Source organism: Leptodactylus fuscus, chromosome 4 (assembly GCF_031893055.1).
Source record: "Leptodactylus fuscus isolate aLepFus1 chromosome 4, aLepFus1.hap2, whole genome shotgun sequence".
Classification (NCBI taxonomy): Eukaryota; Metazoa; Chordata; class Amphibia; order Anura; family Leptodactylidae; genus Leptodactylus; species Leptodactylus fuscus.
Window position 1 is genome coordinate 162,734,280 of NC_134268.1, and position 72,089 is coordinate 162,806,368.

A 72,089-nucleotide genomic window follows, 5' to 3' on the forward strand; every position below is an offset into this window, starting at 1 on the left:
TTCCCTGTTCTATCCTTACAAATCAATGTATCAAGGAAACTGATGGTTTCATTGCTATGAGTTAAAGTGAATTGAAGCTCAGGGTATATATTGTTAATATAATCCCTGAAAGTCAGCAATGAGTCTACACTGCCCGTCCACAGACAAAAGATGTCATCTATAAAACGCCGCCATAATAGGCAGTGTGTCTGAAACTGGGGGGATGGGTATACACATTCTCCCTAAGGTAAGGGGGATTTTACAACCTGGACAACGCCCACAGGCCACAGGGGGCTTACACCATAACTATGACTGACACACTTTTCATCCGTAGGAGACACTGCATATCATTACCTTCACAGCCATTGCCAGGAGGAGATAAAGGTAATTACCATATGATTTGTCAGGTGTTTGGAGCCATATGTGCAACAGAGTCAGACATTGACCACTGTTTATGCGTTTTACAGTCTTTTGCCAACAACAAGAGCATTTATACTTGATTCAGCCACACAGCCCCTACTATAGGGTAAGCCACTTTAATTTGTTCCCTTTGTCTTCAAACCACTCATATACAAATATGCTCATTATTGTATATATTCATTATGCAGTATCCACAGGACGTCTTTCCACCAAGCTGAATATAACACCCCTTATCCCAACCCACTGAGGGTAAGGCAATACCCTAACTTGACATATGTATCACTCTCACCCCTACATAATACAACCAATCTTGACAAACATATATTCTTCTACAGGTTTTCTGAAACACCTTTTGGTGTCTACTTATCCTCAATCTTCCTCATAAGCTTGAGTTGGTACGTACCCACAGTGATTTTACTTTCCATTCATTTCTTTATCTCCATAGGGGTATATAGACAATCGGTAGATTGTTATATTCTTTCTTGGTAGAGTTGGGACATTTTCTATATGTATCCTACTATATATCCTATACTTTATGTGACCAAGGACCTACGGCTGGAAGGCGATTTATTATTTCATCTATGTTCCACAATAGGCTTGAATATGAATCCCTGTACCATCGAGCCTGGTCTTTTTCCTCTATACAATGTCTTGCGAATGTGATGCTTTTGTATATTTTGTAAATTTTGCTATAATAGTTTGTTCCATGTTAGATGTCACTGTATGAAATGTAATGCAATGGTGTATTATTCACTTTGATTGATTGTTTAATTTTATTTTATTGTTTATTTGACCTTTGTAGAGTCTGATGAAGGCCGAATAAGGCCGAAAACGTTTTCCACAGGACGTCTTTCCACCAAGCTGAATATAACACCCCTTATCCCAACCCACTGAGGGTTTTCTGAAACACCTTTTGGTGTCTACTTATCCTCAATCTTCCTCATAAGCTTGAGTTGAGTCTGATGAAGGCCGAATAAGGCCGAAAACGTTTATTTCACCAAGCATTATTGAATCTTTTGAAAAATAAATAAGCATTCTAAACAAAGTATATTCTTCTCGTGGTGAGATCTTCTTCGTTATATGATAAGGATTGGGACCCTATCTCACCATCCTCCCAGCCAAATCCGTTGCACTCCTGCACATATACTCTTCCCTTTGCAATGGAAGGCGGAAGTTCATCACATGTTACATTATCGTACAATCCAGAGGAAACGGCCAACATCCTGGCCCAGGTGACGATTTCCAGGGATTTCCTGGCATCCGCCCCTGCAGAACTCCGACAACGAGACCTGGAGAAGGACTCCAAGAAACTTATCAATCTGGAATTACATAGCGCAACCTTGGCGGAATATGTTAAAGTCCAAAGAATACCGCGTGGATTACGAATGTCCATCTTCCCTACAATTTTTAGGGATGACAGCACTTATACCCAACACTTCGAGATGATACTGAACAAATGTTCGTTTGATCTGATGCTTCTAACAATATCCTTCCTTCAGAAAGCGATTACTTCCCTTAGGGCACAAATTGAGGCGACAGAGCAACAACTAAGGAGCACCTGTTCTTCTACAGAGTTTGAATCCACGAAGGAAACACTTCGTACTACCTTATCTGAACACCGTAAGGACATAGAGGCCCAAAAGAGGAAGAAGTTCCAGCGTGACCTGGACGACTATAACAATAACAGAGTGTATAAATGGCAGGATGGGTTCCGCCGGGAAGGCCCTCCGAATTACCCTAGGTCCACATCCCCAGTGACTTCTGATTCGGACTCGACTAGATCCTTTTCCCGAGATCGGGCCCCGGTACCTACTAATACAACAAGGAGGGGCAACTCGAGACAACGTGGCATCAACAGAGGTAGAGCCTCCATCGCAACCCGCTCACAGGTAGGTCAAGAGTCATTGGTCATCAACATCAGTTCAAAAACCCTTGACCCAGGGCTGATCGACTTATTACAGAAAGGCCTTTCGTTTTGCCCCTCATATAAATTTAATTTGTTTCAGACTGATCTAGACCTTCATAGGTTTTTTAGATCTTTGCGTCTGAAGGCCTATTTTTCGACCCAACCTACCAATGCTGCAACACAGGTCATTGACAATTCAGGACTTATTTCCTCTAGGTCACTGGGACTTAGGAACAGAAGTACGTTCCAACCACCTAAGAATATCCCAGCAGTTGAGGCCACGATCTCTCTGATCCAGAGGGACGTTTACAAATTGCGTAGAGAAATAGAGGGCAATAGGCTCTCATGTGTCTCGAATTTAACTTCAGTCCAGAGACAAACTCTACGGTCCATCATTGAGGATAAAACCCTCATTATTAAACCAGCTGACAAGGGGGGCGCCACGGTCATTATGGATAGGACAGATTATGTAGAAGAAATCCGGAGTCAATTAGACAACAGGGATGTTTATGAGCCACTAAGGCAGAACCCTTTGAACATAATCAGGGAAAGAATAGAGAATACATTACGATTACACCAACAACTAGGCACAATTGATGAGGACACAATACAATTCCTAGTCAACTCATCCCCAGTTACACCGGTCTTTTACATTCTTCCAAAAATCCATAAAAGACTACAGAAACCCCCGGGTAGGCCCATAGTTGCTTCCACCGACTCAATACTGTCACCCTTGGCCATTTTTTTAGAAAAAATACTAACTCCACTCACAAAAGGCACAGCATCATTTCTACTTGATACCTCCGATTTCCTCAACCACATACGCACACGCAGCCCAGTACCTTCGAATACCATTTTGGTCACATTTGATGTGGTTAGCCTCTACACCTCAATCACGCACAACAAAGGCATTCAGGCTACTAGGAGGTTATTGGAGAGATCAACACTACACCAACGAGTAATATCATTATCAGTAGACCTTCTGAGGATCGTACTGGAGGAGAATTATTTTCTCTTCCAGGATACTTATTATAAACAAAGACAGGGCACAGCCATGGGGTCCAATGTGGCCCCCCCTTATGCTAATGCTTACATGGCAGATTTTGAAGAAACCTGGGTATACCCATCCCCCCAGTTTCAGACACACTGCCTATTATGGCGGCGTTTTATAGATGACATCTTTTGTCTGTGGACGGGCAGTGTAGACTCATTGCTGACTTTCAGGGATTATATTAACAATATATACCCTGAGCTTCAATTCACTTTAACTCATAGCAATGAAACCATCAGTTTCCTTGATACATTGATTTGTAAGGATAGAACAGGGAACCTGTCCACCGACCTGTATGTGAAGGAAACAGACAGGAACAGTCTGCTTCATTATTCTAGTTTCCATCCTGAAGCAACCAAAAAGTCCTTGCCCAAATCACAGTTTACTAGAGTAAAACGCATAGTGGACGATCCACAGAAACGCGCTTCCAGACTGGAAGAGATGCGCCTGAAATTTGGTGAGCGGGGTTATCCTCCTTCAACCCTGGAGGATCCTCCTACTCCTAACATACGGTCGGCCAACAGGGTGAAACCAAAAAGGATCCCTTTTATTCATACGTACCATCCCTTTAACTATAAAATTCACCGGATAATTCGCAAACACTGGGGCACTTTGAAAAGGTCATTTCCAGATGTAGAGGAATTCCAAAATGGTTTCATGCCATGCTACAAACGCCCCAAGAATATTCGCGACACCGTGGTGAAGGCAGACCTGGGGTCTGACCAGCGAGTATCTAGGCAAACCTTCCTGGATACACCAAGGAAGGGCACTTTCCCTTGTTTAGGTTGCTTACAGTGCTCCAATATACTTAGGGGCGATAAAATTTACCACCCCCTATCAGGACGCACTTTTTCGGCGTCAGGATATTATACATGCGAGTCCACGTATGTGGTTTATCTGATTAAGTGCCCATGCGGTCTCGCATACGTGGGGGAAACTACCCAGCGTGTGCGGGACCGCATACGCCAACATAAATCGAACATCCGTTGCCAGTTACTACATCTCCCTATACCAGCTCACTTTATTGGACAGAACCACAATATTGCCCAATTACGCTTCCAGGTATTGGAACAGATGGAGGCACCAAGGAGGGGAGGGGACAGAATACGCCTACTAAAACGCAGAGAAGCGTTTTGGATCTACACACTTCAGACAATGGAACCCCAGGGTCTAAATAGGGAGTACGACATTTCTGCTTTTTTTTAAGGTTGGACTCTTGACATTAACATGTGTTTTATATGATTTTTCAGAATCGCCGATAGACGAGTCTTTGTGACGCCACAGAGTAAGGTATCCTTGGTCCTACCATATATTTTCTTGATTCTAACTATCTCTAATTCTAATTTATTATTTTTTTCTCAATTCTCTTATTTATCTCTACATTCTTACTTTTCTTACTTTTCATTCTTACTTTCCATACACATACATGTCCATGTGTAGATACATTGTTGCATCCATTCACTCATCCTTTAGAATTAACCACTTTGTGTTACATCTCCTCTACGTTTCAATCATATACATTCCCTCCAGTCTCCCCATGGCTCCTCCCCCCTCGGCCATACACATTCACACTAATATGTGATGGATTGAGGGGCCCCCTTAGCTACCGGTCACGCTCGGACAGTCTAGAGCGTGGCCACGGCTTCCTGCGGTAGCTTGGTGTGCCGACGTCTCCATGACGACGGGTCACGTGTGCACGATCCGGCACGTGACCGCGGGACACCACGTTCGGCTGCACTGTCATTCAATTGAATGATATGCATGCCGAACGGACGTCGCGACGCACGAACGTCGTGACGTCACGGTGGGCGGGTCCAGCGCGGGTTATAGCGCTGGCCGCCGACAGAAGCTGCCACACCACCAATGCATGAGGACGGACCTCACATTCTCCCTAAGGTAAGGGGGATTTTACAACCTGGACAACGCCCACAGGCCACAGGGGGCTTACACCATAACTATGACTGACACACTTTTCATCCGTAGGAGACACTGCATATCATTACCTTCACAGCCATTGCCAGGAGGAGATAAAGGTAATTACCATATGATTTGTCAGGTGTTTGGAGCCATATGTGCAACAGAGTCAGACATTGACCACTGTTTATGCGTTTTACAGTCTTTTGCCAACAACAAGAGCATTTATACTTGATTCAGCCACACAGCCCCTACTATAGGGTAAGCCACTTTAATTTGTTCCCTTTGTCTTCAAACCACTCATATACAAATATGCTCATTATTGTATATATTCATTATGCAGTATCCACAGGACGTCTTTCCACCAAGCTGAATATAACACCCCTTATCCCAACCCACTGAGGGTAAGGCAATACCCTAACTTGACATATGTATCACTCTCACCCCTACATAATACAACCAATCTTGACAAACATATATTCTTCTACAGGTTTTCTGAAACACCTTTTGGTGTCTACTTATCCTCAATCTTCCTCATAAGCTTGAGTTGGTACGTACCCACAGTGATTTTACTTTCCATTCATTTCTTTATCTCCATAGGGGTATATAGACAATCGGTAGATTGTTATATTCTTTCTTGGTAGAGTTGGGACATTTTCTATATGTATCCTACTATATATCCTATACTTTATGTGACCAAGGACCTACGGCTGGAAGGCGATTTATTATTTCATCTATGTTCCACAATAGGCTTGAATATGAATCCCTGTACCATCGAGCCTGGTCTTTTTCCTCTATACAATGTCTTGCGAATGTGATGCTTTTGTATATTTTGTAAATTTTGCTATAATAGTTTGTTCCATGTTAGATGTCACTGTATGAAATATAATGCAATGGTGTATTATTCACTTTGATTGATTGTTTAATTTTATTTTATTGTTTATTTGACCTTTGTAGAGTCTGATGAAGGCCGAATAAGGCCGAAAACGTTTTCCACAGGACGTCTTTCCACCAAGCTGAATATAACACCCCTTATCCCAACCCACTGAGGGTTTTCTGAAACACCTTTTGGTGTCTACTTATCCTCAATCTTCCTCATAAGCTTGAGTTGAGTCTGATGAAGGCCGAATAAGGCCGAAAACGTTTATTTCACCAAGCATTATTGAATCTTTTGAAAAATAAATAAGCATTCTAAACAAAGTATATTCTTCTCGTGGTGAGATCTTCTTCGTTATATGATAAGGATTGGGACCCTATCTCACCATCCTCCCAGCCAAATCCGTTGCACTCCTGCACACTGTATAAGCAATGTCATCACCTCTTGTGTCACCCCCTCTACCTCATAGATTGTAAGCTCTTGCGAGCAGGGCCCTCAGTCCCATTGTGTGAAATGACTTTCTTTGTAATGTATCTTTCTGTCTGTATTTGAACCCTACAAATTGTACAGCGCTGAGGAATATGTTGGCGCTATATAAATAAAATTTATCATTATTATTATTATTACAGCCTCAGAGTCTATTCCATCTTGGACCGCCAGATGTTGAAGAAGATGAGGAGTAACCCCCTCTCTCCTTCTTCACTCTTACATGCATACATTCAAGCACTGGTTGCAATCAGGATTATTATTAGAAGATTTTCAGCAATACTAATCCCCATCTACAAAGAACTTTCATTTACAATACACTGCTTTTGTAAATTCAGTCGTCTACAATACTTGAAGGTATCTCACAGCAGATTTTCACATTTTGTCAAACAATGGGTTTGCCTGCTTGTGGGGCGGGCATTAACTAGAATACAAATAGGGTTTAAAAAGAATTGTCTCCAGTATGAGATGGCTAAATAGGAAACAATACCACTTATATTCACAAGTTGGTATAGGGGTCAAATTTATTAGCGGTAGTTCGTTTAAAGGGAACCTGTCAGGTCTATTTGGAAGACACAAGTAGTCTACTCTTAAAGGTCCATTCACACAGTTTTTTGGCCAGGATTTTGGCGCTGAATCCGTGTCAGAATCCACATGGAAAAAACGCCTCCCCATAGGGTTCTAAAGGCTTGTTCACACGAGGCAAGAGGGGGTGGATTTTGACGCGGAATCCGCCTCAAAATGCGCCCCCTCACAATAGAGGTCTATGTAGACCACTAGTGTTTTTTTGCATTGGTTTTTGAAGGCGGAATCCGCCTGAAGGAAGCGTTTTTTTCCACTAGCGGAAAAAAAACACTAGAAGAAAGAAGTGACATGACCTTTCTTCAGGCAGATTCCGCCTCAGGAAATCAATACAAGTCAATGGGAGGTGGAAAAACGCTAGTGGTTTTTACCAAAAAAGTCAGGATTGGGATATTTACATGCAGCTGCAAACTGCATGGAACTACAACTACAACCCTCTTTCATATGGCACCAGAAACATTTTTCAACATTTTATAAAGCCTGAGATATAACTGTTTGCAGTACCTCCCCCTTATTTTTCCTGCCAAAATGTCTTAATATAAGTAAATTACAAAAATGTGTTAATAACATACATGCTACCAGAAACTCGAAAGTTGTTTGAAAGTTTAAAATATGTTTAAATGGATTCTCCAGGAATGTAATATTTATGAACTATGCTTAGGATAGGTCATCAATTTTGGGATGGTGGGGCTCCAATTCAAGACATCCTCACCGAGCAGCTGTTTGAAGAGGTCATGGAGTCTGAACAATTGCCAATTCCTCTTCTCAGGTCAGTGACCTCATATCTTTGGGTCAAAGGGCCATGCTGCAGCTCATTCCCATTCAAATATATGGGATAATGCTGCAATATCAAGCACATCCGCTATACAATGTCCAGTGCTTTTCTTAGTAAGCAGTGATAATGGTGCAGCACTTGTCCACATGCTAATCTATGGGGGTGCTTATTGTCATGCCCCAATCAATCTGATACTGGTGACCTATGTTAAGGGTAACTCATCAATATCATAGTTGATAAACTCATTTAACATAAAAACTTGATTTTAAAAAGCGTCCATTTTCTGAAGCTACCTGATACCCTTTGTCTTCACATTTTGTATACTGTATATAAGAATACACCAGCTGTTTTAGCTTTAAACTGTACAATACCCTGCTAGTGTTTGTAAAGTATTTAGAAAGCTTCCTTCCTTCCCGATTCATCAGCCACTAATCAGAATGGAACATTTTTTTTCTTACACAAAGTGTGACGAACATCTCTAGTTTACATACCATCCTCACTATTGTGCTGCCAGTGGAACAAACCCCAGTGGTGCTCCTAGAGAAATAGTTCCCAAGGTTTATTTCTAGAATTCTCTGACTTACTTTACATTCCTTTCCATAACTTAACAGCAGCTCGTAGTGTGATACAGTCAAGACAAAAGAGATCTGTTTCTGAGCTGGAGAAGTGTCCTGATTGGCTGCAGTCTCACACAGATAAATTATTCAAAAATAAGTCTCTATTGACATAATTATGGAAGACGTAGGGCTGGCGTATAGTGATCTTGATTACATTGTATATTGTAGAGGCCAAAAAGACCAAATGCACATACGGATGAAAACTGTCAGTGTAGGCCACGGAATTGTGTCTTACACTGGCTGCAGAGTGTGACCTCTGCCCCGACGCAGGCGCAATGCGTAAGTCATCAATGCATGCAGTCATAAGAAGGAGGACGCTACTTTCCTGCTCTTCGTGGGACTACAGGCATGCAGCATATAATACTGTGTGAGGGGCCACTGTGGAGCGTATAATAATGTGTGGGGGCCCGCTGTTGAGCATATAACTGTCTAGAGGCCACTGTGGAGCACATTCTACTGTCCAGGGGTCACTGTGGAGTGCTTTGTACTGTCTGAAGGCTATTGTGGAGCGCATTGTACTGTGTGGGGGCCACTGTGGAACATATAATATTGTGTGTGGGCAACTTTGGAGCATATAATACTGTGTGGGAGCCACTCTGTATCATATAATGCTGCATGGGGGCCACTGTGAAGAATATAATACCATGTGGGGACACTTTGGAGCACATTGTACAGCGTGGGGACCATTGTGGGACAGATTGTACTGCATGGTGCAGATTGTACTGTGTGGGGGTCCCTTCACTAATTATATCACACATTATCTGTTTTGTAGCAGATGTGATATTAGTACAGGCTGTAATAACATTGCACAGTCACTTTAAAACAGATCCTGTGTGATGTAAATAGTGAACATTAATTTTTCAAAAGTACCAAATTCAAACCTTTACCTTCCAGTACAAAGTTGTTTGTATTTTTGAAAGCTCTGTAAAGCCATATTTACATGACTGTATTTTGCGGGTACATAACTGTCCATAATTGTGGATCCACACAGTATTAAGGTTAAATTGCTGTGTTGGCACTTTGCACTAATTTAGTGGGTTTTGGGTTGCAGTTTGTGCATCATTCTGGAATGAGCTGCTATTTTTTGTGTTTGTCTTTTGTACAGGCAGCTTGTCTTGGTTTATCCTGTCCTATGTGTTTTATGTTAAATGTAATCTGTATATTGATTTTCTGGTATTTTTTTTACCCCTCTGCAGTTCAAATTTGTACCTTGTTCAGCCCTGGCCAATCACAGGCCACTGGGCGGAGTAGTAAAGGGACTAGTCTCCTGGTGTCAGTTACAAAGCTCAGTCTAGTGTCTGCAGCCTAGGTGAGAAGCCTTCCTGCACAAGACATGCTGTTCTGTGCAGAGGATTTCATTGGTCACCAGTTCAGCCCCTAGAAGGATTTCTACTTGTCCTAGGTACTGTGTGCAGGGGCAACTATGGGGGATAATACTGTTTGCAGGGGCCACTAAGGGACATAATACTGTGTGCAGGGGCCACTATGGGGGATAATATTGTGTGCAGGGGCCACTATGGGGGATAATACTGTGTTAAGGGGCCACTATGGGGCATAATAGAACGCGCAGAAATGCGTGGGAGGGGGTCGGTCGAGGTCTTCGGTGTCAGTCGGGGGGGGCCATGTCAAAGGTTCGCCACGGGGCCACGCCATTCCTAGTTACGCCACGGGAGAGGTCCTCTCCCAACTAGAAGTGCCCTGGGGGAAATAATACCAATACCATTTCCACCAGGTAGTGCTGCAAAACCCCCCTTGGCTGTGCTCAGCCCTGGAGTGGGATTGGAGTATGTGTGGAGTGTCCCCAGCTTAGCAGGTGGCACAGCCCTGGATTGGGGGGGGGGGGGGAGAGTACTGGTGATGTTCCATTTTGGTAACAGTGAAACAGAATGTCACCAGTTTATCAGAAAGTGTCACTGGGGTAGGGTTACATGACCGCCTCAGGGATATGAGTAATTATACATTTTTTTATTTAATGCAAGAAAGGATTAGAAATTAGGCAGGGATGGGGGTTTAGTTTAGGGGTCAATTTGTATTTTATCCTGGACAACCCCTTTACTACTCAGTCCATAAGTGTGGGAGCCATTATTTTATATGTAGCCGCACTGTGGTGGCCGTTATACTTAATGTGGGGGTCATTTTATATGTGGGGGATATTATATGTGGAGGCAATGTGAAGGCCATTATATCATATGTTGTAGCACTGTGAGGCCATTACATGAGGCATTGTGGGGAAAATATATTACATGTGGGGCACTTTGAGGGCCATTACACAACTGTTGATGGGAGATTCAAATAAAGCCTCATTTTGTTAACATTTATACTTGATATTTTGGGGATGTGCTACTTTGGGGATGAAACCTAAAACTTGCACCATTCAGCTGTTTGGGCTGTCTCTAGCACCTGAATCCATACAAGGGACAGAGCTGGAAACACTAGGCTCTATTCTCTGTATAGCAGCCATGCTGGAGTATTGCAGCTCAGCTCCTATGGCAAGGTCATTATACAGGGAATGGAGGCTTTTGCTGTACAGGGGTTGAGGGCATCCCCAAACAGCTGATGGGTTTGGGTGTCCGACTACTACTCACTTGATTCTTATGAGCTAGGTCAAAGGTATTGAAACTGTCCGGGAGACCAAAAGACCCACTTAATGTAAGAACCCTTTTTATAAACCCCCCCCCCCCCCAAAAAAAAAAAAAAAAAAAAAAAACAAGCCCTGCAATGCCAAAAAAAACCAAAACAATAAAATCACGCAAAAAAGCAAGCATCATTCAAACATAAGAACACTATGCAAAGTTGTAAATGTGAAGACAGAATCATTCAGTTGAAAATGCAGTTTTAATGGATGCAAATTATATCTACCAAATTCATTATTGCTTGCTTGTATTTCAGTCTCTTGTCTTACCATAACTCCTAGGCAGTATGCCCAGAGCTTTCTTTTACCTCCTCATATCCAATCACTTGCATGATTAAGTCATATGCACCCCAAAAATATGGTTATGTCATCTCCATATCAAAAATAACTTCAGAATCCGTCCTTTCCTTAATACAAAAACAGAGACCATTATTGTCACCTGATTCACTCTTAGCTTGACTACTGTAACTCCTTACTAATCGGTCTTCCCCTCACTAAACTCTCCCCTCTACAATCTATTCTGAATTCAGTAGCCAGGCTCATCTATCAGTCTAGACGCTACAGCAATGCCTCTGGTCTATGTCAGTCTCTACATTGGCTGCCTATTCATTACAGAATACAATATAAACTTATCACCCTCATTCATAAGGCTCTCCATAATATTGCACCTCCCTACATTTCCTCCCTCATCTCTGTCTACCGCCCAACCCATGCTCTACGCTCACTTAATGACCTAACACTTACATCCTCTATTAGCAGAACCTCCCACGCTCGTATACAAGACTTCTCCCGAGTTGCACCACTTCTCTGGAATGCTATACCCAGGACAATCAGATCAATTCCCAATTTCTACAGCTTCAGACGAATCCTAGAGACACATCTTTTCAGACAGACCTATAATGATTACTAATCTAAAACCTTCCACAGTTAGAATCCCTAAACCTAACCCTCCTCTGTTCAAGCTCCCACATTATCCTACAGGATATGATGCTGTATTGGGCTGTAACTTTATATGTCCAGGCACCATCTCCACATTAAAGGACACGACTGGTGATGGCTCATACGTAATCACATAAATGGCTGGGCCACTGTATAAGCAATGCTATCTCCTATGTTGTCCCTTCTACCCCCTCTACCCTATAGATTGCAAGCGCTTTCGAGCAGGGCCCTCAGTCCCATTGTGTGCATTGACTTGACTGCTCTGTAATGCCTCATTTTGCCTGCACTTGAAACCTACAAATTGTAAAGTGCTGCAGCATATATTGGCGCTATATAAATAAATGTATTATTATTAATAATGTATCGACTCAATAACATGTATTCTATCACAAAAGCTACTTACAAATTTGAATATCTAAAACATTTTGGCTACGTCCCAGCAATGATATTTTCTCACCCATGGATACTGAAAGTGACAGAACGAGCTGCAGAGGAATGTATACATGAGCCAGGCTTGCTCTGCCTACCTGCTATGGAATTAATCCCCCCCTCCGTTGCCTCTTTGTTAATGCCTTGGATACTCCTCTGCTGGGGGTGTGGTTAGCATAGCTGTCCTATCTCCTCAGCACAATGCTACATCTGCACCCATTCATTTCCATGCTGCTCACTAAATCCTTGCTGCCTTACTTCTTGCTTCTTGAGACCACACTGCCTTTTCTTTCTGCATCTGACTGAGCTGCAGTTCTCTGTGACTGTCAGGTCCAGGCAGATCACTGAGCTGGAAAGAACGGTAAGAATCATTTATTATATTACTTCTGTACTGTATGTATAAGGCACATAAATGGTTTCTCATAGCTTGTTAGTGTGTCACTCTTTGCCTTATATATAATGATTTTCCATGCCATACGACCAATAATGATCTACCTAATGATAATCACTGTGCTTACGGTACCAATACAACCAGATCTACTAAATTGCTCTGAATTATGGCAGAATGTATCAGACATGTACGGAACTATGTATCGGTGTTATCAGGACATATCTTTGGCTATCCCAACCTGGCCCAATGCAAGTGGTTTTGGTCATTTGCAGTTATCAGTCATAGGGAAGTGATGGTAAAAACTCAACTGCTCAAGTGTAATTGTAATATATGAGAAATCTGCCAATATGTATGTGACACTATTATTGACAACTCATTATAGTCACAGACCTATGAAGAGATACATCAATAGTTGTTATTTTATTAAAAGGCACCATCGTGTCAAAGTACAATATTAACATAATAATAATAATTATCATTATCATTATAGCCTACAAATGTCAATTTGTTCATCGTTCATCTATCCAAACTACGGTAATAATATTTGACCAGTATCACACTGTACTCCATAGGACTTGGGACATTGTTATATTAACTGTTTCATTGCATTCAGCTTACTATGAATTATAATTTACTGATAAAAAATTAGAGAAGGATTGTCTGTGCAGATATGAAAAGCTGAAAATACTTGGATACTTCCCATTGATCCTTTACATGTATAGTGGTCCAGTAAGGTCTATGTGTACTTCTAAAGTATTCTTTAGGCTTCCTGCACACAACCAAAAGCTTTGTCAGTGATCTAGACCATGTTTTCCATGTCTAGCATATTGACCCATTGTATTCTAATGGCCCATACATTGTATTTTAATGGAGTGTGTAATTTTATGGGTCTGTGCATGGGACTTTGAGCCTGGGGCAACACTCAGGATCAGTCCTATACCTGTCTGCTTTGCAGCCTGGGCTCACTGTAGGAAATTAATGGGGCCGTGGAGGCAAGGGGCGGCACACAGATATCATCCATGTGCCGTCAGTGCTGTTTTACCATAGACCTGGCACATCCACATGCACATGTTTATGTTCATATCTCCTTAAATGTATGTAGACATAGAATTATACCAGTAGGCAGTGGTGTAACTAGGAATGGCGGGGCCCCATGGCGAACTTTTGACATGCCCCCCCCCCAACTGACACCGACGTCGAAGACCTCAACCAACTCCTCCTCCGCACTCTATGTCCCTTAGTAAGCCCTGCACACAGTATTATGTCCCATAGTGGCCCCTGCACACAGTATTATGTCCCTTACTGGCCCCTGCACACAGTATTATCCCCATAGTGTCCCCTGCACACAGTATTATCCCCCATAGTGGCCCCTGCACACAGTATTATGTCCCTTACTGGCCCCTGCACACAGTATTATGTCCCTTACTGGCCCCTGCACACAGTATTATCCCCCATAGTGGCCACCCATAAACAATTATTATACTCTGGGGTCTTTTCAGACCCCAGAGTATAATAATCGGAGACCCGGGGGAATAAAAACATAAAAAATTACTGTTTCTTACCTGTCTCCAGCTCCTACGCGGTCTTCTCCGCTGGCGTCCTTATGAAATGACGTCAGACGTCACATGACCCGGGACGCAGGCCGGGTTCATGTGATGTCAGAGACGTCAGAAAGGAGGCCTGGCAGGATCGCGGAGAGGTAAGTAACATTGTTTGTTATGTTTCTTACCTCTCCCGGTCCGCCGATCATTATACTTGGGGGTCTGCAAAGACCCCCGAGTATAATGATAGCATTTGTGGGGCCCGCCAGGATCGGCAAGTGAATAGGGGCCGTAACGGCCTATTAAAAAAAAAAAAAAAAAAAAAAACGCAGCGGTAGCGGCTGTCACCGAGCCCCCTAATGGCCCGGGCCCTGTGGCGGCCGCCTCCGCTGCCTCTACAGTATTTACGCCCCTGGCTCGGGGGGTCTAAAAAGACCCCCGAGTATAATGATAGTGTTTGTGGGGCCCGCGGTGTCACTTACCGATCCCGGCCCTGCTAGGATCGGTAAATAAATAGGGCCTGTTACCAGCTGGAGTAACTCCAGCCGGTAGCAGCCTATTAAGAAAAAAAAAAACGCAGCGGTAGCGGCTGTCGCCGGGCCCCTAATGTCCCGGGCCCCGTGGCAGCTGCCTCTGCTGCTACGGCGGTAGTTACACCACTGCCAGTAGGGATAGTACAACATGTTTTTATAAAGCTACCTTAGGACGCTTTGATCCCTGGTCGGGGAAATGGGAGTTTTTCTTACATTTGATGTACACGGATTCTCATTAACTATTCCTCTTTGCTGATGGGAAATGTGTTATCTATAACAATAATTGTTACAGTTGCCTAAAATGGCTGTGACAGGGATTTGAAATCTAGAGTTCAGCAGAATTCAATTTAAGTCTTATTAGATAATCGTACACTGGCCTAACAGGATATTAAATGCTGTTCACACAAAGCAGTTGCCAGTAAGTAGCTGCCAGTTAGCATTATCCTTCCATTCACTGCAACCAATGTGAGTAAACCGTTCAGGAACATTTCAGCAGCAAATAATTTTTGCAAAATGTTTGGTACATTATTAACCTGAGGCATAAATTCTACCTTGTGACATTTATAATACTACAGTAGTAGATGGACCATTGGGCTCACTTAAGTCCTGAGTCCAACGGCTACCAGTGTAATGTGGGCTGGAGTGACTATAGATGTTGTAAGACATGTTATAGACACCAGACTTGAAAAAAAATTATACTTTACATAAAATTATCAGATCAGTGGGGATTTGACACCTAAAACCCATCAATTCGCTGATACACAGAGAATAAGCAGGAAGCAGATAGCGCCATTCTCGGTTTAGTGGCCACACCAGGTTACTGCAGATCAGTTCCTATTCACTTAAATGAGAGCTAAGCTGCAGTGACTCGGTTCAGCCTCTATATACTAAGAAGAGGTTGTCAATATTTTTAGTTTGAGAAAACCTTTAATCGTCAGGGCATGAAAAAAAAATCTGTAACCCATTAAGTGAGAGTGGACAGAGATTTCACTCTTTATTTTCCCACAAAACTATATTTATCAATCTGCTCAGTAATTCCTGCTCTATAACATACACCTATAGATCGCACTGAGTTCATGTGACAAGTTCCATTTTGTACAAATGAAATGTGTAGTAGTAAAACTATAGCCCTATAGATTGTACAAATATAATGGGGGGTTATTAAATCTCCCTATATTATAAAAATGAATTTCTGTCTGTCTGTCTGTCTGTGCTCTAATGCGAACCAAACGACTGGACCGATCTTCACCAAATTTGGTACAGAGATACTTCAGGTATCCGGGAAGGTTTAAGACGAGACTCGAACTCGCTCGGACGTACCGTTGCTGAGATACAGCATTCCAAACACAATGCCCCCCCCCTTAGCCAATACAAACCTGCAAGTCTTTCACTCATATTCCAACTGCAATACACACGGTCACTCCACATACACAACCCAACACTGATATCCAAACTGAGATACACGCATCAGAGGATTAGATACACAGATCAACACACAGTATCACACGCCAGAGGATTATATACACGCGTCTGCACACAGTCCCACAAACCAGAGGATTAAATATGCGCTTCTGCACACAGTTCCACATGCCGAAGGATTAGATACACGCGTCTGCACAAAGTACCACACGCCGGGGGATTGGATACATGCGTCTGCACACAGTACCATATGCCAAACGATTGGATACATGCATCTGCACACAGTTCCACACACCAGAGCATAAGATATGCACATCTGCATATAGTACCACATGCCGTAGGATTAGATACGTGCATCTACACACAGTACCACACTTTGGAGGATTAGATACATGCCTCTGCACACAGTACCACAAGCCAGAGAATTACATACACGTCCCAGCACACAGTACCACACAGGGAGGATTAGATACACGCATCTGCACACAGTACCACATGCCGTAGGATTAGATACGCGCGTCTACACACAGTTCCACATGCCGTAGGATTAGATACGCACCTCTTCACACAATACCACACAGGGGAGGATTAGATACGTGTGTCTGCAAACAGTACCACACTTTGGAGGATTAGATACATGCCTCTGCACACAGTACCACAAGCCAGAGAATTACATACACGTCTCAGCACACAGTACCACACGGGGGAGGATTAAATACGCGCATCTGCACACAGTACCACACGCCAAAGGATTAGATACGCACGTCTACACACAGTTCCACACGCCGTAGGATTAGATATGCGACTCTTCACACAATACCACACAGGGAAGGATTAGATACGTGTGTCTGCATACAGTACCACACTTTGGAGGTTTAGATACAAGCCTCTGCACACAGTACCACAAGCCAGAGAATTAGATACGCGTCTCAATGCACAGTACCACATGCCGTAGGATTAGATACGTGCGTCTACACACAGTTCCACTCGCCGTAGGATTAGATACACGCCTCCTCACACAATACCAAACGGGAGGATTAGATACGCGCATCTGCACACAGTTCCACACACCAGAGGATTAGATAAGCACGTCTGCACACAGTACCACATGCCGTAGGATTAGATACGCGCGTCTGCTTACAGTTCCACATGTCAGACGATTAGATACGCACATCTTCACACAGTTGTACACGCCATAGGATTAGATACACACGTCTGCATACAGTACCACATGCTGTAGGATTAGATACGTGCGTCTACACACAGTTCCACATGCCGTAGGATTAGATACACGCCTCTTCACACAATACCACACAGGGGAGGATTAGATACGTGCGTCTGAACACAGTACCACACTTTGGAGGATTAGATACATGCCTCTGCACACAGTACCACATGCCAGATAATTAGATACGCGTCTCAGCACACAGTACCACACGGGGGAAGAATTAGATACGTGCATCTGCACACAGTACCTCACGCCAGAGGATTAGATACACCTGTCTGCACACAGTACCACACGCCAGAGGATTAGATACGCGCGTCTGCACATAGTACCACATGCCGTAAGATTAGATATGCACGTCTGCACACAGTTTCATTTACCAGAGGATTAGATACGTGCCTCTTCACACAATGCCACACGGGGGAGGATTAGATACACACATCTGCACACAGTAACACACGCCGGAGGATTAGATATGTGCATCTGCACACAGTACCACACCAACAAGGATTAGATACTTGCGTCTAAACACAGTACTACACGGGGGAAGAATTAGATACAGCTTTACTCCAGGTATCCATAACAAATGATCACAGGTTTTTCACTGATATCCAAAATGAGATACACATAATCACATAACGCTTATGGACATACACACAAACCACATACAAAATACACCAGTGCAAAACTGGACATTTCTTATGGGGCCACTACACAAACATAAAATGTAATATACCCGTGTGAAGCCGGGTCCTCCCTCTAGTGTAAAATAAAAAAGAATGTAATGATTTGCAAATCACATATAACTAGGCTCAGACTGGCCCACAGGGAAGCAAATGAATCCCCCACTGGGCCCCTGACCTCTCAACCCTGCAAGAGTGGCACATGGCACAGTATACACTGCATTGCATACAAATAGGCAGCATACACTATCTCACATAGCCTATATGCCCATATAATAAATGGAGTAGAATATTTAACAAAATGTTTATTGTATATACTAGTAGATGTATTGGGTAGCAGAGATGACATCTAGGCATAGGGGTAGGTTGAACACTATCCTTCCTTTTGGGCCCTGTATCTCTACTGTCAATGTGAGGCTTTCATCACCAGTCATCTTCCTCACAGATATATGGGGTCCTAGTCAAGGCAAGAATGAGTCACCAAGCTACTGAGAGGGCCACAGGACAGAAATGGCACAAGGTAAGGCCTAGGTAGCAGGCTAATAATGAAAAAGAATATTGTGTTTTAGTGCAGTTTTAGGAATTTGCCAATGGTAGGCAGGCAATACTTGCATTTAGCTGTGTAGCAGGCCCCCGGAATGAATTCTACTGGTGGACACAAGGCACCCCAGTCCATCACTGCATATAACCATATTGTATTCACAGTAGAACATATAACACATATCAAAAGTTAAAACGTACACATTTTTCAATTGCATCGGACTATAAACGTCTGGGATATGAGGCGACCCATTGCTGGGGTTTTAGCAGAGGAATGTTGTCCCATTCGTATCTGATGTAGCATTCTCCCTGCTCAACAGTCCTGGATCTTCTTTGCTGTATTTTTTGTTTCATAATACACCAAATGTTTTCTGTTGCTGAAAGATCTGGACTGCGGCCGGCCACTTCAGCTCCAAGACTCTTCTTCTGTGAAGGCATGCTATCGTGATGACTGCAGTATGGCTTAGCATTGTCTTGCTGAAAAATTCAAGGCCTTCCCTGAACGTGACATCTGGATGGGAATACACGATGAACTAAAAACTCTATATACGCTCAGCATTTGTAATGCCATTCAACATGTGAAAACTACTCATGCCATAAGTACTAATGCAATCCTGTACCGTCAGATAAACAGGCCTTTGAATTACGCACTGATAACAAGCTGGATGACCCCTCTCCTCTTTAGTCCACAGGACACGGCATCCTTGTTTACTATAAAGAATTTTCATTCCTATGATTACAGAACCATCTGCCTCATTTTTAAATGAGCTTTGGGCCACAGACAACAGTGAATTTTTCTAGCTTATGTTGATATATGCCTTCTTCTTCTTTTTTGCATGATACTACTTTAACTTGCATATGTGGATTTCACGTTGAACTATGTTCACAGGCAGCCATTATTGGGTTATTTCACTGGAATCCTGTCTTAAGACAGGCTTGCACATTCCAGTGAGCGCCCTCTATTGGTTTGCAACAATGAGGCAGCAACTGTCTTCCTAATTACATCATGGAAGGCGGATTTGCATATTCTTCCCATAGTTCCTTGCAAAGTGGAGTACTAAAGGCTTAACAAGTCTCCACACACCTATATGGTGGTCTCTCCCTAAGGAGTGACAATATCCCCCGAACCCTGTCTAAGCCTCTCACCTCTACCAGGTTATAGTCCTCTCTACATCGGGCTGATGAGATCCAACCAGATCGAAACAGCTGTCCTCGATTGAGAGACTATAACCTGGTAATAATCCCAGCGTCATTGCTAAACAAAGGCCTCTTGGAAGGTCGGGCATGAGGCTAAAGGGAGCAGCCATTATTGGGTTATTTCACTGGAATCCTGTCTTAAGACAGGCTTGCACATTCCAGTGAGCGCCCTCTATTGGTTTGCAACAATGAGGCAGCAACTGTCTTCCTAATTACATCATGGAAGGCGGATTTGCATATTCTTCCCATAGTTCCTTGCAAAGTGGAGTACTAAAGGCTTAACAAGTCTCCACACACCTATATGGTGGTCTCTCCCTAAGGAGTGACAATATCCCCCGAACCCTGTCTAAGCCTCTCACCTCTACCAGGTTATAGTCCTCTCTACATCGGGCTGATGAGATCCAACCAGATCGAAACAGCTGTCCTCGATTGAGAGACTATAACCTGGTAATAATCCCAGCGTCATTGCTAAACAAAGGCCTCTTGGAAGGTCGGGCATGAGGCTAAAGGGAGCAGCCATTATTGGGTTATTTCACTGGAATCCTGTCTTAAGACAGGCTTGCACATTCCAGTGAGCGCCCTCTATTGGTTTGCAACAATGAGGCAGCAACTGTCTTCCTAATTACATCATGGAAGGCGGATTTGCATATTCTTCCCATAGACAATTATTTCTGTAAGTATTCTTGGTCCCAAGCTGACGGTCATTACTGGGTGCTTGTGATATATAGGCCCTCAAGCAGCGCTGTATTATAGTGATTTTTTTCAAATGGAAAAGTATCTAACTTTCACCTACTGATATGTTCTCCCCGTGTTTGCGTGGGTGTTCTCCGGGTACTCCGGTTTCCTCCCACAAACCAAAGACATACTGATAGGGAATGTAGATTGTGAGCCCTATACGGGACAGTGACTAACAATATCTGTAAAGCGCTGCAGAATATGATGGCGCTATATAAGTAAGTATAATAAATAAATAATAAATAAGTGTACTAAGTTTTATTGAACATAAAATATGATTATATAACATTTTATAATCATTCTTGTGTTGCTTCAGTAGTTAATAAGTTCTTTGTCTGTGGGATTCAAGTTATGGTTAATAAATTTCTCTCCCTCTGACCTAAGGAGAGTCACTGGCCGCCCAGAGAGAAAGCAAAACACTGACACACAGGTCAATGGAGATGCAGTCTAAGGGTCCATTCACACAGAGTAAACGCAAGCTCATTTTGGTAAAATACACGTGTAAAGAATACACGTGTAAAAATAAGACTCCATTGACTTCAATTACATTTTTACACGTGTAAAAAACGCGCCAAAAAACACTCCCATTGACTTCAATGACATTTTTTACACGTGTATTTTGCCAAAATGAGCGCACGTTTACTCTGTGTGAATGGACCCTCAGAGTTAAATTCCTTGACAACTAGTCATTTATTGTAGTCTTGAGGCCTCACCTCACACGGGCACAGAGGGGGCGGATTATGGTGCGGAATCCACATCATAATCCGCCCCCTCACAACGGTGGTCTATGGAGACCGCTACCGTTCTTTTTTCTGCTAGCGGAAACAAAATAAGCGAGTTGCCCTTTCTTCAGGCGGATTCCGCAGCTTGTTGAGCCGTGGTGTCCGCCTCACAGCAGCAACCTCCGGAGTTGGCCCATTCATTTGTGCCTACTCCAGAGGGAGAAGCCACGACTGTCGGAAGCTGCAACAGTTGTGGCAGGCGGATTTTGGCCCGCGTCACTCTTGGTGCCAAAATCCGCCCTTCCGCCCCCTGTGTGAACAGGGCCTTACTGCCATAGCATTTACTTTAACCAGTCACATTTTATGTTTAAATGATATGCAGATATATAATCCATTGGACATTGGTAACCAGTAGGATGAGTTAGTATGTAGATATATCTAGGAGTCAGAGCAGCATCATGTAAAAATTCAGCAAGGGTGCAAATCCATAGGGAACATCAAATGATCCCTCCAGTAATAGACAAAAAGAGACAGCACTCAAAAATAGTGAAAAAAAATTTCTGATGTGAGTTTGATGTGAGTATATTCCAAGAATAAACTTAAATCAGAAATTTTCTTCAATATTTTGGAGTGCTGACTCTTTCTCTCTCTCTCTCTCTCTCTCTCTCTCTCTAAATATATATTATATCTATTATTTTGATGTATTATTTTCAATGTATTCACAAATGCTTGTATTTCAGATCACAAGTTCAGATTTGCAGAACTGGATTCGCTTAATCATAGTCTAGACAGTGTGTCTTATTTTAAATTAAATTTTAAAAGTGGAAATATCACAGAATATCATAAAATAAATATCAGAAGACAGAAAGGCAGAAGAAAATCATGTCACTGTTCTAATTCAGAAATATAAATCCAATTCAATTTAGAAAATAAAGTCAAATATTGATTTCTATAACACTTGTTTTCTTTTCATTTTTACAAATTGGACCATCTTTTTTGGAATTAGGGTCAGGGCCGCTTTAACCATAGGGTCAACGGTGCACTATGGTAGCAGGGGCCCCCTTTTGGACAGCTGGACAGTCCTATATTGCTATCCTGTTGTCCAGGGCAGTGGGTCCTTGCGGCACCAACTCACAGGCGTTCAGAGGACACTGAGGAGTTGAAGCCAGTGATGAAGTAGGGAGCCATTCACTCCATTCTTCAACACCCGGTCGCTGTCCTTGCTCCAGGTGTCCTGGGAGCAGGAGACGCGATGTTGTGAAGTCACTTACATAGCACCTGTTACTCCTTAAAGACTCTGGGACCAGAGAGGAGTGAATGGGGGAATGGGGAAAGGTGAATATTAAGATTTGTATTTCTCTTTGATATATACAGTTGGGGACATGAAACTGTGGGGGCAACCTGAGGGTTAGGGGACATGATACTATGGGGTCACCTGGGGAATGGGGGACATGATACTGTGGTGGCAACTTGGGGGAAATAAAACTGTGGGGGCAAACAGGGGTGTTGGGGGACATGTATCTGGGGGATAACCTGGAGGGGGACATTAAAATGTTGGGGAAACCTGTGTGTGTGTGGGGGGGGGACATGACACTGAGGGAGCAACTGGATAGGGACATGAAACTGTGGGGAGAAACCTGAGGGGGACTTGGCACTGTGTGGGTAACCTGGGGGACATGACAATATGGGAGAAACATGGGGGGTGGGGAGACATGATACTGTAGGAGCAACCTGGGGGGACATTACACTGTGGGGGCAAAATCAGGGGGGGCATGAAACTGTGGCGGCAACCTGAGGGGACATGTCAAAGTGATGGGACATGATACTGTGGGGGCAACCTGGGGGTTGGAGAGATATGATACTGTGGGGGCAACCTGAGGGGGACATGACAGTGTGGGGGAAACTTGGGAAGGGGCTATGACACTGTGAGGGCATACGGGGGGAGGACATGACACTAGAAAGGAAATGGGGGTGGGGGGACATGATACTATGGGAGCAAACAGGGGGGGGGCATGACACTGTGAAGGCAGCCTCAGGTGGACATGAAACTGTGGGGGCAATCTAAGGGGACATTAGAATGTGGGGGGACATGATACTGTGGGGGCAACGTTGGAGTTGGGGGGGACATGACATTGTGGGGGCAACTTGGAGGGAACCTATGACTCTGTAGTGGCAACCAGGGGTGGGGATATGAATCTGTGGGGGTAACCTGGAAGGGGACATGGGGGGACATTATACTATGTGGGGGCCATTGAGGGGGCATTATATTTCGTGCAGGTCGAGTAATTTGTAAGTGGTGGTGAAGGCCCACCAATGTGTTAAAATGCCCTGATTAGGTTTGTAGTAAAACAAAGGATCACAAGACTTCCCTCATCTATTTGCTTTCTCAAGGCATATGTACATCCTAGAGCAGGATGTCCCAATTAAGATCCACCTCTATAAGATCATCTCTTCTTTCAGAAGAACACATCTATCCATTATTTGCACGGATAGCCACTGGCTGGCAAGTACCATTACATTTTTCCAGCAATGGTTACTACAGGGAAAATATCTTAGTGAGAAGGTACCTATGTAAAATTTTTAGTGGGTTAGTAGGTCTGAAAATGGGTTGTCTTGGATAAGACAATCCTCCTAATATCTTTAAAGTGTTATATTTTATCATTAAAACTTGCTGAAAAATGCACTATGGCTGGGTCCGCAATTTCGCGCATGCGCAGTACGTTCGGCAATCTTCGCCGAACAGAGCGTACTGCGCAGGCCTCCGACAGGACGCTGAAGAAGCAAGGGGAGGATACGCAAGACCATAGAGGCGGCGCTGCGGTCAGTTTTCGAGTTGCAATGGGGACGCCCCCATCGCTGCTCCTGCGATGGGGACGCCCCCATCGCTGCGAGAGAACTCATTAGCATACCGGTACAAACCGGTATTTTGAACGAACGGCGCGGCGGAGAGCACTTCTACAGGTAGGAGACAAATAGCCTTTCTAAAGGCTATTCCGACGTGTTAACTAGAAAAAAATGTGTTTTAGTGGTAGAATCCCTTTAAGTATCTGTAGGCATTAATTATATTTATATAAAATATATGTGCAAAAAATCTATACACAGTATGTATTATGTTATATAGTATAATATTATGTTATTTTCCTACCCATTTTGAGAAAGATCTCATAGTACAAGAGAATAAAAATTCTTGCCCTTTGGCATATCAGAGTGTTACTTGAATAACTATTGGAAATGACTGTGTGAAGTCATGAAGTGTTGGATAGGTTATGCATGGTTCGCTGATTCAGAAAGCACAGCTTGTTATCTCACATAAAGTCTGATATCAGGGCAGAAATTCATGTTACAAAAGCGAGACAGATGACAAGATGGTGGAGTTCATGCTGTATGAGCCATGCTTGTGTGGGTGCTCTCAGGAAGCCTGATGTTCCTCAGTTATCTTGTGATCATTGTGTAATGATTAACCCTGTATGTTTCAAGATGAATTGAAAAAGCACATAAAGGATCACATTCACTGATAGCAGAAGCATTGTTAATTAATTCTGTAATAAAATAAGTCACAGTGAAGTAGAGAAGGATTAGCTATTTGGGCTTTTTTGAATTTTACAATTTATTTTTAGTTATTTGGATTTTTGGGGTTATTTTTTGCGCATTAATAGACAAACACAGTAACCAATATTTATTAATAGATAGACAATGTAAATGTAGGGAGGCAGTTTGAAATCACACCAGTTTTATCACAGTGGCTTATTCTGGATGATAAATTAGGTGCATGTTTAGTCTTGTTTACATTTATACCACCTTTTAGTTGGCTTACCTCGAGCCCGAAATTTTTGACACTGTTTTGGTGCATCATGGCACATATAAGCTGCACACTGTTTCTATAACACTGGCTCAGGTCAGGTCACAACTGTCTAAAACAGGGATACTCAATGAGGGAGACGCTGCGGGAAAAATTGCGGCATTGTACAGTGCAGGCAAAGTGGATGGGATTCATGCAAATTGCATCCCCACTTTGTGTAAAAGATCGCAGCACGGACACGCTGCAATTTGCAAAGCCGTTGCGGCTTTGCAAATCGCAGCATGTCAATTATATCTACGGAAACACTGGCGGCTTTCATGTAGATATAATGGGAATAGAAAGTCCTTAGAGGAAAACTCTGTGAACTTTCTCTTAAAAGCGCTGCGGAGAGAACCACAATACATTCATGCAGCGGTTCTTCCGCACGCGGCCGCTTCCATTCATTTCTGTGGGAGCGTGCTATTCGAAACGGCTGTTTCGAATAGTGTTAGCTCATCTCTAATTATTAACATATATTATATATTCCTATCTAAATTAACATATGTCAGGGTCTGGAGTTGCTAGGTGGGGTGGCATAGACACACAAGTCTAGTTTCTTTTAGTCCAAAACAAAGGTAGAGTTTTATTTATTTACTCAAAAAGCTAGTGCAGCAACAAAAGGAAACAATACAAAAATAAATAACTGCCCGGCTAGGCTCTAACTAAACATAGAATAGGTTACCTCACTTAGAATAACAGAAATCCAAAAAGCCAGTAGAATCATTCAGAACACAGCTCCAAAAATATGACCTCTCTGTCAGCTCTCCAGCCAAGCTCTGCCAAAGTATTGCTGCTGGAGCTGGCATCTTAAGCTCCCTTGATGATCAGATTCTCTGCAGCTGAGTCGCTGCCAGATCATCCCCAAAGTGTGGACTGGAGGGGGGTGGAATGACAGGTCCCACTACCAACCTACCTGTCATTCCTAAAAATCCAGCCAAGTACTGAGCATTTACCAAAATGCTCAGCAGACAAAAGTTGTCTGCTGAGAAGAAACATTCCTGGAGTTTTCTCATCTCACCCACCTGAGTAGTCTGGGTGACATGTACACCCCCTCCATTACCTGACCAGCCATCGGCTTACACATATTATAATATTCCTCCATCCTATTAATAATGCCTGGGCCAGTCACATGTTTTCTTTTCTTCCTCCTCCAGTAAATCCCCACAGCTCATTATTAAAAACTAAAAGAAGACAAACAAAAAACAGCTGTTAAAAATAATTACCAAACAATGACTGCAACACAAAAAGGCTTTAAAGGGTACCTAAATTTTCATGAACAGTGAGAAATATGTGCAGGGTCTAGCTGGGCAGTCTGCTCTATGACTTCATATATATTGTTCTATCAGTTTTTCTGCTAATGATAATATTCAAACATGGCAGAAACACACATCTGCCTCCCTCCCCCATCTATGAGCACAGTCAGTAAAGCTGCTGTTATGTGTGAATAATATCCCATTTATAACCACACAAGCAGCCAGAAGTAGATACAAATAAATATAAGACTTTTCTTACATTGTAAAGCCCAGTTCACATCTGCAATTGGTATTCCATTTGGGAAGTCCGCGTGGGGACCCCTGAACAGAATACTGAACGCTTTAAAAAGCAGTGAGCAATGAAAACACCCGGACCCCATAGACTATAATGAGGTCCGTGTGTTTTCCACAGTGGTGTCTGCACGAGTCATGTGGAGAGAAGAGTAGTTCATGAAGTACTTTTCTCTCTGCATGACTCATGCGAACATTGCATGGAAAACACACGGACCCCATTGTAATCTATGAGGTCCACGTGCTTTCATTGCTCACCGCATTTTAATGCATTTGGTATTCCATTCGGGGAATCCCGAAGAAGAATCTCCAAACGCAATACCGAATACAGATGTGAACCAGGCCTGATCTGTGAGATTTGCAAGATCTTCAGTTTTTTGTCTACAGCAACAGTTTCCAGACATGTCTGTACAGTCTTCATACATGGTGTTCTATCAGTTTTTCTGCTGCTATCACTCACAGTATAGTTGTAGCACTAAAGCACTTATCACATTTTTCTCTCAGGCAGAAATGAGGTACAATAAAGAGCAGTCTGCCCCCTCCCCTATTTTACTATCAATACTGGTTTAATTACATAACATTTTGCAAAGAGTAATAGTACTCCTAAGTGAGGAAATTCAGCGGCCTAAGTAAAGGAACCAGGACATCACTCACATACGTCGCCTGTAACATCCCATGTCTTTTCCTAAGGCTGCTGAGGACTTCTGCAAAAAAACTACTGGGAACAGGTGAGTATGGGTTGTTGGTTTTTTTTTTCACCTTCCCTGGCCTCCTTGCCAATACAGTTATCCTGTACAACCCCTTTAACTTTATTTTCATAATATGGTAAATGGGTTAGGATAGTGGAAGCCACTACCTTCCATAACATTTCCTTAGGTTGATACCCTTTTAGGTCTTTACCCAAGATCGACCTGTATAACTACTTTGCATGTTTTCTTGTGCTTTCCACACCTTATTGTATATTTTATGGTGTATATTGCACGGAATATGCCAATAACTTATTGCACTGTATGATGTAACACTGTTACTGTAATTGCGTTTTGCAGCCAAATCATTGTGTCTACCTTGGTCTAGTGCTTTCTAGAAAGATTTTGGTGTTCGAATCCTGCCAAGGACAAGATCTGCAAGGAGTTTGTATGTTCTCCCCGTGTTTGCGTGGATTTCCTCCCATACTCCAAAGACATACTGATAGGAAAAAAAAGTACATTATGAGCGCTATATGGGGCTCACAATCTATATAAAATAAAATAAAAATTTTAAAAAAGAAAAATTTGGTGCCGCTCAACATACAGTCTATGCGCACTATGACTGCTGTTATGTCAGACTAAAAAGCACTTATACAAGGGAAGTTTTCTCTTGCTTTTGGGGTCTGTCATTCAGACCTCAGTTGCTACCGATTTGGCATTTTCTCCATGTGGTTGCAGAGCTGAGACTGTGGGGCAGATAAACTAATACATATTCACCAGATAAATCAATATGCATCATGATGAAAAGGTGTCTGGCTATGCTAAACTGTGAGCCAGAAATTGCACCAACACTTCTGGAGTTGTGACCACTGAGACTCCCACTGATTCTGAGAATGGTGGTTGTTTTACTTCCATTGTAAATACAGTCTTTTGCAGGTAGTCAACCCCTGATAGACGCAGACGTGCCTCATTCCCATTCACTTAACTGAATTCAGTCTACAAAAAAAAACAAATCCTTATATGTTTATGTTGATGGGAAAAAATAAAATTATTTGGTTCTTGGAAAGGTAAATAGAGGCGAGGATGATCAAAATGAAAAAATGGGTATTCTAGGTACTGAACTAATACTCACCTCTCTCCATACCTCCGTTTGCACCGCCAGCAGCTCTGTTCATTTGTATACAGGTCCAGTGCTGTTTGCTGCAGCCAATCGCAGCAGTCATAAAAATTGGAACTGGACAACTAGGCCAGGTAACTAAGGGGTTAATCTACAGTCTGTATTATAGATATATTAACTAGTGTTTCTATGACATGTCTCTTCAATTCTCATTGTCATGTCGTAATGTTGCGAGTGAAATTTCCTCTAGCTATAAATACAGACAGACACTGACAATTGCTTTTCAGTATGAACTGTGTAGGTGGAAAAGTCTAAAAACATATCAAGTAAGATGTATTAATCACTCTAGGTAAGGATTTACGGTATTATACAGCTTGTAGCAACTCGTCTAGGTTTGAGGGAATTAGAGCAAATACAGTGTGCAAATACAGTAAAATAGCTATTTGCGGATTACATTTTTCTCTGTATTAGTCATTACATCTTCACATGGAAACTGTGATTTACTCTTCTCATCATTGTAACACTACTAATATATCTACTACTACCTTATGACATAGTATTACTCCTATTGTAGCCTAGCCAATCCCTATTATGTAAGTCACACTCCCATTCTTGCCATGTCCGTTGTGCAGGTATAAACTTCTACAAGTGTGGCGGCATAGAGAGGTGGCTACCTGTCCTGAGAATTTGCTGCATCCATAAAGCCTTAGAAGCATAAAAAGAGGAGGGTCCAACACAATCCTAAGAATATACACTATGAGTGGTATACAGGAGAGCTAAAATTTAGTACAGAAAAGTTATATACACCATGAGGGTAAACAAAAGCACTGAGATAATAGTACAGGTGGATATACAATATGAGGAGAATATCTATCTATCTCTCTATCAGGGGCATAACTTTAAGGCCCTTGGCCCCAATTAAATTTGTTGGGGCCCCTACCAACCTTGTGCCATTTGGAATACTGTTATATTTTAAGTGGCAGAGACACCTTTGGAGCCCCCACACTTAGTCCATTGCCCGGTAGTAACTGCTACCGTTACACCCCAGCTATCTATCTAGTATGCGAGTTTAAAGGATATTTCTGTACAGCACGTTGTTGGTGTCGATGATCCACCTGCTCTGGCGTTTCAGCAGCTGTCAAACTGGCCTGCTGCTGAACTCGTTCCTTGCGCCGTGCCCATGATTGTTCCGGCATCTCAGCAGCTCGCTGGCACTCCATATATTCACTGTGTTGTTGGCGTTGATAAGCTGCCTGCTCCGGGGTTTGCTCCGGAGCCGCTTGTCATCTAGATTGCTCAATCCTCCTGACCTCCACTTGAGGAGAAGTCTGTGACTTCTAACTATCTTCATAGTGGTCTTTGTTTTAGAATTTTGCCACAAATTAGGGTTTTTTTCCCCAGCATGTTTAAAATTGGCAGTCAGTGTCTCATCACTGGAGCAGGTCAGATAATATGCAGATGTTTGTACACAATGGACTCAGTGTTATGTGTGTGTTTTCATAGAGAGATAGCAGACCAGACTTTATCAGCAAAGTGCAATTAACTTATAGTCCTGGCAGCAAGAGCTGTTTAATATAGTATATGAACATAAATTCATAACAGGTGTGAAGTCATGTCATTTACCAGGATAAAAAGTAGCCTATGTGTTAATCAAGGTTACAAACTATCTATGTGCCAAATTTCATCCAAATCCATTCAGCCATTTTTGCGTGATTAACAAACATCCAAACATACAAACTTTCACATTTATAATATTAGTAGGATTAGTAGGATAAACCATGTTTCAGCAACCAGTGTACTGAAATTGAAATACTATCACAAGATCTGCTGCTCTATTACAAACTATACTACTTTTTCCTAAACTTTTTCTACATTATTAAAGGGGTGTTCCAATTAGCAATGCCACCACAGTTCTCATATACCTAGCCACTGAGTGCCATTAAAACTACTACTGCTATATCCACATTAACCATCTCACCTTAGTGTCTCCACCAGCCTTCATTTACATTGCAATCTCAGTGCCTTTATTAATAATGCCACTAAAGGGCCCCAATTAAGGGTGTGTTCAGACTATTGTTATTCAATGTCCATTACTCTCATCTGTCTCATAGAGACAGCTTCTTGTTGCTCTGTCTGACCCCTGGTTCACATTAGCATTTGGATTCCCAATACGTGTCCAGCTGTCACCAACTAAGAGGAAGATGAGACTCCACGGACTGTTAGACCCCAAACCACCCCCCCCCCACACCCCCCATATAGCGGTCACCAACGAAGAGGAAGATGAGACTCCATGGACTGTTGTACCCCAAACCACCCCCCATACCCACCACTCACCCACCCGAGTCCAACTCCCCCCCCCACACACACTTTACTAGCTTTGGCAATGCGAAATATCTATTCGGACGTGACAATAAAGCTTATTTGATTTGATTCCGGCTGGGGGAATCCGCATAAGGACCCACCCAAACAGAATACCAATACAACTGCAAGCACTGTGCAGTTAAAGGACACGGACCCCATAGACTATGATGGGGTCCATGTGCTTGCCGTACACTGCCCACGTGAATGATTCGTGAGGGCAGTGTGCGGTAAGCACACAGACCCCATTATAGTCTATGGGGTCCGTGTGCTTTTACAGCACAGCGCACCCGGATGGAATAAATACGCAGATGTCAACCGACCCTGACACTGCTCTATTCTGTCATCTCTGTAACTGGTTTTCCACCACAACCATCTCCTTTTCCTTGGTTTCCCTCTGCTTCAGTAGCATAACTACTGGGGTAGCAGGGGTATCAGCTGCCACAGGGCCGGGGACATTAGGGGCACGGCAACAGCTGCTACCGCTGCGTTTTTTTTTTGGTTTTTTTTTTTTAATAGGCCGTTACCGGCTGGAGTAACTCCAGCCGTTAACGGGCCCTACTTACTTACCGATCCTGGCAGGGTCCGGGATCAGTAAGTAACGCCACGGGCCCCACAAGCACTATTATACTCGGGGTGGTTTTCGGACCCCCGAGTATAATGATTGGAGGCCCAGGAGAGGTAACATAAAAACTTAAAAAGCATAAAAAGCTGTGTTACTTACCTCTTCGCGCTCCGGGCATGCTTTGGGCCTACTTGCGTGATGTCACATGACCCCTGCGTCCTTATGCGTCGCGACGCAGGCCCCCCAGTCACATGACGTTCCAGCTGTCACTGAAGATGGTTGAAAGTGCCAGAGAATGTAGCGGAGCTGGGAGATAGGTAAGTAACAGTGTTTTTTTTATTTTTTATCCCCCCTAGGTCTCCGTTTATTACACTCTGGGGTCTTTTCAGACCCCAGAGTATAATAATTGTTTATGGGTGTCCACAATGGAGCATAATACTGTGTGTAAGGGCCACTATGGGGCATAATACTGTGTGCAGGGGCCGCTATGGGGCATAATACTGTGTGCAGGGGCCACTATGGGGCTTAATACTGTGTGTGCAGGGGCCACTATGGGACATTATACTGTGTGCAGGGGCCGCCATGGGGCATTATAGTGTGTGCAGAAATGGGAGGGGGCTATAGTGGTCAGTTGGTCGAGATCTTCGGCGAAGGTCAGTGGGGGGGGGGGGGCATGTTAAAAGTTTGCCTTGGGGCCCCGCCATTCCTAGTTACGCCACTGCTCTGCTTCTTTAATAGTTAATCTTGGCCTCACCTGTGTGATTGACAGCCTATCCACCAATCAAGCCTGCGGCAGGTTCTGAACTTCCTATAAACAGGTGATCAGCCCACACATGTTTGCTGGATATTGTGACTTTGTCCTTGTGAAGCTGTTCTCTTGCTTTTGTATTGTATTACTGATTTGTGACTACTCTTTGGATTATGATGTGGTACTGCTTTGTCTCTTTGGCTTTGACCCTTGGCTTGATGACTCCTCTTCTCTTCTGTGTTGTTTGTCCTGTTCTGTGTAACACTTATTCATAGAAGGGACTGTTGCCCAGTTGTCCCTGTCATTTAGACAGTTGTAGCAAGTAGGTTGGGACAGGGACTAAGTGAAGTTTAGGACTCACTGTCTCTGTCTTTTCCTTCCTCCCTAGTTTCAGCTTTCCCTGTTCAATTGAAGCACAGGACAGCAGCAGAACCCTTCCATCATGTTTTTCACATTGGGGTAAATACATACAGACTGTAACAGATGAGAGCATTGAATAAATGTAGTGTTGAACTACACTTTTAGTAACATATGTAAAACAACCAGTAGATACTCCAGTAGATCTGATTTTCAAGCAGCAAAATGATCTGCACTGTGGCAGGTGATCACATTCATACTGTATTCTGCATAAGATAGAGTTAGAAAGTCTACAATAGCCCCAACAATAAGCTTGACCTAGAATCAAGGACGCATAATAAACCTACAGGTGATGCTTCGGCTCAGTCACATTATTCACACTCACTTTCATATCATCACTTCTTTCTTCTTTGCTTATTTTTAGTATTAATGATAAGATTTCCAAGTTCTAGCCAAACACAATACGCCTCACTTCCTAGAATAACTTTGGCAATGTTTCAGCTGCAAAATTATGTTACAAGAGAGGTTATGACCTTGGGAAATATTGTATTTATTTCTTTAAAAAAAATCATAAACTTCCTATCAAGATAAAGTTTGTTCCATAAAGTGAACCTTTCCTGGAAAAAGAGGTCTCTGATTATTTTAACCCATTAATGGGTGAGCTATTTTAACTATATTGTGAGTTATACCAGTAGGCCAGCCTAAAACATTAAGCATATATGCAAATTCTAGATTACTTGGTGATTTTAATATGACCAATAAAGCTTTCCATTGCTGTATGTTCTGTACATAAAGTAGTTGAACCTCCGATAAGGCCATGCTATTGAAGTGACATTGTCATGAGTACATTATATATAAGATGTCTATACTGATAGGTGGAACATCACTAACTGATAGGACTGGGCAGGTTCACACCTGCATTCTGGTCTCCGTTCTGTGGTTTCCGTCTTCTGCATGCAAGAAGACGGAAACCACAGACCAGGTCTGGCCGTGAGTGGCGGTGAGCGTTTTATGCTCTCTGCTGTGAAACCGGTTTTTAAATCCGGACACAGAGTACTGCATGTCTGACTCTGTGTCCGGATTAAAAAACCCGGTTTCGCGGCGGACAGCATAAAACGCTCACCGCCGCTCACGGCCAGACATCTTTCTCACCCATTCAAATGAATGGGTGAGAAAGACTCCTGCAGGTTTCCGTCTCCTGCTCTGTTTTATGCAGGAAACGGAAACCTGCATAACGGAGTGCCGGGCGCAGATGTGAACGAGCCCTAACCCAGTCAGATGGCTGAGCAGGTAACAGCTGAAGCCGATCATAATACTCACATGTTTGCTATTTGTGGAAAAGATTACAGAAAATAAATGATATTTGCAAAAATCTTATTCATTTTTTTTCATTTATAAACTTTTTTTAGCAGTCTTCCAATATTTTTTTTTTAAATGTAGATTGTGAGCCTCATATAGGGCTCACAATATACATTTTTCATATCAGTATGTCTTTGTAGTATGGGAGGAAATTCATGCAAACAGGGGGAGAACATACAGAATCCTTGCAGATGTTGTTCCTGGCAGGATTCAAACTCAGGACTCCAGCGCTGCAAGTCTGCAGTGCTAACCACTGAGCCACCATGTTGCCCACCAAATCTTGAACTAATTGTTGACATCACAGCTACTTAGGCTGGGGCCCCACATTGGGGATAAGCTGCATTTTTGTAGCAGAGTTTGCTTCGTTTCTTTGAGCCAAACTCAAGCGTGGCTAGAAAAGAAATGGGAAATACTTAAAGAGGACCTCTTGGGGCACATGCGATTTTATATACTGTTAGAAAGTCAACAGAGCGCTGAATTCAGTGTACTGTCGGCTTTCACAATCTGTGCCCCTGGTGAAGAGCCATTGGTGCCGGTACCATAGCTCTTCACCATCAGAGGGGCATTTCTGACAGTCAGGAACGCCCTTCCTCACCGCTCTCACAGTACAGCGCTCTTCACCGGGGGCACAGAATTTGAAAACCGACTGTCTGCTTTCTAGCAGTATATAAAACCACATTTGCCCTAGGTGATGAAAGGTCCTCTTTAAGAAGCTCATAGAATTCTACCTTCTTTACAGTCCACTCCTGGCTTTGGCTTTAAAAACCGCAACAAAATCTGAAACAAAAAAGCAGCTTTTTGGCAATATGGGGCCTCAGCCTAAACGTGACATGATGCATCAAAAATGTGGCAAAATTCTGTCTCAAAGTAATCCAACTAAGGCTAAGGCCCCACTTAGCATTCAGCAACAAAAAGGAAGTGTGGGAAAAACCATAGTGGCAACGCATTGTGATTTACCCGCAACGCTTTTCACAGAAAGTTCGCAGGGGCTTCTTTTGCGGACTTTCTGCTTTAATTACACTTATAGGGTAAACACTGTTGTTTCTGTAGGTATAATTGATATGCTGTGATTGACATGCTGTGTGTCCGCTGCACGTATTTTACCGCACTGTGGTGATGGGATTTGCTAGAATCCCATCCACTACACAGTGAGTGTAAAACGCTGTGGTATAAATGTAGACTAGACAACCTAAACATACACCAAATTTATCAACCAGCATCAGCCACTGTGATAAATGTGGTGAATTTTCTGACTACCTAAGTTTACACTCAGTAAATATGGGCTTATGTGTTTGATGCCATTCCTCTTATATTCCCTCTGGAAATGTATTACTAAATTGATAATTGGATGTTACCATTTACCATGTATGTGTCCCACATCCCTATAGTCTGACATTGCCAAATAAGTGTTCAGATTTCCGCAGCATATAGGAAGAGCACCTCTTAATGACAAAGGGAATGGTAGCATCCAACTACAATTTATTGCACTGTGTAGTAAGTAGCATAATAATGAGAATGTCTTAGGTTTTTTGATTTTTTTTGTTCTAGTTATTGTCCCATAAGAAATATTGGAATATTGTAAAGTCATGTACATTTACAATTCATTTACATCCACATTTAGTTGTGTCTAATTGAATTCTCATTATATTGCAGGTCCTGGGATGCCTTCTAAGGTGAAAATTCCGCTCATTGTTTCCATTTTGTTTCTCTTGATCAGTGTATCTGTTATCATTACGTTTGCTTATATTCAGATTCACCATGAGCGCTCACTTTCTCCTGGATTAAAGGTATGTATTGTATTTTACTACCTAACTTAGTCTTATGTGTGTATTTTGGTCAAACCCCCATACTCCTGATCACTGGAAGTTGCAATGGTCACATTTCCAGCAGTGGGATATTTATCCTGTGGATAGGGAATACATGTAAATAATGGGAAATTTGAATTGACAAACATCGAAATGCTTTGAAAACCAAAGGATAATCCATTTTTCATGGATGGGAAAATTGAATCAACCATGGAAACACATGAACAAGGATTGTGTGATTAACAAGGAAAACACGCATCTGCAAAATGCAGACGCGTGAATGGGGCTTAAGAGGAGGCAAATCAAAATGTTAAGATTTGCTTGTTTGTAGTGTTCTGTCTATAGTTGTAACATTAGTGACCAGTCCCACAGTAACATAAGTCTCTTATATGTCCTTTCACTTTATCAAGTCAGAAAAAGAATATAGCTGTAATCGGTGGGTATGTAGACTTCATAGAAATATTTGAAGACTATTCATTTGCACATGGGGCAGGGCCTTTCCTGTCATTTGTGGTTTCTTATATACATCTGGAACATTTTCAACAGAAATTTTGTTAAACTTTGTTTATAGAATGTTTAGAAATCTGATACATGCAGAGTCATAGTGACGAATACGCCCAAAATGAAACGTCCGATATTATTACGTCAGTATACTGTCCTTTACTTATCAACCACACTGATTTGCTATTGCTCTTTCCACCCAAAGTACTATAAAATATAACAAGTTCCAATTTGTTTCCATTCCTCTACCATTACCAGGAATATTAAAACCCACACAAATGTTTGAAAGCCTTTTAAAGTGTTTTTATGCCGTGATACATTGTTTACATATTGATATATGCAACATGTATTAAAGGAGTTGTCCATGAATTTCAAGACTCAGGGAGGAGGCAGGGGAAACAAAAAAAAATAAAAAATCTTACTCACCTGTCCTGGTGCCACCAATGTCCTGTCCAACGTGTAGAAATCTCTTCTTGGCCTCCTCCTTGAGTCCTGAAATTTTAGGACAATGCATTTAAGTTTATGCCTGGGATCATCCAAAACAGAGATTGCTGTGTCACCCTGCCACTTCACAACTAATGTAAGTGAATGGATTCGCATTGTGACCCTCAATGTTACTGCAAGCACCAGCTGATTGTTTGCAGAGCAAAACGGATTTGAAAAAAAGATAAAGGAAGCAATATACATCCCAGTGATTTTCTACCATTGCCATTTTGATGCTTACCAGGTTCCCTCGCTGATCTCTCTGCTACTTGCTTACTGGTCCCTCTTCACATGCAGGAAATATCACTTAGCCAAAGACTGACTCTCAGGATGGTCACTGCTGCGACTAGTGACTGGCTGAGCAGTTATTTCCTGTAGCACTGGTGAGATGATACATTATTTTTTAGTTTTTTTTTGTAGACAAAGTGGCTGAAATGAGGAGCTTTTTTCCCTCTCTTCCTTTTTAAAAATCCTACTTTGGGTTGAGCCTAGCAGGTCAATACCTCACGCCTTATTATTCAGATTCTAATTGCCTGAGGAAGGGCTCTCGGGCAGACCGAAACGTAACTCTCGGCTCTTTGCTCTAACAATATCTACATCTTGTATATGATATACTGGTCTAACATGGAATAAAATAAAACAAGCAAGCTCAACTACCTGGAGTTCTGTCTGTCCTTTAAAACAAGCTTCTATTTAATTTGTTGGTTCTTGTCAGCCACCGGTAGAATAAGTGCACCCATCTGCAAGATAAGGAGAGTGCGGCTCACATGAATATTCTATATTCTCCTTTATAAATATGAAAAGAAATAGAATATGACTAGGGTTGAGCGATCGGGATCGGAAAAGATCGGATTCCGATCGGCGATCGAGTAAATTTCACGATCACGATTGGAATTCCGACCCGATCTTTTCCATTGGGATCGAGATCGCAGGTTATCTCAAGATCGGCTCAACCGTAAAAGTGACTTTTCCCAGAGAGAAGTATTGACTAGGGTTGAGGATCGGGATCGGAAAAGATCGGATTCCGATCGGCGATCGAGCAAATTTCACGATCGAGATCGCCTGGAAAATGATCGAAAATCGGATTTTAAAATCGATCTTGAAATCCCAAAATCGGCTCAACCCCAAATATGACCATTGATTGATAAAAGATAAATTATGTATTTTGATTGGTGACTTTGTAACCATATGGCAAAGCGGTATAATTTTTATATACATAGAGAATTGACCTATAAGAGATCAGACATCCACATTATATCAGCTCCTATACATCAGGAGCAGAAAAAAATAATAATTTGCTCCGACTGCTGGATCACTCAGGATAAAGAATTGGGAAATAAACCAGAAAAAAAACAATGTAGGGTCTTAGCCTAACATGACTTTCTGCAGAGCGATAACTTTCTGTGGCGTGATATCTTATCTCAAAAGACGACGAAAGCCAATTGCAAGAATTGAGTTAACACTCTGCACTATAGTGTTGTTAATGCATAATAAGTTATGTTCACCTTTGCTACATCTGTACATGCAACGTGAACTAATAACTTGCCATCACAGCCGCTCTGTAATCCATAATTTATTCTATATCTATATATTATTATATATTCGGCGATATCGCAGGAGCCGACCTGTTCGGGTGACAGCCGGGAGCCTAATGAGGCTCCCAGGCCTGTCACGGCTATATTAGTATTGCGGCTGGGTCTATGACCAGCCGTAATACTAATACACAGAATGTCCCATAGACGGCAATACAGTTGTATTGCCGTCTATGGGACTTGCAATCAAGTGACCGCAGGTTCAAGCCCCCGGGGGGGAATAAAATAGTAAAAAAAAAAAAAAAAGCTTTAAAAATATATAATAAAAATATAAAATAAATAAAAGTTCTAAATCACCTCCTGTTTTTTTTTCAATACAAGGTGATCTAAGAAATCGACATTCCCCAAAATGGTATAACTAAAAAGTACATCTGGCCCCGCAAAAAAAAACGCCCTATACATCCCCGTACAGCTGCAAGGTCACCTGTCAATGTGGCCTTGCAGCTGTTGCAAAACTACAACTCCCATATATTAAATATTTTACCAGTTTTTGCTTCAAAATTTTTTTTCCCTATTTTCCTCCTCTAAAACCTAGGTGTGTCTTATAGTCCAGTGCGTCTTATAGTCCGAAAAATACGGTATATTTCTTACTGCCACTTACTATCAATCTTCTGTTTTATCTATATTCAGTATGGCATAGTGCTGGATGCAGGATCCTCCAGGACCACAGTATATGTATATCAATGGCCCGCTGAAAAAGAGAACAATACTGGGGTAGTAAGTCAGACCTTCAAATGCAATGTTAATGGTAAGAATTACATTATTTTCTCACATATAGATAGAAATACCTTAATAAATTACTTATCACTAAAGTCACAAGGGTGTATATCTGGAATCAATAGAAATTGGTTAAAACTAACGGTGACTCAAAAGTGTCTCTATTCAATTCTTGTCCTTGAAGAGCAGAACATTCTGTTCAGTTTGCCATCCAGTTGGCATATTACATATTAGCAGAATTAATTCTTATGATGAATGCCATTATAAATCTAATCTATAAATCTACTAAGACCTGAACAGATTAGAAAGCTGAGTTTAAAGGGGTGTTCCAACTCAATTTTTATTATAGAGTAGTGCTGCTGAGAGGCCTTTAAACATTACAAACCTTTAAACCTCTTCCCAGGCCTCCAGTGGCGGCAGCTCCATTTACATGCATACAGGTCCCATGGCTGATATAATTAATGACGTCCCATTTATGCTAGGGGACCTCTGCCGGAAATCACAGACCACAGTGGTGAACACTTTGTAAATGGCATCAGCCTGGAAACGGAAAAAACGCTGAAAGGTTGGTGCTAGTTTGCTATGTTTAAGGGCCCCTCAGCAGCATAGTAGCTAGAACATACCTTTAACCAAAATCATAATAATAGACCAAAATTTGACATGTTTTACATGTTATTTAGTCTCTGTACTGAACTGTAAGGAGGGCAGGGTCAGGCAGGAGCAGACAAAGGGTGTGATTCTGAGCTCTGACACTGTCTCTGATTGGAGCTCTGAATCATACCCCCTGCCTGACACCGCTCTTCTGACACTACAGAGCTTCAATAGCAGCACTGATTGCTTGGGAATGGTGGGAACTGGAGAAAAAAATTCCAATTGCACTGGAATCAATGGTTTTCCACAGAACTTGAATTGGTGGAGGTAGTTCCTCTTTAAACCCTTCCTACTCTGCACCATACCATTATACCTGCTATACCTACATCATTACTTCCACCACTCTGCCGTATTGCACAGCCGTGGCCCAGGACTATCCACTGAAGATACTCCAACTCCAGAGGATTAACCCCACAGACAGCGTGATCAATAGTGATCATAGCATCCAGGGAGTCCAGGGCAAAAAAACAAAAAAGCAAACATATCTATGTCTCCACTATCCAAAAACAGCATTATTTATTCCTTTCAGTGATATTTTTCTGTAAAAAAATACTCCAATATGCAAATTGACATATTTGCTCACCCAACTTTCCCCAAACATTAACAATATAAAGTGATGAAAAAACCATACACATCAAACAATTGTACCAATGAAAAGTACAACTAGCTCCAGAAAATAAAGAGCTCTGACATATCTACGTCAATAGTATAAGAAAAAAATTTATAGGTATTAGAATACGGTGACCCCATTAAAAATCTTCATTTTCAAAAAGTTCTGTTTTATTTGTAAAAAAAGTGGTAAAACACAATAAAACTAATATAAATATAGTATCTTTGTAATCAGAATGACTTGCTAGACAAAGTTGTCATGTCATTTTTAGTGCAGATTGAATGCTGTAAAAACAAAATGAAAAAAATTATGACAATTGTTTTTTTTTCACACAGACCCCCAAAAACATTAATAAAAACTAATGAAAACATCATACGTACCCCAAAATGGTGCAACTTGAAAGTACGACTCGTCTCACAATGAATAAGCCTTCACATACCTAGGTCCAGAATAAAATAAAAAAGTTATACATTTTGGAAAACGGAGAGGGAAAACATGAAAAAAGTCACCAAGCATTAATGTACAAACTACCGTGCGTCCTTCAAGGGTTAATCTGGTTTGATTTTTCAGGCCTTGGGATTTCTAGTTATGCTGGTGAACCAGAAAAAGCAGCTAAGAACATTGACAGCTGTATGAAGAAAGTTATAAGTGTCATTCCATTTAATCAGCAGAACAGCACGCCTGTATACTTGGGAGCTACAGCAGGAATGAGACTTCTTAGGTGAGTCACTTACTAGCAAATATCTCAGCCCTTGCACTGCCAGAGACGTTCATGTCAAGACATATTATCACGCTTTTAAATGGGGCTGCCCAACACAAAATATTGTTTATAGTTAAATGCAGCCCAGTTACATTTTTTTGTATTTACACTTGTAAGGAAATATATATCTATATCTATATCTATATATATATATATATATATATATATATATATATATATATATATATCCCCAGATCTAATTCCAGGAGTTATGTTAGAACAGCTTTTACAATGTCCACCAGAAATTGTGGACACACAAGCTCAGTCTTGCTTGTTTTTGTTCCCGAGCAAGGATGCAAAGAACTCCCTGGTTTGGTGAGCCTGTTCCTCCTAAATGTATTCTTCTTATAAGCACAATTACATTACTGTCCAGTGGCGTAACTAGGAATGGCGGGGCCCTCGACCTCGACCGACCCCCCCCCCCCCCCCCCCGCATTCCTATTATGCCCCATAGTGGCCACTGCAAACACTATTATTGCCTCATAGTGGCCCCTGCACACACAATTATTGCCCCATAGTGGCCACTGCACACACTATTATTGCCTCATAGTGGCCCCTGCACACACGATTATTGCCCCATAGTGGCCACTGCACACACTATTATTGCCTCATAGTGGCCCCTGCACACACTATTATTGCCCCATAATGAACACCCATGAACAACTATTATACTCTGGGGTCTTTTCAGACCCCAGAGTATAATATTTGGTGACCGAGGGGGGATACAAACATAAAAAACACTGTCACTTACCTAGCCCCAGCTCCGCTGCAGTCCTCGGAGGTGTCGGCCATCTTCAATGACATCAGGACATCATATGACCGATCATACATCACACAACTAGGCCCGATGCCTGTATGGAGCGCAGAGAGGTAAGTAACTGTCATTTTTATGTTACCTTACCTCTCCCGGGCCTCTGATCATTATACTCCGAGGTCTGACAAGACCCCCGAATATAATAATAGTGTTTGTGGGGCCCGTGGCATCACTTACCGATCCCTGCCAGGATAGGTAAGTAAATAGGGCCTGTTACCGGCTGGAGTAACTCAAGCCGGTAATGGCCTGTTAAGAAAAAATAAAACCGCAGTGGTAGCGGCTGTCACCGGGCCCCTAATGTCCTGGGCTCTGTGGCAGCCGCTACCCCGGTAGTTACGCAAATACTATTGCTGTCTCGCTCTCTTATCTCTCACTCGGCATCTCTTCTGAGAAGCAAATATACAAAAACATAAAAGACAACTATCTTAATACTCCAGGGGTCCCTCTACATACTTGATGGAGCAGAGCGAGAAGTAAGACTGAGCATTTGTGTCCACATCAGCACAGGACACAGAAAACTGCTCATACAAACAGGAGGTGGCGCCATTCTGACATTCTTGCTTGAATATTGAGTGATGAACTTAAAGGCCGTTAATGACAAGATGGGATTTATCCTCATGTGCATATTATCCTTCGAGATACACTTTAGAGAAACTGTGAAGACTATATCTGTCCTGTTATTTGAGATAAATTCATTGCAAACCATAGATCCCACTTAAAGAACATTTCCTGTGAGATTGCATGCTCTATAAAGAAGAATACTAGGGCTCACATGTGTATTTAGGGATGACATTGAAGATTCAGCTTGTCAGCATTTTGTTTCCTGTAAACTGCTTAGGTTGAAAAATGAAAGTGCCGCTCAAGGAGTCCTTACCAGTATTGAGAACTACTTCAAAGCCCAGCCATTTGACTTTAGAGGAGCTCAAATCATTACGGGTCAGGAGGAAGGGGTGTACGGATGGATAACCGTCAACTATTTAATGGGAAATTTCTTGGAGGTGTGTGCAAAAAATGCATGCTTTCTATCCCCACCTGTAACTCTGGCAGGTTAACTCTGTTCAGTATTTTTTCAGTTTATATTAAGGTTTGCATGCAAAGGCATTATCAACATCAGGGGAAATAAGCTGCTACCAGAGGTGTTTGATAATGGTTTACTAATCTCTCACCATTCAGAACACATGCACACTCAGTTAAGCTCAGCATTTATGTGTTTGGAGAGAGTAGAAGTGATAGCTGTTGGGAAAAAAAGCATTTAGCTAAGGCGTATTACCATCCCAAGGTTGTCTGACCCCGTTCATTTCACTAGGACCATCAGGTACATACTTGGTCAATGCTTGGGGAAATTGACAGCTTGTAGCTAGACAACTCTACAGATTCTAGTTGATCAGTAATAGTACCAGCAATGTGACAACTTGCAACCAGCGTCTTACAATGGGCATGTTGAATCTGTATACAAATATTGTCTGTACTACTTGTTTATCTGTGCTTGGTACTTCATTGGGCCCTATTCACTCGAATGGATCCCAATAAAACATTGATGGTTTATCCAATGAACATAGCCAATGCTGCCCTCCCAACGTTCAGAGGAACAAAAGCTGTGGCATACAATATAATATCCCCTTTTGGCTCTGACAAATTGTCATGCACCTTATGGTGCCCACACAGTATAATGTTCTCCTGTAGCTCCCACCATATATATCGGCTCCCCCATTGTGGACACCACAATATAATGTCCCCCTCATTGTGGCCTCCTCTTTAATATGGCCTCCACAGTATAAAGTCCCCCTTTATATGACCCCCTTTAATATCGTCCTCACAGTCTAATTCCCAAGTCTATTGTGAACCCCACAGTATCCCTGAACAATGCTCACTTTTACCTCCCATCAGATAATGTCCCACACATTGTGAGATTAGTACTGTATAATGCTCTGTTCATTATAGCTCCCCACAATATAATTTCCCCATTTAATATTTATGCAGTGTATAATTTTACTTATTGTGGCCCCCAGTAGAATGTTTCCCTTAATAAGACTCCCACAGTATAATTCTCCATTTAAAGAGGACCTTTCATGGTTTGGGCACAGGCAGTACCATATACTGCTGGAAAGCCGACAGTGCGCTGAATTGTGCCCTGGGTAAAGAGCTTTCGATCCTGGTACTGTAGCTCTTTACAGTCATAAGGGCATTCCTGACAGTCAGTCAGGAACGTCCTTCTTCAAAGCAGCGCCTATAGCGCTGTACAGTGTTAGCGGGGAGGAACGCCCCCTCCCTCTGCTCACAGTGCTCGTCCATAGATGAGTATTATCAGGAGGGGAGGGGGCGTTCTTCCCTGCTCACACTGTACAGTGCGATAGTCACTGCTTTGAAGAAGGACATACCTGACAGACTGTCAGGAACGCCCTTCTGACTGTTAAGAGCTACGGTACCAGGACCGAAAGCTCTTTACCCGGGGCCCAGATCAGGAAAGCCGACAGTGCGCTGAATTCAGCACACTGTCAGCTTTCCAGCAGTATATAGAATTGCCTATGCCCAAATCGGTGAGAGGTCCTCTTTAATATGACTCCCTCAGTATAATGCACAGCTTATTGTCTTACTGTCTTCCTGCTTCACCAGTGTATTCAATCCATCTGCTGCAATGAAACTGCCACTTAAGCAATTCCCAAATGGTGGAATTGCCAGTTAACCAATTTCCAAATACACTACAGAAAAGTGGCAGATCAAAGATAACAAGGGAACTGGCTACCTATAATCCAACACAGTTCTGGCTGGTAGAGTCTAAGGCACTCCTGAGGTTTTCACCAGAGCCCACCACGAGGCAGGTTGAGCTTTGCCAATCAGGGACCGAGGTTAACACACCGAATCTGGTGTAATAAAATAGATGCACTTGCAGACAATGGCCATACTAGCAAATCTACAGCAGTCAGTTTGTGACATTCAAGCCAGATCAAATCAAGATAGCACAAGAGTAGACAACCAACAGCAGAAGCATTAGTGTCCAAGTCAGGGTCAAGTCCAGGAGCTCTCAGATAAAGCCAAATCAGCAAGAGATCAGATAACCAGGATAGTAAGCCAAAATCAGTAACCAGGGATTCAGAAAATATCCAGATAAGTCTTGAGTTTACATCTGCTCCAGAGTCTCTGGAGACTTGGCAGCACAAACTGCAAAAAATCAGCGGAGAGAAACGTCCTGCACAGAGTACTTTTCTCTCTGTTGGTTTTAGTATGCAAAGAGTGGACTTTACATATTATACTCAATGGGGTCCGCCGGTGTCCACATGCTATTTTAGCGTTCCAGCTCTCCATCCATCAGGTCCCCAAGTGGACCCAAACTACAGAGAGCCCAGTTCAGATGTTAACCTAGCCTTAGTTCTTCAGCAAGTTATGACTAATATGCTACTAAAGTGACAGTAGATTACATTTTGACACTAATAATTATTTGCTTCGCGGCTGTATATTTATTGTAGGAAGATTAATAAAATTATCTTTTATGTTAAGATTTTTTTTGTACAAATTTAACTAAACATTTCTTAAGCTACAAGTCGCAATACTTAAGACAAATCATGTTGGCATGATTTTCTTCTCTGCTTTTTTCCAGTTATTTTGAAGGGTATGTCCAGTGGCGGATCCAGGGTTTGCAGGGCCCTGGGCAATTGACTTTGGCAGGGCCCTACTTACTGGGAGGTCTGGCGCTTCTAACCCGCGGCGCGGCAAATTTGGCTCTGCCCACTTTTATGTCGACTCCGCCCATTCTCATTCATTTTTCATGTGCTCCCACACAGTATAATCCTCCTACAATAACCCATAAATTATATGTCCCCCCTCCATCTCTCCCCCAGTGTCATGCCGTTCTCCCCCCCTCCATCTGCCCAGTATCATGCTGTTCTCCCCCCCTTCATCTGCCCCAGTGTCATGCTGTTCTCCCCTCCCCCCCCTTCATTTGCCCCCAGTTTCATGGACCCCCTACATTATGTTCCACCTTAATGTTTAACACAAACAAACACTTACACTCACCTTCCAATGCTTCCCATCCGCTCTCTCACTCCACTCACATAGTTGTAGGCCCGATGTGACATCATCACATCGCGCCTACAAATGCAGAAGCCGGACTGCAGCGTTAAAGTAGGAGCTGAGCTGTGACAACTCCTGCTTTAATCGCCTATGTATTCAGCTCATCGGTGTCCGTCGGATGCCGATGAGCTGAAATCGGGACAGGCAAGTGCTGGGGCGGGCAGGTGCCGGGGGCCCCCAGAGGCTCTGTGGCCCCCGGCACTTGCCCGACTATGCCGTGTGCTGATGCTGACCCTGCGAGGGTGCCACCTGTGGGCCCCGCATCTCTCTTGAACAAGGGTTCTCTTATCAGCCACAAGTTAAGAGACCTAACCTGCACTTGTACTGGAGTTTCCAGCAGACAGCCTCGGCTATCTTCTAAACTCTAGTATGTACAGGTGAATGGAGAGACTCATGAATGGTCCTTTTCACTCGTGACCATGAACTGAGCCATGTACTCAAGATGCAGGTCGCAGAGGTGGAACTTCTATATATCTGGTATTAATGGCATATCCTATGGATATAGCCATATAAGACAAAATGGGAATACTTTTTAAAGTAAAAAAAAAGTCATGCCAACATGTCAATGTCAGAAGGATCACTGGATGATATCATAAATATGTGCCTCCTTTTCCCCAATATTACAGTACATCAACAGCAGATGTTAACGAGGCTGTCCACAAATTTCAGGACCCAAGGAACGTTTTTCACATCTGTTTTCCCCTTTGCTTGTGTGACTGTAGGTTTAGGCTCCAGAAAACCGGATGTAGTAATATTATAACCTCTCAACTTTACCATGGGGAAGGGAAGATACTAAATTGGGAAAAATCCAGATAAACAGTAATTTATGTAATGTAACTCTGAGTCGTGAGAATATTAACATCTAAAATCTGCAGGCAATATGTTTTTTCTTTACCCATAGAAAAACATTTGGAGCACTTGGGTACGTCCAGATGGAGCAGAGACCACTGGAGCACTGGATTTAGGTGGTGCCTCCACACAGATCTCCTTTATTCCAGAGAAGTCCCAACAACACGCCAACAGCACATTAGAAGTGACACTGTATGGCTACAAGTACAATGTGTACACTCACAGCTTCCAGTGCTATGGGAGGGATGAGTCAGAGAAACGGCTGCTGGCATCCTTAGTTCAGGTATGAAAAAACTATATTCATACATCTGTCATATTTCTCTGTGATAATATCAATAATGACCATGTTAAAGGGAGTCCGTCACCAGCACCCAACTTATCAACCCAGCTCTGTATATAAGTGAGGGCCACGTGAATTGGTGCCTCCATTGCTGAGATATCATTGTTTTTGTCAATATACAAATGAACTCTTTGGAGCAATGAGATGTATCTTCTTACTCCTTTGTAGCAATGTCCTTGTTGCTCCAAAGATTTCTTTTGCATATTAATAAACACAGCAATATCTCAGCAACTGAGATGCAACATGGGAAAACACTCTCACACTAAGCTATCTAACTATCTATCTGTGAGGCTGGTGACAGATTCCCTTCAAAGTGTCCCTCTGAATTGATGTAAAAGTTGGTCAACCAAATTCCTGATCTTTCCCATGGACACAGAGTTGTAACACATAGTAGTTCGTCCGGCTTTATGTGACCTGAAATCTCATCAGAGCAGCTATTCCCAGTTTTCCTGGCAGATCACAATGACTTAAGTAATGTTAATCAGTAACCGGACACAATGAGCTCAGTAAAAGGCACCTCCCGGGGCAAATATATTGTCAAATTCTCATTTAGGATTTTTTCCAAATACCGTATATACTCGAGTATAAGCCGACCCGAATATAAGCCGACCCCCCTAATTTTACCACAAAAAACTGGGAAAACTTATTGACTCGAGTATAAGCCTAGGGGGGAAATGCAGCAGCTACTGGAAAATTTCAAAAATTAAAATGGTCGTAGTTTTTGGGTGCAGTAGATGCTGGGGAAGGGGAGGGGGTGTTTTGGTTGTCTGTCTGTCTGCCCCTTCCCTGAGGACTGTTTTTTTTCCCCCACTTGGAATTCAGCCTGGCTGAACATAGGGTATCTGCAGTGCTCCTATTAACCCCTTCCTGATGGAACAGGAGCACTTCAGATCCCCTATATTCAGTAGACAGGGCACTGTCAGACACAGGGATACCTAATGTGTATGTGTGTCACAGTCATTTTCTACTTTTGTATGTATTCTAGGGAAAGGAGGGATTAAGAACTTTTATTTATTTATTTTTTTAAATTTTGCACTATTTTATGGGAGATTCTATACATTGACATTGTGGCTGGTCATAAACCCCCCTCACCCTCCTTAAAAAAAAAAAATATTTTTTTTTTTTTTGCTGACTCGAGTATAAGCCGAGGGAGGCTTTTTCAGCACAAAAACTGGGCTGAAAAATTCGGCTTATACTCGAGTATATACGGTAGGAAAAAAAATATCAAAGAGTAGAGATTCCAGCAAATCTTGGGAAAGAAGTAGTAGACTAATAATATAATTGTACTATACTATGTATAATAGAACTGTACTGATGAACACAGCTAAACTTGCCATCCTGCAGTAATACTGACTAGCGGTATGCTGTGATTAACCCTTGTGACATGACGTTACATGGATTGTCATATTTCTGTGTATATATTCCATACGATCCTGTTACAATACTCATACTCAGAGATGTAACTTGAAGCTCTGAGACTCTGATACTAAATATTTAATGGGGCCCCCACTTACCAAATGCAGTCCATCTTGCCTTACAGACCACCATGGTAAAAACTGATGGCAATTTATGGTCTTGGATAAGAAAGTTGTGGGGAAAAAAAAGCCTGACAGCATGACAACTGACAGTTTTGGTATTATTTGTAATGACTAAGGGACAAAAAACTGATAGCGATGCAACTGATATATGTAAACGTACCGTTAGGCTAAGGCCCTAAGTTGCGGAAACGCAGATTTGTTTTGCTGCAGATTGTGTTGCGTTTTTTGAGCCAAAGCCAAGAGTGGCTACAAATGGTTTCAGAAATATATAGAAAGCTCTTATACTTCTGACTTCTGATCAATTTAGTCCTGTCTTTGGCTAAAAAAAAAACGCAACAAAATCTGCAACAAAAAAAGCTGTTTCCCTAACGTGGGGCCCCATCTTTACAACGATGAAACTGTGGAACTCACTGTCACAAGATGTGATGTTGATTGAAAACTTGTACAAATTAAAGAGAATCCTGGATGCCTTTCTTGAATTTGGTAGGTTTATAGCCTAGACTTGATGGATTTGCGTCTTTATCCAACTTTATCAACTATGTTCTAAGAGTATATATCAATCTTCTCAGCTCCACCTGCTCTGTAACATGCAGCCTGGATGCCTTTCTTCAAAGCAAGAATATCTCAGGTTATGGGAACTAGAATTTTTGGAATAGGATGTTGATCCAGGGATTTATTTAAGTTGACATACTTGGAGTTGTGAAGGAATTTTCTTCCTTTGATGGGACAAATGGCCTTCGCCTCATGGGGGTTTCCTTGCAGATGAACTAAGTCTGGACTTGATGGACTTGTGTCTTTATCCAACTTTATCAACTGTTACAAAACCATGTTATAAAACTAGATATATCAATCTGCTCAGCTCCTCCTGCTCTGTAACATGCAGCCTGCACATTAAACTATATAGACAATATTACAGATTTAATTTGAGGCTTTAAGAGAAGAAAGTAATGTAATGTAAGTTAATATTGTATTAATGTGTGAGAACATCATAGTATAATATCATGAACTGAAGTCTAAGGCAGAAGTCACCAAAATCCCCTTGCTCCCTTGACTTAGGTATTTCTTGTATACCTTTTACAAGATTCAATCTATACCCAACTTCTCATGTGTCTATCATGTTTAGAGCTCACAGAAGAAATCTTACATAGAAAATCCGTGCTATCCTCAGAACTACAAGGTGAATTTAACTATGAATCATATATTTGGAAGCCTGTGTTCTGCATCTTTCCGACAAGCAAACTACAATTCTGAGGAACTCATTAGTTTTAAGGGAACAGGAGAACCTGTCCAATGTATGGAGAAAGTGTCTACTCTGTTTGATTTTGCTGCATGCCATGGGAAGCAAGACTGTTCATTTGATGGTGTTTACCAGCCCAAAGTGAAGGGAGGATTTTCGGTAAGTAGCTTTTATTATACACTAGCAATGTGTATTTCACACTCTATTACGCCTTTCAGTATATCTTGTAAAGTCATGATGTGCCACCAGAAATACACAAGACAATATCCTTCCAAAAGTTCTGCAATATATTCTGCTCTTTAACCTTTCCTTGGCTGCTGTATACTATACGCAGAGCTGTTCAACCATAAGCAATATGCAAAGGCTCTATTACCCAAATGCTGATTCATTAATCAAGAGCACGAGGCTCCGTTCCCACGGAGTAACGCGCCGCTCATTCTGACACGTAAACACATGTCAGAGTGAGCGCTGTAAAACAGAATCCCATTGACTTCAATGGGTGCCGTCTTACGCGCGCTACACAATGTGTTAAAAAGCCTCCCATTGATTTCAATGTGTAGCGCGCATAAGACGGTACCGTTGCACAGCGCGTTGCTCCGTGGGAATGGAGCCTAACATAACATTTTTGCGGACCAACTACAAATATACAGCCAAAAGAGTCACACAAAATCCATCCTGTACAGACAAAAAAAGGTTAAAGGTTACATGAGAAGAAAAATGCTGAGGCTGAATATTAAAGCCAGTTAAATAGTATGCCAACCCATAACACAAAACAATAATACCTACATAAAAGCTGTGCTAGCACATACTCACAATGGAATAAATGTATAACATATATTAACACTTGCAGACCATAGATGCCTGTTCCAACACACGTTTTTCTCATGCGTTTCTTCTGAAGACCAGTTTTAGGCTAAAGGCCACATTGCGGAAAAGCTACTTTTTTGGCTGCAAATTTTGCTGCGCTTTTTGAGCCATACCCAGTAGTGGCCACAGAACGAATGGGGGCTAATGGCCAGCTCCAGCACCAGTCAGCAGAAAGATACATCCCCTGTTTAGTGACCAGATGCCATCACTATAGCCCAGGTCCCACTGACAGTAATATGCTCTGAGCTACAGCAACGGTGCCCAGCCTCTATACAGTGGACGGAGCTTTCAGCGGCTCCGTACGGCAGGTTAGTGCGAGAGCAGCTGTCGGGTCCCCCATCAATCAGGTATTTATGGCCAATCATAAGGGTATAAAACCTTAACCTTTGACAAACTCTTTAAAGCTAAGGCCACATGTTGCAAAAAAGCACAGCACAGAATGCAAAAAATGCTGCAAAAAAACCTTTAAAAAACATACCTGTAAATGCATTTTTCATAGAATTTTTCTATTTTTCACAACATTTCAGCAATAAGATGACACATTGTGGTAAAATAGAGGAGATGGTGGTTTAGCCTACTGAATCCAAAGCCCTGTCAAAACCGCGCACTGGTTTGTTTTCGGCAGTACGTGCATGAAATTAAATAAAATTTAGTCCACTTTGCTGGGACTGTAAAATGCATCTTCTTGTTCCACTACATTCAGAAACATCCAGTGTCTTCATACACAGAACAATTTGTCTGCCTACTACATGGAGGATGGTGGGAAAAGTTAGACATTGTATGACTTCTGTACAGAGTGCCCCGACCCAGTACTGTCTGTATCTACTTGATTGACATCTGTCTTTAGTATTGTTACAGCTTTTTTGTATTGCAGGCATTTTCTGGCTTCTATTACACAGCCAACGCTTTAAATCTGACGGGAAATTTCCATTTAAATGAATTCAACTCCAGTATGTCTTATTTCTGCAGTCAAGAATGGAGTAAGGTTTGTATAATGTTCATTCTTATCATATAAAAAAGGAAATGAAGGACAAAAAGAGCTTGGTCCTTCACCTAGTTATATAAATCAGACTTCTTAAACTTAATATTTAAGATAAGAATTCTAGAAGAAAAATGTACATGTTCCCATTTGTAAGCAGAATAAAAGAAAAAAACTGAACACATTGCTAAGATTATTTAAAGGGATTTTCCACTCCCATTAAATTTGTGGCCTGTCCATGGAATAATTACTTGAAACAGAAATCAATGGACTAAAGGGGTCTCAGTAGTTCCCATTACAGGGCTGTGCCAGGTGAACAATGTTTCTAATGATGGCTATGTCTGATATTACAGCTCAGAAGAGCTTAGTCTCTTTGAAGAGAAGCCGTAGTACCAGGCACAGTAGCCAAGACAATCGGGTATTATTAGGACTTGCTTGGCACCTCAGTGGCAGAGTGCATTAACTACAACATGGACTCTCTGCTTCAGTGTGATGCCAGTGACCCTTGTGACTTGATGGCAGTTGCCAGTCTCTTGGTTTTACTTGCTGCAATCCAGTGATGTGGCACAGATCTTTACCCATATTGATCTCAGAGTGTATGTAATTCCAATGTGACCACTGAAAAATGTGCTAAAAAAAAAGTGGTCTTTAGTTGGGTAAGGGAGTGGTCTGCTTACAGAGAGAAAAATCAGTCACTGAAAAATAATCAGTCTTTAAAGTGGACCTTTCATGTCATCAATGTCCAGTATTACATACCACTAGAAAGCCAACAGTGTGTTCAATTCAGCGTTCTGTTGGCTTTCCTGGTATGTGCCCCAGTGCTGGAGATATCAGTCCTGTTAATTTCGGCACCGATATCTCCCTACTGTAAGTAGAGGGGGCCTTACAGCTCAGCTGGAGCACCCCCTCTAACAATACAAGGCTAAGTTAGAGTACAGACAGGGGGGGGGGGGATTCCTCACAGCTCAGTGATGATGCTGAGCTCTGAGGAACGCCCTTGTGACAGTGGGGAGATATTGGTGCCAAAATTATATGATAGGTCCTCTGTAAATGGAAGAGGTCTTCTCAGAGGAATGGTCCCACTTTATTTAGGTAGTTGCCGAGAGGACTGTTTGTATGTTGTAGAGATGACATTGCTAGATCATATACCATACTTTACATGTTGTCTCTTCTTTTTCAGCTTCCACAGATCTTACACAGATTTGATGAAACTTATGCAAGATCCTATTGTTTTTCGGCCAATTATATTTACCATTTGTTAGTCCATGGATATAAATTTGACAGTGAATCGTGGCCACATATTCTGTTCCAGAAAGAGGTAAAAGAATTATTTAGCAGTTGTTTTGTTTAGAAAGGTGTACCTAACCTAATTGTTGTCTGCAAAACATACAGAGCATCAACAATACAGTCATGGCCAAAAGTTTTGAGAATGACACAAATCTTCTATTTTCACATGATCTGCTGCCCTCTGGTTTTTATGTGTGTTTGTCAGATGTTTTTATCACATACAGAAATATAATTGCAATCATATTATGAGTAACAAAAGCTTATATTGACAGTTAGAATGAGTTAATGCAGCAAGTCAATATTTGCAGTGTTGACTCTTCTTCTTCAGGACCTCTGCAATTCTCCCTGGCATGCTCTCAATCAACTTCTGGACCAAATCCTGACTGATAGCAGTCCATTCTTGCACAATCAATGCTTGCATTTTGTCAGAATTTGTAGGTTTTTGTTTGTCCACCCGTCTCTTGATGATTGACCACAAGTTCTCAATGGGATTAAGATCTGGGGAGTTTCCAGGCCATGGACCCAAAATCTCTATGTTTTGTTCCCTGAGCCATTTAGTTATCACCTTTGCTTTATGGCAAGGTGCTCCATCATGCTGGAAAAGGCATTGTTGATCGCCAAACTGCTCTTGGGCGGTTGGGAGAAGTTGATCTTGGAGGACATTCTGGTACCATTCTTTATTCATGGCTGTGTTTTTAGGCAAGACTGTGAGAGAGCCGATTCCCTTGGCTGAGAAGCAACCCCACACATGAATGGTTTCAGGATGCTTTACAGTTGGCATGAGACAAGACTGGTGGTAGTGCTCACCTCGTCTTCTCCGAATAAGCTGTTTTCTAGATGTCCCAAACAGTTGAAAAGGGGATTCATCAGAGAAAATGACTTTACCCCAGTCCTCAGCAGTCCACTCCCTGTACCTTTTGCAGAATATCAGTCTGTCCCTGATGTTTTTTCTGGAGAGAAGTGGCTTCTTTGCTGCCCTCCTTGAGACCAGGCCTTGCTCCAAGAGTCTCCGCCTCACAGTGTGTGCAGATGCACTCACACCTGCCTGCTGCCATTCCTGAGCAAGCTCTGCACTGCTGGTAGCCCGATCCCGCAGCTGAAACACTTTTAAGAGACGGTCCTGGCGCTTGCTGGTCTTTCTTGGGCGCCCTGGAGCCTTTTTGCCAACAATGGAACCTCTCTCCTTGAAGTTCTTGATGATGCGATAGATTATTGACTGAGGTGCAATCTTTCTAGCTGCGATACTCTTCCTTGTTAGGCCATTTTTGTGCAGTGCAATGATGACTGCACGTGTTTCTTTAGAGATAACCATGGTTAACAGAAGAGAAACAATGATGCCAAGCACCAGCCTCCTTTTAAAGTGTCCAGTGGTGTCATTCTTACTTAATCATGACAGATTGATCTCCAGCCCTGTCCTCATCAACACCCACACCTGTGTTAATGGAGCAATCACTGAAACGATGTTAGCTGGTCCTTTTAAGGCAGGGCTGCAATGATGTTGAAATGTGTTTTGGGGGATAAAGTTAATTTTCTAGGCAAATATTGACTTTGCAAGTAATTGCTGTTAAGCTGATCACTCTTTATAACATTCTGGAGTATATGCAAATTGGCATTAAAAAAACTGAAGCAGTAGACTTTGTAAAAATTAATATTTGTATCATTCTCAAAACTTTTGGCCATGACTGTACACAAACAGGATTTGTAAATCACTTAACTTTAGTCTTTTTGCAGTCACTTTTCCTGCGCTACGTGTGCTTTAGTCCTAAATTGTGCACAAGTTACACCATTTAATGTAAGGATTTGTGACAAATGTTGTAATATACCCCTTGCAATTTAGAACAATTTCTGCTTGTAGTTTTTACCCCTTGGCTTTGAAATAGGACCAAGACCGTGTCTGTATCCCTAGTAGATCAAGAGCACATTGGTTGAAATGGAGCTGTATATACTCGCAGCTTTCACTTCAGCCAATGTACATGATTCCTCATTCCCCTGTTCCCGTCACTGCAGATAACCCCAGGGGAAGGAAAAGATAAAATGGACTTTTGTTAATGCTATCACCCCCTATCACTGGCCTTAGGTTGGTCTTAAACGGTCGTAATGTAAGTCCGCAAATGGTCTGCAATTGAGGGTTTTCAATTGTGGACCATTTGAGGACACATTATATTCAAACCACCGGATATTTTATCCATGGTGTGGCCGCAACTCTATGGGCGAGTGCGGCAGGACACGGACGTCTGCAGAGTCTAGAGTCTTACGGACCGTACACTCAATACGGTCGTGTAAGACCAGCCTTAGATGATGGGTCAGCAGCAAATGCTGATTGCAGCACTTAAGTGGTTTCTAGAAAAAGGTAACAGTAGAGAATTTTTATTCCCTTGTTAATAGGAACACAACTGGTATTGCCACAATTGCCCACAAAATACAAGATCTTGCAAAGCTACATTGAAGTAAAATGTCATGGAAACTAGAAGGCAGAGAGGGATAAAATATGTTTACTAGAGCCATAAATTCAAAATCTGTAATCCAAAATGTTTTTTTTTTTTTTTTTTTATACTTTTGCCCTAGTTTTAGTTCAGATACTGAGTTATACCATTTTATGAGTGCACCACAAGTTTTACTCCTAGTTGCTACATGCTGATTTACCGAGTTGTATCATTTAGTTTCTGTGCTGCAAATTTTACTCCTAATTGGTGCACACCTATTAATGCCATTTAGTTTTTTGTGTCACAAATTTTGCGCCAAATTGGTGCACACAGTTATATCATTTAATCATGACCAAGTTCTGAACAATAACAAAATGGAATCATCATTCATCAGTATTCGTAGCTGAAGCGTTCACACAATTGCACATAACATTATTAACTATTAAATTAATTGTGCCGTAATAGTACCCACACATAACTAATACTACTACCTGGAGAGGGGAATTATTACTGTAAGGGTATGTTCACACTGAGTTTTTTGCAGGCAGATTCTCATCCACCTCAAAATCCGCCTGCAAATATGGCTCCGATTGACTTCAAAGGGAGTCGCTCACACTTTTTTTTCCGCCAGCTAGTAGTGGAAAAAAGAAGCGACATGACCTATCTTGCCACTGATTCTACAGCTGAGTCAGCCGCAGCGTCCGCAGCTTGAGACATGCTCCTGTTTAGGCCCATTCATTTGGACCTATACAGGAGCGGGATGCCGTGATGGAAAGTTCACAAGGTGAAAAAGGTTTCCACCACCTTTTCTGCCGTGTGAACATACCCTAATAGTGGCCTAATAGTGTCCCGCACTCAGGTAATAGTTCCCCCTTCCCCCATAGAGTATATGATAATTATATTATACTTACAGATCACTAATGCAGCTCCCAGGACCTGCACAGGATGTGTGCATATTCTATTCTGCGATCGACATACCTCCTGCCGACCAGGACAGCGGACAGGGTCCAGAGTCTGGGACTGTCCTGCTGAAACTGAGATGGTTGGGAGATATTAATTAGCAAAGGGCTTCTGCTAATACCTGGTCAGGAATTAATCTAACTATTTTTAGTATGATATGTGTTCTCTTTTTGATTGACAGGTTGGCAATAGCAGCATTGCATGGTCCTTGGGTTACATGCTAAATCTGACCAATATGATCCCTGCAGAAAGACCCCTTATTCTTCTTCCCATGACGCCTACTGTTTTTGCTGGACTTCTCTTCTTGTTTGCAGCAATATCATTACTGTGTCTCATACTCCTTGTGATTTTCCTGGTCCGGGCTTGCTAGGCTAATCTTCAACTTTGACAGTAAAGGACTATCTGAATGACTAAAGAAAGGACCTGTATTTATCCAGTTTTTATGCAAGGAAACTCCATCAATCGCCTATCGAGAAACTTTCGTCCTTGTAATCCTTTGAACAATATCGTGGTAAATGATCAGTGGCAAATAAGGCGTGCCAGGGCTCAACCTCATGGACATACCTCAGAGATAGGAGAATGAATTACGCTGATGGTCATTTCTTCTGTAATACCAGGATGGGATGCTAAAAGAAGACACTGAAAGGGTAGTTCAGCTTCAGACCAATATTGAAAGACAAATATTATTGATATAAAATTAAAGGTATTCAGATTTTCTGTATCAATTCCTCAACGATTTTCTAGATCTCTGCTTGCTGTCATTCATTACGGCCAGTGGATAAAATCAGTCCATGGTCATGTGATGACTACACAGGTGCACAGCTCATTGTAGTCACATGACAATGGACTGTATATCACATGACCATGGACTATATATCACATGACCATGGACTGTATATCACATGACCATGGACTGATTTTTAGCCACTGGAAGTAAGCAGAATAAATGAAAAACTAGAAAAAATCTAGAAAACTGTGAGGAATTGATAGAGAATGAATAGGAAAATTTTAGTTTTCATTATACAAACCTTAGTGCTTGTCTCTTAACGTGGATCTGAAATTGGACAAGCCCTTTAAGCCGTGTGTTTTGTATGAAGAACTGTATATCAATGTATATTATGTACATCTTAGACATTTAATCTTGTGATCAATGGTGGATGAATGGACATCTTGTAATCTGTCGAGTACTGAAAGTATTCATCATTCTGCATCCCCTATATGAATAATACAAATGCGAGCTGCAGTATAAGGCATCGCCACCTGTCCTTAAAGGGGCCGTCCAGTTTCTGATATTGACTTCCTAGTCCATCAATGTTAGATCAGCGGCTGTACCAGGACAGCGTGACATCCAGCAATGTTTACTGCTCTCTTGTCATACAAAGTGTTGCAGTGGGTTTAGGTGCTGTAGTACTGTCCTTTATACTTCAGCATTACAGGGAGATACCCTGCCCTGGTGCAGCTGATCTATGGGTATTGTCAATATTAGAAACTCGATAACCCCTTTTAGAACCTTTTGGCAAAGGCCCCACATAGGAAAATGCAGCCAAAGAATGCTGTGGGAAGAACCGTGGTGGAAACACATTGCATTTTTTTCCCTCATTGTTTTTTATTACATTTTAGCAGGTTTCCTCTACGGACTTTCTGCCTTTATTATACCTATACGGAAAACGCCGCAGGTATAATTCACTGCGATTTTCAAAAACTGCGGATTATTTTCTGCAATGTGTGAATAGACTCAAAATCCCAATGTTACAGGGTTATTCGTTTTTGTAAAAAATTGTAATGTTTTTAATCATATTTCAATAAACTCCCCTGTTCCTTTCTTATATATGCACAATTGGACAAATATCCTGATACCATTTTTGTGAATTTACCTCTATGTCAGATGTTGGTCACATGTTGCCTGTTTGAGTAGGCAAATTTAATATACAAGTTTCCCCTACTGTACAAAATGCTGTTATACCTTTGTAATTTTATTATATGTACAAGATTTTCCTCCTAAGAATGAAAGGTGTGGCAAGTGTCACATAAGTGACAACACTACATAGAGACCAACAAAATGTATTCATCACGTCAAATAAAATACATTGTACCAAGGCTATCTCCATACTGAATATACCCTCTGAGATTATTTTACACACAGAATGATGACTTGGTTTTAGAAGTGGTTCACTGACCAAACCAAAGAATGCAATGAACCAGATAAGATGAAGTCAATGACAAATGATATAATGCACAGGGGTGTAATTTGAGGGGGTGCAGTCGCACCGGGACCCAGGAGCCTTACGCTGGGTTCACACCTGCGTTCTGGTCTCCGTTATGTGGTTTCCGTCTTCTGCATGCAAGAAGACAGAAACCACAGACCGGGTCCAGCCGTGAGCGTTTTATGCTCTCCACCGCGAAACCATTTTTTTAAAATCCGGACACAGAGTACTGCGTGTCCGACTCTGTGTCCGGATTAAAAAAACCCGGTTTCGCGGCAGAGAACGTAAAACGCTCACCGACGCTCACGGCCGGACAGCTTTCTCACCCATTCAAATGAATGGGTGAGAAAGACTCCTGAAGGTTTCCGTATCCTGCTCTGTTTTATGCAGGAAACAGAAACCTGCAGAATGGAGTGCCGGGCGCAGATGTGAACGAGCCCTTAGAGGGCCCATAAGGACTTACATCAGTATTGATATTGAAGCTTCCATGTGGCCCATAAACTAAGGAGATCCACAGATTATCCTAACCACACTAAGGGTGATTAAACTCCTTAGCAAACGTGACCATCATTATCAACAATTCACTGTAGGGGTGAGGTAGTGGGTCCAGACAAAAGATTGCACTTTAGTTACGCCACTGACAATACAGTCTTGCAGAATACAATGTCCCAGCTGTTCATGTTGCAACAAGTAATTCAGTACATGGAAAAAGCAAAATTGTATAATGAAAATCCAAACCTTCATTGCATTGTGCTGTTCTGTTATTAGAAACAATACTACTCTGTTCTTCCACTCCACTCTTCTAGTCCATTTCTTCATGTTGCAAACTATCCCATTGCTTGGTATTTCAAACTTGGCCATCTCCTGAATCTCACCAGCATATATTTGGTGAAGTAATCCCTATGGACTCCTTTCTCACCCACTATACCCCATGCTCCCTCTCAGATTGCTCATCCTGTCCCCCATCTATACTTCTATGCCCTTCCTTTTTCACCATTCCTCACTTAGACTGATCGTTCTCTCAAAACAGATGTTCTTTCCTTGCAAAAAGCTGAATATTCAAAAGTGTGGATATATACAGTAATGAATAAATATGTATTTTTTGTGCTTTAGACGTTGGAATAGCCTTTAGAACGGCTATTCGTTTCTAACCTTTAGACGTGGTCTCTGCGCCGCCATTCCTTAGAAATACCGTTATTTACCAGTATGCAAATGAGTTCTCTCGCAGCAATGGGGGGCGGACCCCAGCGCTCAAACGACAATAGGGGCATCCCCGCTGCTGCTAGAGAACTCTCTCCAGCGACACCTCCATCTTCAGCTGCATCCTCCCCTTCTCTCGTCGTCTTCCGACTGGGTCAGCTCCGACATCTGTGCAGTCGGCTCTGCCAGTGAGACACTAGTAGAGCCGACTGCACATGCCGGCCAGCGGCCATTTTTTGTTCAGCGTAGACTTAGAGGAGCGTACTGCGCGTGCACACAATTGCGGCCTGGAAAAAATGGCCGCCAGCATGTGCAGTCGGCTCTACTAGTGTCTCACTGGCAGAGCCAACTGCGCAGACGTCAGAGCTGACCCAGACGGAAGACGACAAGAGAAGGGGAGGATGCAGCTGAAGAAGGAGGCATCGTTGGAGAGAGTTCTCTGGCAGCAGTGGGGATGCCCCCATCGCCGTTTGAGCGCTGGGGCCCGCCCCCTTTGCTGCGAGAGAACTCATTTGCATACCGGTAAAAAACTGTATTTTTAAGGAATGGCGGCTCAGAGACCACGTCTAAAGGTAAGAGACGAATAGCCTTTCTAAAGGCTATTCCGACGTCTAAAGCACAAAAAAATACATATTTAGTGGTAGAATCCCTTTAAGCTTATCTCTGCATGTGCAAGTGTGCTTACATACATACAAACTAATGCAGCCACTAGTATGTTCTGAGAGCCGAACTTTCAAGGCCATCCCTAAAATGAATCTGCAACAACAAATAATATAATATACCGCTGCTTGTGTATTGTGGGCTATAGTATGCAATATCTTGAATTCTCTGTTCCATGAAGATTTAGTAGACTGAATCATGTATGGACACATACTAAAGTCACCACAACAGTACATGCCCCATTTGGGGCTTTTGCTTCCAAAAATGTTCTCAAAGCCTCTCAGAACATTATAAGTCGCAGTTAAGATATTTTGAAATTTTTTTAGAAAGTCTCCATCTATTGGCTCCTGTTTAAAAATGGTTCTAAATCTTAATTGGTTAGTGAAACAGAACGATATTAATATAACACCTGACTTTAAGTTTATCCACACATCTTATCTGTCAAACCTCCCCCTTGTGTACACCCCTGGTATTATCTGTTTCTCCTGTCCTCTGAAGGCTAAAAGATATGTGAACTATACAGAGCAATAGAAAGAGAGTATACTGCTGCCATCTAATGGACATGGTATTTATTACACTAGGTAGAAATATCAACTACAGTGAATATCCTACGAATCCTATCCTATGAATATAAAGATGTTTGTGTATTTGTTCCTCAATCACGCAAAAACGGCTGAATGGAATTAAATTTGGCACATAGATAGATTGTAACCTCGATTAACACATAGGCTTCTTTTTATCCCGGTAAATGACATGGCTTCATGACTGTTATGAATTTACGTTCATATACTATATTATACTGCTATCGCAGCTTCTGAGAAAGCCAGTGCTGTTATCTCTCTGTGTAAACACACGCTAACCCTCAGTGTTCACGCATTTGCATTTATATCTGATCTGCTCCAGGCACGTGCGACAACCTGACATGTGCAAACACCTTCAATCCAAATTGTCAGTTTGCCAATTTTCAACATGCCTTGAAAAAGAAAAGCAAATTTGATGCAAACAAGAGAGCTATGAAGATAGCCAGAAGTCACAGAGCCCTCCTCAAGCGGAGCTGAGGGGGATCATCGACGCTAACAACACACATTATATGGCGTCCCAGCGAGCTGCTCAGATACTGGAACAATCACGGGCACAGTGCGAGGAATGAGTTCAGCGGCACGCCGGCTTGATAGCTGCCAAAAGGCCGGAGCAGGCGGATCATCAACATGCTCATTATATGATGTTCCAGCAAGGTGCTGAGATGCCGGAAAACAATCACAGGCACAGTGCAAGAAACAAGTTCAGTGGCAGGCCAGCTTGAGAGCTGCCAAAACGCCGGAGCATGCAGATTATCAACGCCAACAACATGCTCATTATATGGTGTCCCAGGGAGCTGCTGAGATACCGGAACAATCACGGGCACAGCGCAAGGAACGAGTTCAGCAGCAGGACAGCTTGACAGCTGTTGAAATGCCAGAATCATCAACACCAACAACACGCTCATTACATGGCATCCCAGCAAGCTGCTGAGACGCCGGAACAATCACAGGCACAGTGTGAAGAACAAGGTCAGCAGCAGTATAGCTTGAGAGCTGCCAAAATGCTGGAGCAGTCAAAACATCAACGGCAGCAATTTGCTGAATATAGGTGGATCATCGACGCCAACAACCCGCAGATGAAGTCGCGGGCAGAGGCTAGTCGTAACATATAGTAGCAATTGAAGCATCAATAGGAAATTTTAAAAAAATTAAATAATTTAATATTGTTGTTGACTTGGCTCACAGAGAATATATAGTTAAGATCCACATGTAGAAATGACTTCACCCAATGGATTAATTTATTTTTATTTCTTTACAGATTATGTGACATAACTATATACACTTATTATTACGGTAATCTATTATTCACAGGCGTAATGATTGTGGTCACAGGGAGTGCGACCGGCAAGATATGAGGCCTGCAGCCAGCTGGAGATGGCCGTGGCCCCATGCCAGTGGTCAGGGAAAGCCTGGTTCCCCAACTGCTATACATATTGTAAATGAAAATGGGCCCCAGCATGCCACCAGGCCCCTTTTCAATAGATATTAACCCTGGGGAGGTGACTTAAAATAATAAATAGTTATACTCACTTCTCCTGGACCTATAGCACTGTACTGTGAGAGCGAGTGAATAATGCCCCCCCCCCCCATGACTCTTGCGGGCAGCGCATGGCAAGCACACGGACCCCATCATAGTCTATGGGGTCCATGTGCTTTTACTGAACCAGCGCTTGCAATTGCGTTTGTTTTCATTTCAGGGGGATCTCCATGCGGACTCCCCCGGACGGAATCCAAACACTGATGTAAATGAGGTGTAAGGCTCGTGGTACCCTCAATTCTCCACAGTATGAAATTAAGGCAGCTTACCACTTGCTCCTTAAAGAGGACCTTTCACCATTTTGCCCACAGGCAGTTCTATATACTGCCGGAAAGCTGACAGTGCGCTGAGCTCAGCGCACTGTCGGCTTTCCCGATCTGGGCCCAGTGTGAAGAGCTTATGGTCCCAGTACCGTAGCTCTTCTATGGTCAGAAGGGCGTTTCTGACACTTAGTCAGAGACGTCCTTCTTCACAGCACAGCCAATCGCGCTGTACAGTGTGAGCGGGGAGGAACGCCCCCTCCATCTGCTCGCAGTACTCGTCCATACACGAGCATTATCAGGAGGGGAGGAGGGAGTTCCTCCCGGCTCTCACAGTACAGCGCGATTGGCTGTGCTGTGGAGAAAGACGTTCCTGACTGTCAGAAACGCCCTTCTGACCATAGAAGAGCTACGGTACCGGGACCGTAAGCTCTTCACACCGGGCCCAGATCGGGAAAGCCGACAGTGCGCTGAACTCAGCGCACTGTCAGCTTTCCGGCAGTATATAGAACTGCCTGTGGGCAAAATGGTGAAAGGTCCTCTTTAAACATCACTTGGGGGCCATTATCTTATAAGGTGGGGTAAATATTTTACATGTGGAGGCAGACTAGGGCCATTATATTACATGATGAACGCTCCAAGCCTTATCTTATAAGCATTTATAAGTGATCGCCATATGGCGGTATCCAGTTGGGACATCTTATCACTAGACGGTACTTCACTTGAGAAGGTTCATGGGGTTGTCCAGGCTAAAAAGTATTTTCTAAGTAGGCCGTGCGGAGGTGAAAAATAATAAAGAAAACCCATACTCCCATAGCTGTCATTCACCTGCATTCAGGGGAGTCAGCTTCTATTCGAATACGGTGGAAAAATGCGGAGAGAAAATTCCCGGCTTACAGGACTTTTCTGAGGAACAGACTCCCCCAGCAAAGAGCAGGTGCAGGTGTGAACTTAGCCTTACATCCCTGTAGTCTTCTAACACAAGCTGAGCCGCCACATCATCTGTATTCTCAAGCAGACTGCACCCCATGTCCCCTCTCACACATAACTATACCTCAGTGTACCCCTACTCCTCATGCAGGATGCTACCTCATCCCCCCTCGCATCCAGCAAACCTAATTCTCAGTCTGACACCGCCTGCACCCCCACAGCACATCTTGCTCAGGTACAGCCTGCACCCCCATCTCCCCCTTTGGCTCTCGCACGGCCTGCACCCCTTCACATGCAGTCCTGTATAACACACTCCTATTTCTCTCCGTCCATCACGCCACTGCTCAGCACTCTCTAGTCACTACAGGCGCTCTGCTCCCGCTACCTCTATAGTGCTCAGAGCCGCGCTACAAGAAACCCCGCCCTCCTCGGAGAGGCTCCGCCCCTTCCCGTGACATCATACCGACCAGGCGCAACTCTAATCTACACGCGGCCTACTTCCTTTCTGCTCGCCGCCGCCATCATGGTGAGTTGGGTGCACTTGTGCTCTGCCGGCTGTCGGCTTCTATACGGGTTATGGCTTGGGTTAGAGTGGTGCTGATTGTTGTCGTCGTCGTTGGGGTTTAGCACAGGGAAGTCTATCGATGACAGTAGGATGGTGTGTGTGCCGGTGACGTATGAGGTGTTGGGCTGAGTGAAGGCCGGGGCCGCATGGAGTACAGCCGGCTAGTACTTCTATAGATCAGTACATGGCCTGTAGCCTGCTAGTACTGCTATAGCTCACTATATGGCCTGTAGCTCACTAGTACTGCTATAGCTCACTATATGGTGTGTGGCCGGCTAGTACTGCTATAGCTCACTATATGGTGTGTGGCCGGCTAGTACTGCTATAGCTCACTATATGGCCTGTAGCCTGCTAGTACTGCTATAGCTCACTATATGGCCTGTAGCTCACTAGTACTGCTATAGCTCACTATATGGTGTGTGGCCGGCTAGTACTGCTATAGCTCACTATATGGTGTGTGGCCGGCTAGTACTGCTATAGCTCACTATATGGTGTGTGGCCGGCTAGTACTGCTATAGCTCACTATATGGTGTGTGGCCGGCTAGTACTGCTATAGCTCACTATATGGCGTGTAGCCGGCTAGCACTGCTATAGCTCACTATATGGCGTGTAGCCGGCTAGTACTTCTATAGATCAGTACATGGCCTGTAGCCTGCTAGTACTGCTATAGCTCACTATATGGCCTGTAGCTCACTAGTACTGCTATAGCTCACTATATGGTGTGTGGCCGGCTAGTACTGCTATAGCTCACTATATGGTGTGTGGCCGGCTAGTACTGCTATAGCTCACTATATGGCGTGTAGCCGGCTAGCACTGCTATAGCTCACTATATGGCGTGTAGCCGGCTAGTACTTCTATAGATCAGTACATGGCCTGTAGCCTGCTAGTACTGCTATAGCTCACTATATGGCGTGTAGTCGGCTAGCACTGCTATAGCTCACTATATGGCGTGTAGCTCACTAGTACTGCTATAGCTCACTATATGGCGTGTAGCCGGCTAGTACTGCTATAGCTCACTATATGACGTGTAGCTCACTAGTACTGCTATAGCTCACTATATGGTGTGTGGCCGGCTAGTACTGCTATAGCTCACTATATGGCGTGTAGCCGGCTAGCACTGCTATAGCTCACTATATGGCGTGTAGCCGGCTAGCACTGCTATAGCTCACTATATGGCGTGTAGCCGGCTAGTACTGCTATAGCTCACTATATGGCATGTAGTCGGCTAGCACTGCTATAGCTCACTATATGGCGTGTAGCTCACTAGTACTGCTATAGCTCACTATATGGCGTGTAGCCGGCTAGTACTGCTATAGCTCACTATATGGCATGTAGTCGGCTAGCACTGCTATAGCTCACTATATGGCGTGTGGCTGGCTAGTACTGCTATAGCTCACTATATGGTGTGTGGCCGGCTAGTACTGCTATAGCTCACTATATGGCGTGTAGCCGGCTAGTACTGCTATAGCTCACTATATGACGTGTAGCTCACTAGTACTGCTATAGCTCACTATATGGTGTGTGGCCGGCTAGTACTGCTATAGCTCACTATATGGCGTGTAGCCGGCTAGTACTGCTATAGCTCACTATATGACGTGTAGCTCACTAGTACTGCTATAGCTCACTATATGGTGTGTGGCCGGCTAGTACTGCTATAGCTCACTATATGGCGTGTAGCTCACTAGTACTGCTATAGCTCACTATATGGCGTGTAGCCGGCTAGTACTGCTATAGCTCACTATATGGCATGTAGTCGGCTAGCACTGCTATAGCTCACTATATGGCGTGTGGCTGGCTAGTACTGCTATAGCTCACTATATGGTGTGTGGCCGGCTAGTACTGCTATAGCTCACTATATGGTGTGTGGCCGGCTAGTACTGCTATAGCTCACTATATGGTGTGTAGCCGGCTAGTACTGCTATAGCTCACTATATGGTGTGTGGCCGGCTAGTACTGCTATAGCTCACTATATGGTGTGTGGCCGGCTAGTACTGCTATAGCTCACTATATGGTGTGTGGCCGGCTAGTACTGCTATAGCTCACTATATGGCGTGTGGCCGGCTAGTACTGCTATAGCTCACTATATGGCGTGTGGCCGGCTAGTACTGCTATAGCTCACTATATGGTGTGTGGCCGGCTAGTACTGCTATAGCTCACTATATGGTGTGTGGCCGGCTAGTACTGCTATAGCTCACTGTGTGGCCGGCTAGTACTGCTATAGCTCACTATATGGTGTGTGGCCGGCTAGTACTGCTATAGCTCACTATATGGTGTGTGGCCGGCTAGTACTGCTATAGCTCACTATATGGCGTGTGGCCGGCTAGTACTGCTATAGCTCACTATATGGTGTGTGGCCGGCTAGTACTGCTATAGCTCACTATATGGTGTGTGGCCGGCTAGTACTGCTATAGCTCACTATATGGTGTGTGGCCGGCTAGTACTGCTATAGCTCACTATATGGCGTGTAGCTCGCTAGTACTACCATAGCTCACTATATGGCATGTAGCCGGCTAGCCCTGCTATAGCTCACTGCCGGCCTTCCTGCCCTCTCCATAGTCTTGCAGGCTGTCCTGGAATCAGTAACTAAGTGTGAATGGCGCTAGATCCCTGCGATTAGGGCCTACACCCTGCTCTGCTGCCACTGACTCCTGCTGAGGCACTATAAGGTACCTCAGTCCTCTGGCCATGTTTCCTGAGTGATGGCAGCCGTGTATTACCCGTAATATGGTTGTGAAAGGGGTTCAATGAGCCCCCCTAAATGTTGGCAGTAAATGACAGCTTGTACATGGCAGATATTAACTCTTTAAACACCAGGTCGCTTTTCATTCTCATGTTTCTAGTTTTTGATCCCACCCTCACCCCCTACAAGTTCCAAAAAACATAACCTTTATTTTTGGAGTCGCATGACTTTTTGCTAATTTAAGTGTTTAATTTTTACAGTATTCTCTGTGGTACCAATGCAATGTCGCCTATATTCAGACTGTTCATGGTGTTTTCATATTTAATACCTTTTAAAAATGTAAAATATTTTTGCATCATTAATTATGGTAAGGTGTCTTTATGCTAGACAAGATGTAGTTTTTATTGATAGCGTTTTGGTGAATGTCTGATGGTTTGATCGCTTTTTATTCACACAACAGTCTAGGTTTTTTTTGTATTAGTGCTCACTGTATGGGAGAACTATGTTTCGGGGGGTTCCAAAGTGTCTTTATTTTTGTGTTCTAGGAAAAGAGGGTTGATTGGAACTTTTTTAAATTAAAGTTTTATGTCTATTTTTAGACCCCCCCCCCCCCCCCTAGAGGTCTCATCACCAATAAATGCATTGCAGTATATTGACTGCCTGTGGTAATGCAACCATAGTAATGATAGGCCTAGGAGATTTCCATAGGGGACGGTGGTAGGTGAGCCCTTTCCAGACAGCTTGTCACAACCTATGATGTTCATGTACAACATTGGTTGTTAGAGTCAACACATTATGATAATTTGTGTTACCCCCACCCCAATGTTTATTGAAGCGGCTGACTGTGTATGAGAATTGGGGAGATTGTTTATCATCATGACTGGTTTTGTTCTAAGGCAGCTTACGTCAGTCTTCCCGTTAAGAAGCCTGTGTTTGGGGGGTGTCGGGAGGAGTAGGTGATTGTTGAACAAGTGTTTTTACTGAACCTTACTTGAATTACACGACCAGCTGGAAGGGGTTTTCTTGGACCAGAGAAAGGGTCTCTTTTTCAGAGAAACTGCAGCTTGGAACCATGTCAATCACAATAATGGGGTCCCTAAGTTTCAGTGTAAATGTTGCTGTTTGCACGTATAAGAACAATATGATGGTATAGGGCCCCTTTAAGTTTCCAGTGTTATGATTAAGACCTCTTATTACATGTTCCAAGTTTTTTTTTTTATCAATAATAAAGCACAAAGTTGTTGCAATTTTCATATAGATATTGCTTGAGCCTTTTCTTTATCCATGACTTTAATATATTAATGGATTTCTCTCTTTGCAGGTGTTCAACCGTTATGTCCAGATTGGCCGCGTTGCCTACGTCTCCTTTGGTCCTCACGCTGGCAAACTAGTGGCAATTGTCGATGTCATTGACCAGAACAGGGTAATTGTCAACTGCATGTCATTCTGACCAATACAAGTGAAGTTCATGTAATGTCAGTATGAATATGGTTCACTTGCTCTTCGGTCTAATATGATTTCTCTTCTCATCATCACAGGCTCTTGTAGATGGCCCTTGCACTGGTGTGAGGAGACAGGCCATGCCCTTCAAGTGCATGCAACTTACTGACTTTGTCATCAAGTTTCCACACAGGTATGTTTATGGCCACCTTCACACTTTTGACCCCAAAAATCTTAAAGCGTTATGATTAGCCTTTCATGGCTAAAAAGGGAATGACCCTGTCTCCACCTCCCTGAGGTAATAGAGTAGTAGTTGCGCTTTCTACAGCCACTCCTTTCAACTCCATGGCATTGGGTATTACTAGCGTCGGAAAACCCTTGTTTTTTTGACTAATAAAACCAGCCTGTAGCTCCCCAGTAGCCAAAAAATAGAGATGGTTTGGTCCAGTAGATGGTAGTGAGCACTAGGGACAAAGTGGTTTAGTCTTGGCCTATTTAGGGCTAACACTGAGTCAAGTTTCTGACCTAAATTAACCACCCACAGTGCTTCTCTGGTTTTTAGACATGAGGGGGTCTGACACCTGGTTCCCCTGCAGATTGTAGTGGTAGTGTTTGAGTTGCTACTTCAGCGCTGCCCCATTGACTTCAATTGGCTGGTTCTGCAGTACAATTTCTTGATTAAAAAAAAACCCCACTAAAGCAGTATTGTATGTTACATTATAGGGGAAAAAAAAACAGAGGCAAAAACCTCCATGAACTGTGAAATGTGCAGTGTAATTCTTAATTTTATTACCGAGTAACAGAAAATAATTTTTAAATGGCAAAAAAAGCACAGTTAATGCCAAATGCTGTAAAACGCATGAACAGGGCACATTTCAGACTCTTTTCTTTTCATCTGACTAAAAACAGCTTTTCATGATCTTAGCGCTCGACAAAAATGTGTCCGTGTTGCTTGGGAGAAGGCAAAGGTTAATGAGAAATGGACTGAAACAAACTGGGCCAAGAGAATCGATGCTAGACAAAGGGTAAGTTTTCTTTGTAAATTTGTGCTGCTACTTTTAGATGTGTACAAGTGTGTGGTCTGGTTGAAACTACTGACGCTAGGTTCACACTAGCGTTCTGTGCTTTCCGTCTTCTGCATGCCAGAAGACGGAAAGCACAGACCAGGTCCGGCGGTGAGCGTTTTATGCTCTCCGCCACAAAACCGGATTTTTTTTATCCGGACACAGAGTACTGCATGTCCGACTCTGTGTCCGGATTATAAAACCCGGTTTCGCGGCGGAGAGCGCAAAACGCCCTGAGATTGCATAAGAAATTTCATGCATGCTTGGCCAAATGTGCATGCTTCATACTAAGGCTAGTACTGGTGAAGAATGTTGTTTTTATGTGAAAATATGCCTCACTGGCACTTGTCTGGCATCCAGTGTCAATGTGCATGGTTCTTGGTTGTACGGAATACTACCAACTAGCTATATACATTTTTTTTTTTTTTTTTTTTTTTTTGGATCAGCAGGCATATTGACAATAGCCAACATTTGGAAGCAAATGTTAGTACAAATGTTCAGTTAATAAAACCTTAGACTAAAATAGCTACAGTGGAAAAGCTGTGTAATCCTGGCTTTTGCTCATAAAACCTCAGTGACCCTGCAATTAAAAAAAAAAAATAGAAAACCCTTTTAAGGCTCAAACCAGTTTTGGTAGGAATGCTATGCTAAAGGTCTTGATAACCTATCCTTATGTCATCCATGTCAGACCAGTGGGCAACCTCCCCATCACTTAACTGTTCACAGCAGTCACTAAAACTAGCACTAATAAGAGGCGGCACAACTAGGCTGGATGAGAGTTGGTCTGCAGTGACTAGACTTGGCCACCACCCAGAATGGTGCTGCTGCTGCTGCTTGGAATTACTGCTCAGCGTGGATGTCTGACCCACTGATCTGACTTCAGTGAACTAGCCTAACAATAAGTTTTAAATGTCTTTATCTCAGAAAGCCCACTTCAGCTAAGGCCTCAACTTGTGGAATCACGGTGTTTTTTTGTTTGTTAGTTTTTTTTTTGCACCAATTCAAGAATGGACTGTGTATAAAAGGTAAAGCATAAGTACTTCCTATAGATCTCCCATTCCATTCTTGGCATTGGCTCAGAAAAAAACACAACTAATTCTGCAACAAAAAAAGCTGCGTTACCACAATGTGGGGCCTAGTGAGCCACAGCCAAAAAGCAATACAGTAAAAACTGCTGGAAACACCTTGCATTTTTTTCTTCCAGCGCTTTACACAAATTCCACATAGTTTTCTTGCCTTAATGGCTTTATAATAGAGTAGACTTTTTGTATCATTGGTGTAGGTTCCCATACTCAATGGATCCTTATTCCCTAAAGCTGTCCCTTTGATACTTTGTAAAAATGAAAGGAAAAAAAGTGCATAGTTTAACGTGATGATATGGACCTTGAAGTTACCTCATGCTTGCTGAATGAGGCATTGTGGGCCGTGCTGCTAATTCCGATTTTCCGCGTTGTCTGCACACTGCTGTCATATAATACTTATTCTGGTGTATATATTTATATCTTTTACTGTTTCTTTTCTGCAGAAAGCAAAGATGACCGACTTTGACCGTTACAAAGTCATGAAGGCAAAGAAAATGGTAAGTTTACTATGTGAGGTGATATTCACATCTGTGCCGGCCTATCTGTTGTTCTGGTCCAGAATAGACAGAGTGGTCCTCTACAATAGTGGATGCATACACAGCTCATAGACCCATTGTTTATAATGGGGGCCGTTGGGTATCCATTGTTTTAACTGAAATTTGTGCACAAAAAAGTTGTGCATATAGAGACTGACGCAGATGTGAACAAAGCCTAAATTTTCTACTTTACTACAGGCTGATCAATCTTTCTAGCTTGTATTTACTACAAAGTACAATGACACCTCTCCAAAAGACTGTACCCTTACCCAGACCACATTTTCTGAGACATTTTCCGTTTTCTGTGCTAACCAGCTTCTTTGAAAAGACTTCTTTAGAAGACCACTTTTTCATGGAATTCTGGGTGGTCATCTCTAAGAGGTTTCATTAGATTTTATAGTTGTGCACTTTTTTGTGTATTGGGGCTTATTTCTATGTTTTTTGTTTGTTTTTTTTTTTATCATTTTTTGTCAATACTATATGAATGTGTTATCCATAGTAGTTCCTCCTATTCTGTGAAAGGGGTTGGACTGTTGGGACCCCTTCAGATCAGCTGTTCCCATGGAGGCTGCAGCTTTTGCCATTATTTGTATTAGGTAGTATTCTACTTAATTCTCTAGTATTCTATCACTATGCTAAACATCATATATTTTGGAGGGTCTGTGGAAGTGTGTACTCCTAGCCAAATACTGGGATACCAAGTC

At 42.6% G+C, this 72,089-nt stretch overlaps 2 protein-coding genes across 2 annotated transcripts in view; both read left to right on the forward strand.

Moving 5' to 3' along the window:
• The first annotated feature begins 12,799 nt into the window (after positions 1-12,799).
• Positions 12,800-57,315, forward strand: ENTPD3 (ectonucleoside triphosphate diphosphohydrolase 3). The gene is made up of 10 exons (XM_075272237.1): positions 12,800-12,968; positions 35,819-35,952; positions 39,177-39,294; positions 41,095-41,245; positions 42,937-43,096; positions 47,068-47,298; positions 50,017-50,289; positions 51,872-51,982; positions 53,157-53,294; positions 56,828-57,315. Exons 2-10 carry the CDS (start codon positions 35,827-35,829, stop codon positions 57,014-57,016), a joined length of 1,497 nt encoding a protein of 498 aa, XP_075128338.1. The 5' UTR covers positions 12,800-12,968; positions 35,819-35,826; the 3' UTR covers positions 57,017-57,315.
• A 7,140-nt stretch (positions 57,316-64,455) lies between these two features.
• Positions 64,456-72,089, forward strand: part of RPL14 (ribosomal protein L14) — a 7,830-nt gene continuing 196 nt past the window's right edge. The window contains exons 1-5 of the mRNA XM_075272239.1: positions 64,456-64,544; positions 68,585-68,686; positions 68,802-68,896; positions 69,629-69,728; positions 71,293-71,346. Of these exons, the coding sequence (XP_075128340.1) occupies positions 64,542-64,544; positions 68,585-68,686; positions 68,802-68,896; positions 69,629-69,728; positions 71,293-71,346 (354 nt within the window). The 5' untranslated portion in view covers positions 64,456-64,541. The remainder of the gene's footprint in view (positions 64,545-68,584; positions 68,687-68,801; positions 68,897-69,628; positions 69,729-71,292; positions 71,347-72,089) is intronic.

Bases quoted from the DNA above. Each gene is read 5' to 3' on its own strand.
- ENTPD3 (XM_075272237.1), top strand. From the start codon at position 35,827: ATGCCTTCTAAGGTGAAAATTCCGCTCATTGTTTCCATTTTGTTTCTC. The intron at 47,299-50,016 runs GTATGAAAAAAC...TATCATGTTTAG, and splicing joins TGCTGGCATCCTTAGTTCAG to AGCTCACAGAAGAAATCTTA. The intron at 51,983-53,156 runs GTTTGTATAATG...CTTCTTTTTCAG, and splicing joins GCAGTCAAGAATGGAGTAAG to CTTCCACAGATCTTACACAG.